This window comes from Gobio gobio (assembly GCF_949357685.1).
Source record: "Gobio gobio genome assembly, chromosome: 11".
Lineage (NCBI taxonomy): Eukaryota > Metazoa > Chordata > Actinopteri > Cypriniformes > Gobionidae > Gobio > Gobio gobio.
The window spans coordinates 44475581-44538599 of record NC_137104.1 but is presented as its reverse complement, the minus strand read 5'-3'; the positions used below and the strand labels follow the sequence as shown (position 1 = coordinate 44538599).

General features: G+C 41.1%; 2 protein-coding genes across 3 annotated transcripts; one reads left to right on the top strand and one right to left on the bottom strand.

The window, feature by feature from the left end:
- Positions 1-33420: 33420 nt before the first annotated feature.
- Positions 33421-34521, top strand: LOC307133483 (4-galactosyl-N-acetylglucosaminide 3-alpha-L-fucosyltransferase 9-like; the record flags this gene model as incomplete). Its single annotated transcript, XM_079828565.1, has 1 exon — positions 33421-34521. The coding sequence occupies one exon, from the start codon at positions 33421-33423 to the stop codon at positions 34519-34521; it is 1101 nt and encodes a 366-aa protein (XP_079684691.1).
- Positions 34522-41364: 6843 nt separating this feature from the next.
- LOC307133363 (uncharacterized protein) lies at positions 41365-49390 on the bottom strand. 2 transcript variants are annotated; one of them, XR_013817431.1, is made up of 3 exons: positions 49224-49390; positions 41586-49111; positions 41365-41473 (listed from the first exon to the last, which is right to left on the bottom strand). XR_013817431.1 is itself a non-coding variant. In XM_079828423.1 (2 exons), exon 2 carries the CDS (start codon positions 48175-48177, stop codon positions 42118-42120), a length of 6060 nt encoding a protein of 2019 aa, XP_079684549.1. In that variant the 5' UTR covers positions 48178-49111; positions 49224-49390; the 3' UTR covers positions 41401-42117. The 2 variants fall into 2 exon arrangements, 1 of the variants encoding a protein (XP_079684549.1); XM_079828423.1 differs by having other exon boundaries at positions 41401-49111.
- Between the last annotated feature and the right edge of the window lie 13629 nt (positions 49391-63019).

Sequence of the window (63019 nt, the reverse complement as noted above, 5' to 3'; positions counted from 1 at the left end):
GTAATGCCAAGTGTAAAGAGGCCTATGTTAATCACACAAGTATGTCATGTATGGTTTTATGATGTTGAAACTATATAGAAAGATGTTGTGGAGGTTTTATAGAGAACCTTTATGTTTGACTTTATAAGAGTCTTATAGAAAAATGTAGTGGAGGTTTTATAGAGAACCTTTATGCTTGACTTTATAAAGAGCCACCAGTAGGATAGAAATAGCAACGTGAAGTGAAAAGTTGTTTATATGGCAGAGAAACTTTTATAAGAAGTTTTTATTTTCATAACTTTTATGTGTAAACTGTTTATAAGGCCGAAGAGCCTAAAGGGGTTTTTTCTTATGCAACTTTCATGAATGATTTTGTAAACATGGAAAAACATGAAAACATGATATTGTGAAAATGTTTTACTTTGGTTCACAGTAGGAATACAGACACATGGTTTGGGAAAAATGTTTTATTTGGTTTTATAGTAAAGACACAGAGACGAAGACTTTGTAAAAGTATTTTATTGAATAATTGAAATGAACACGCTGAGACATGTTTTAGGCAATCTGCTTTATTAAAAAGATGAAGAAAGACACTGAGCCATATGTGCGAAAGTCATTTATTCATGTAAAAGACAAACAAGTGAAATGTACTCTGTATTAGCATGTATGCATGTAGAAAAGTATTGAACGAAGCAAGTTTTACCTCGAGCTGATGTCTTGCAGACGAGACGAAGAAGGAGGTCAAGGATCCAAGCAAGAAGGAGAAGAAGGATGAGAAAATATAGGGCATTATATACTAAAATGTTGAAGGAATTTAGGGAGTTGACAATGTTCCAAAATCTGGGATTGGACAACCTGTTCATGTGTGAATGAATATGTAATGAAGAGGTGTGATGTTGTAAGAGGTATATAAGGCATTGACCTCTGTATGGAAATCAGAAGCTGCAGGCCACAGGCTGCTTCTCCATTGCTTGATGATCCGAGCCTGACATCTGCTGGTGACTCTTGTGAACCGACTTTTTGTTACTTTGAGTTTTTCTTTTATGTAAACCTTTTGATTATATGTAAAATCTTTTTGATACTGGAAAAATAAATCCTTTTATAATCAATCTAAAAAGAAAATCGTTTGCCACGTCTCTGCTTTCTAAACGAGTTGATCTGAACCAGACACGGAGGGGGTCTGTTCTTCTAGAGAGTGAGTATAAATTTATATTTATGATCTAGTTAAGGATTTGACCTGCTTTACCTAGCCTGAGGTTGTAAACTAAAAATAGGTAGAAGGTGTGTGGGATCTAGATAGATTGTACACCAAATAACAACTTGTCTTGCCGATAATAAAATCCATAGATATCAAAGACTTCAAGCATCACAATGTTAGTTTAAACGTTTAGCCTACTATCACCACCACCACCACAATAAAAAGTAGAAGTATCTGACTACAACATATATAGCCTATAACACGCTCTCACACGTTTATTTTTTAACAATTTGCCGGGAGTAAAATTTACATAAGTGGTTTAAACCAGATCTGAAATGCGTCCTAGACCACCTTCTGATTCTGAATTGGTTTGTTTGAGTGATCGGATTTAAATCCATCTCAAAAGAATTTCGGAGGCATTTACTTCTGGTCTTTTCACAATCGGATAGATATATGGTCAGAGAAAACGAATGAAGTGACCAGGTGTAAAAAGGCCATAACTCTCCCAGCTGCGCCAAAGGAACACTCGCTGCTGCTGGTGGACACTAAACACCGTACTACTGTCTGTTGCCCTGTTGATTACAATAAATAGGTCTAAAAATTATGTTTATTATGTTTGACTGTTCAGTACTGTTCATATTTACATTTAAAAAACCAGACATAAAAGTAACTTAAAAGTTACTTTCCCTAGTAACTAATTACTTTTGTTATACAGTAATTGGTAAAGTAATTAAATTACTTTTAAAAGAAGTAACTAGTAACTGTAACTAATTATTAATTTTCAGTAACACTGCTGTTGAGACATTGGATGGTAACATTGCTGCCCTCTTCACCTGACACATTGTTGCTGGCAAGTTTACATTTAGTTTTCTGTTTTTTAATAAAAAAAAATAAAAAAAATGACTGCATTGGAAATGAATGAGAAATGAATTTCATCTAGCCTAGTAGAAACGTTTGGTACTGCGCGCAACACAACTTTATGATTTATGGCTTTGATTTTCTTGCAGGTTTAGAGTAAAATGTGTTTTTTTTAAATAAATATTTCATATAAAATGAAAATAGTTTCAATTACATAACAATAAACTTAAAATTCTGGAACCTTTTTAAATGGTCCACTTCAGCAATAATATGCCAAGTGTCGTCTTTGAAAAGAGATCAAACTTTTGTCAGTACTCAAAAAGTGAATAAATGTATTATAACTACTGCATAAATATAATTAGTACCATAAAATCCCCTAAATAAATACAAAATATGAAATAAAAAACATTATTGAACTAAAATATAGTATTCATAAAATCGGTCATTTTTGAAAAGTCTTATTTCTACTTTGAGATGTCTTACATTTTAGATGACACTTTGAGTAATAAATCTAAATACTTTACCAAATTTATACGATTTAATTAGTGTTATATGATTTGTATTATTTTTTATAAAACGGTTAGTTCCAGTCCTTGATTCTGATTAGTTAATAGCTGTGTTTTATACATGATAAAACACAGCTATGACTACTTCACCCAACGGTTCTGTGTCTATCACTGCACAACACCCTTAGCAACGAAACTGATATTGTTCATTGAAGCTTACTGTATCATGTAGAAGACTATTGTGAAAGAGAGATTTCGTGACTTGAATGTATTACCTGCATTCAGATTTAGCATTTTCCTTCAGGTCAGTCCCATGTTCATAATGAAAAAATCAATTTGAATGTCCGCTGCGATATCTTGTCAGTAAAGGGGTTTTCCGTGTCCTCTGTTGTGAAAAATGAACGCTTGCATACAAGAAGTTCAAATATAGGCCCTAGCCCGGCCCATGTTTTTTTAATCCTCCCTATTAGCCTAAACATTGTTGCAGCCATTAAAGAAGTTCAATTTTGTTTTTAATGTCAAAGTAGTTATATTTCGTTTCGTTTCTTTATTAAGTTAATTTAGAAAAATGTTTGGAGCATTTTTTTTTTGTTAAATTAAAGTCTTTTTTAAAGTGACGACCAAGGGGCCAGCGGCCGACAGTGAGTTAACCCAACACTTAAGCCTCTCAAATCAACACTTGACTTGTCTTGCCTATAATCAAATCCATAGATATCAAACACTTCAAGCATCGCAATGTTAGTTTAAACATTTAGCCTACTATCACCACCACAGTAAAAAGGCATTTTTGATAAGTTGAGGTAGGCTGATCGTAGGCGCTCGCAAACGAAACGGGATACACAATCTAAACAAATAATAAAAATGAAAAAAAACATGCAGGTTGTCTTACCTTACACCTCTCCGCAAAATTTATGTAAATCCGATCTTCAATTCCAGCGTTATATGCACATTAAAACGAGTTCACGTCAACTAAAGCAACAGATATGAGCTGCATATTGTATTCATCAGCTCAAGATCAAAGACTGCAATGGGAGAAAGAGCGAGCTAAGCACTGGTAAGATCATTTAGTCTCATTCATTTTAATATTAAGACTTAGCCTATTTTCAGTTTCACTTGCGGCCGTTTGCGTGTTGGCTTGCTTTACTCGTTTGCGGCGACGCTTGTTGCAGTAGCGCCGTCATATCTGACTACAACATATATAGCCTATTACATGCTCTCACACGTTTTTTTTTTTTTTACAATTTGCCAGGAATAAAATTTACACATATGGTTTAAACAACCAGATGCATTTACACTTGTCCAGTTTCTCCTGAAATGCGTCCCAGACCACCTTCTGATTTTAATTGGTTTATTTGAGTGATCGGATTTAAACCCATCTCGAAAGAATATTGGAGGGCATTTACTTCTGTTCTTTTCACAATCGGATAGATATCTGGTCAGAGAAAACGAATTAAGTGACCACGTGTAAAAAGGCCATAACTCTAAGCTGCGCCGAAGGAATGCTCGCTGCTGCTGGTGGACACTAAACACCATACTACTGCTTGATTTGAAGGCCTGTTGCCCTGTTGATTACAATAAATAGGTCTAAAATTATGTTTATTGTGTTTGAGTGTTCAGTACTGTTCATATTTACTGTTCAAATACTTAAAAGTTACTTTCCCTAATAACTAATTACTTTTGTTATACAGTAATTGGCAAAGAAATTCAATTTCTTTTAAAAGTAGAAGTTACTAGTAACTGTAACTAATTATTAATTTTCAGTAACACTGCTGTAGAGACATTGGATGGTAACATTGCTGCCCTCTTCACCTGACACATTGTTGCTGGCAAGTTTACATTTAGTTTTCTGTTTTTAATTTTTTTTAAAAAATGACTTCATTGGAAATTAATTTGAAATGAATTTCATCTAGCCTAGTAGAAACGTTTGGTACTGCACGCAACACAACTTTATGATTTATGGCTTTGATTTTCTTGCAGGTTTGAAGTAAATTGTGTTTTTTAAAATAAATATTTCATATAAAATTTGAAAATAGTTTCAATTACATAACAATAAACTTAAAATTCTAGAACTTTTTTAAATGGTCCACATCAGCAAAAATCTGCCAAGTGTTGTCTTTGAAAAGAGATCAAACTTTTGTCTGTACTCAAGAAGTGAATAAATGGATTATAACTACTGCATAAATGTAATTAGTACCATAAAATCCTCAAAAAAAAAAATACAAAATATGAAATAAAAAACATTCTTGAACTAAAATCTAGTATTCATAAAATCGGTCATTTTTGAAAAGTCTTATTTCTACTTTGAGATGTCTTACATTTTAGATGACACTTTGACTAATACATCTAAATTGACCAAATTTAAACTATCTTATTAGTTTTCTATGATTTGTATTATTTTTTATAAAACGGTTAGTTCCAGTCCTTGATTCTGATTGGTTAATAACTTAATAATAATTGTTTTATACATGATAAAACACAGCTATGACTACTTCACCCAATGGTTCTGTGTATCACTGCACAACACCCTTAGCAACGTAACTGATATTGTTCATTGAAGCTTACTGTATCATGTAGAAGACTATTGTGAAAGAGAGATTGCGTGACTTGGGTGTATTACCTGCATTCAGATTTAGCATTTTCCTTCAGGTCAGTCCCATGTTTATAATAAAAAAATCCATTTGAATGACAGCTGCGTTATCTTGTCAGTAAAGGGGTTTTCCCCAAGCAGCAACTCCCGCAGTTTCTCTTGAAGCCAATATGGAAGTGACTTAAACTGCAATTCATCGACCGCTAGAGACAAGCTCCAAAAGGGAGCAAGGGAGCAGAATCTCATTGAGCCCCATGTTAAAATGCTCAGAAAGAAGCAGAAAAAAACATGTTTACAGCCTTGTACAAATTGTGGCTTTGGTCTATATAGCTAATGTTGCCTGTCATGACAACTGTGAGGGGGGGAGGGAGTGAATATTTTTTTATAACTCATTCGTTTACATTATATAAAGCCTTAAAGTTCTGCATAATTAAGGGTGTGGCCACTTTGAGTGACAGGTGGATAGCCATTTATCTGCTGTTTGTTAGTCATTGCATCACCTCAGCTCCACTCATGTCCTGCCTTTTTTCCCATTTTCTATTATCCGGGAGTGGCGCGCGATGACGCGCTGCCAAGATGGCAACGGCCTGCTCGACCCTACATTATGCTTCAAAACTGCTCTTCAGAATCCTATGGGTGATGTCACGGACACTACGTCCATATTTTTTCACAGTCTATGGTTTTCCCGTGTCCTAACACTGACGCAAGTCACAGTCCTTTCAATATAAAAGTCTTTGCTGAGTGACTCTCATAAAGACAGCCATCTATATAGCGTAATAATGTAACTTCTGTTGTTGTTCACGGTCAGGGACTATTTTTTCCAGCGGAAGGAAAGCTTTTAGTGATTTTACAAGTTGCATTGATACATATATTTTAGATTTAATATTTGTATTGTGTTGTAACCTTTTTATAAAAGTGTTTGAAGTGTTGACATGGCCTCCAAATTCCCCAGATCTCAATCCAATCTGTGGGATGTGCTGAACAAACAAGTCCGATCCATGGAGGCCCCACCTCGCAACTTACAGAACTTAAAGGATCTGCTGCTAACATGTTGGTACCAGATACCACAGCACACCTTCAAAGGACTAGTGGAGTCCATGCCTCGACGGGTCAGGGCTGTTTTGGCAGCAAAAGAGGGACCAGCACAATATTATAATGTTATGATAATAATCATAATGTTATGCCTGATTGTGTACGTAACAATGAACTTCATTGGTTCTTGCAGAAGCTCAAGAATTAACCTCATTGGTCTCAGATTTAATTAAAAAGCTCTTTATTTGTGATCCGAAAATGAACTAAAGTCTTATGGGTTTGGAACGACGTAAGGGTTAGTAATAGCCTGGCTCTGCCCTTAATTTTCCTTTAGTACTACGTCTGGGACTGCTGTATATGCTTAGGTTTTCTCCCAAACAATTTTTTACCGGTCTAATCAGCGAACAGAGGGAGTGCTTGAGAGCGATGACGTTGATGTTGCGCGCTAGTTTGAGTTGTAGTTCAGTAATGGCGGCAGTGAAAGATGCGAGTGTGTGGCACCACTGACGAATGTCCAGAAGTTAAAGCCAGAGTGTGGCCAGGTGGACGAGCGAGCGAGACATGGGAGGAGCGAGCGAGATCAGTGTGCGTGATTGAGAATGAGACACACCGGTCTCGAGTCCTCTCATGAGGGAGCACGGAGGCATATAAGTACGAGCAACACTGGTGAAGGACGAGAGAGAACCAGGCCTGGATTTTAAGTTGTGTTTTGTTTACGTTTTGTTATGTATGTGCGCGGCAGTCGTCCGTGAGGGGCTGCCGCTTTTCTTTCATTTTGTGTTTATTATTTGATTAAAAGTTGTTAAACGTTCGCCTGTTCCCGCCTCCTTCTTCCCTGAACAAACGAACTCCGTTACACGGAGCAAAAACAATCACTGCTGAGTTTTGTTGGTGGCCGTGATGTTGTGGTCCGGGAAAAGTCTTTTTCAGCTCGCTCCGTTAGTGGTGAAGGAGTTGGCTGAAGCCGTTCGTCTCCCACCACCAGCGAAAAACCCCCAGGCTGAATTACTGACTGCTTTTGACAAACACCAAGGTCGTGTGGTAATGTAATTGCTGTCCGAATCCACATCTCTGAGTTTTCAAGAATATATCACTTTAAAATTAACTGTTTATATCCTTTTTGACCCCTGCAGAGCACCGTAAGGTTGTGTGCGCTATAATTTGGATGCATTTCTAGACTTGTATTTCTTTAAATTCAATTTTTTTACATTTACATTTATGAATTTGGCAGACGCTTTTTTCCAAAGCGACTTACATTGCATTCAAGGTACACATTTTACATTTTTGTCACTTCTTGCTGGCAACTGTTTACAAGAGCAAAATATTTCATCACCGCTCAAAAAAATAAAAGAAGAAAAGAATGTAAACATTTGAATTGGGCTGTTATTTACTGCAGCATTTATTCTTATCATACCAAGCATATGACATTTTATTTACAGCATATACAATCATGTTATGATTGCACGAGATATGCACCACGAGAGCTGCGCGTTCCAATCACAAAACTCTCCTCTCCACCGTGAATAAATCACAATCCGAATGCACAAGGTTTTATCACTAACACTGAGGTGGTGTGCACACAGTTAATGTGAGAATCAAAGGCGAACGGCGCGTGACATACGTCACGACCAAACATTAGCGACTGGTTAGGCAGATCCAGAGTGACTCTTGGCAGATCCAATAGTTTTAAACTTCAACAGAGTTCCCGCCTTCAAGGAAGTAAATGCTTGTCAATGGAGAGTGGCCAGACTCGATGTACAAATGAAATGTACGAGAGTCTGGTAAGACCAGGCTAGGTTAGTAATACATTTTTGGGTAAACTAACCCTTTAATCCACCGAGAGTGCAACAAGTGTATGTTTGTTTTTGGAATACCCCCACATAGATTCGTGTTCCCATGACTCTCAACTCCCCCCAGCTTGGCACAGTAAACGGTTGTTTGTTTGTTTGTTTGTGTTTGTGTTTGTTTGTATGTATGTATGTATGTATGTATGTATATGTATATATAGCAGGATAATCAATTTAAAAGGCTATTATTCACCTGTATGTGCTTGAAGTCTTCGACTCCATGTCTTCATGATGTGGCATCCACAAGAAGCAGACAGAGGAAAAGGGGTTCAAATTAGGATATTCGACTACGCCACCCTGGGAATTTCACCCAGAAAATATGACCAGTGCACAGGTTCCCTACTACAGACAAGGAGAATGGAGACACAGGTATTTGATACAAAAGTACAAATATTTATTTTGATTCCTCCGAATAAAATCTGAGACACAAGGAAAGGGACAAGCCCCAATCATTCAAATATGTTGAAATAACAGAAGCTGCGGCCTCTCTCTCTCTCGAGAAATGCCCGGGCGAAAAATAGACACTTTCCCCTCACACACACTGCACGCTCACACTCACAGCACACGGGCCCCAATGAAGTGATCAGTCACAGCACACGGTGTAAACACCACCACCAGAGAGGAGAAGGGAACAGTTTCCTATGCAAGAGGGCCGCAGCTCCTAAAAAAAAAAAACACAAACAACTCTCCACACCATACACACACACAAGAAAAAATATATTAATTATATAAACAGACAAGTGGATGTCAATTATTAATTCACAACCGGCCTTTGGTCGGAAGACCCTTACTGGCCCAGTTCAATGAAGAAAGCAATTAACAATGAAAATAATAAACCAAATTTTGAGTTTTTGATCCCAAAATCAAGAAAACAATGTTTGTTATGCACATACAAGGAATCAAGGCAATTAACTTCAATCAAGGAAAGATAAATCAAAATTGAAAATAAAAAAAACATATGCATGGTTATAAACAATTCATAAATCAAATTAAATAAATCAGGATTTTAACAAATGATTCATAACCACAGTCGAAAACACAAAACAAAATTAAGCAAAAAAAAAAAATACAAATAAACAAATTAATCTTAATAAACAAGGAAGAACTCGGACCGTATAAAGTAATGAGTATGTGAATATAATAACTCAAGCAGCAGTATCAAAATGACCTATGACAAAACAGCGGTGACATCACTGCACTGACCAAAATCCTCCGTTGCATGGCTGTGGGATCGGGTACACAATGACAAAATGGGAAAATCCCCAATGCAACGTCTGATGGAAACTCTGTTACGGCAGCAAACCGTTGCTTACTCAAACGGTCGCAGCAACACGCAAAACCGCAGAGCCATGCCAGGCACGCGAACAAACAGACGAGAACCCACCACAGGTGCGCTCCAATGCGGGCGCAACTCCATGACGTCACTGCAATTATGCCTATACGGGCAAATGGGCTTCCAGCTCATCATGCCACAATCACTTTGTGTATTCTATTGTATAGCCTTAACAAAGGAACATATAGGGTTACTTGAATGTTGCATGTCACCACCTGGAATTTGTTGGCTCTGACAAATTGCTCTGATGTTCCTCATTTGTAAGTCTATGAGTAAAAACGGCGTCTCTGAATGTGAAGGACGCAAAAGATTTATTCGGACATTTAAAATATTTGTATGACAGACACTACTAACCTACTCGATATTTGTATAAAGCATCATTTTCAGCATCTCACCTGACCAGTGCTGCAAATCTCTGGAAGCACCTGACTAATCATCATTTTGATTTGATTGACTTTTCTTATACAGGTAAGTCAACACATTTTTGTTCAGTTGATAGTGATTTATAGATAGATACGTATAAATGCAATACTAGCATTTTTAAGGTTATTTCAATTTAGGCTACATAAATCTAAACATTTCGAAACAAATAATAATTAAGTTAACAAAAAAACAATTATCATAACTATGTAGGCCTACTGTTGAAAAGAAAAATTATGTGAACTGCTTGCAGAATCTGTGGAAATTTGAATAATTTTAACTAGATAAGAGATCATACAAAATGTTATTTAACAATATGTTATTTTTTTATTTAGTACTGTCCTGAATAAGATATTTTACATAAAAAAATGTTTACATGGGTTTTTGACATGACGGCATTTTCACTGTCACACAAGATACAAATTAATATAATTAGTATTGTCATCATTTAAAATGCAGTAAATGGTTAAACATTTCTTTGTCTTACATTGACCTGTTGTTATTAGATTAGTAAAACTTCTGAGCCAAATCTCGAAATTGTCCTATGGTGTGACTGTCTCAAGAATCGTTCAATAAATTACAACTTTAATAATTTAAAAATAAAAGCATAAAAATGTTAATAAATACCTCTGGCATAATTTTACATGTGTCTATTTTTAGTAAATAGCAATACTTTTTTTATCTGAATATTTCTAAAAGCACAGGATCTTAGTGCACTTTGTTACAGAAAACCATTTCCTCTAGTGTGACACCATATCCTGATTTCTGGTTGCAAAGACGTTATTTCAACATAAAAATGTGTTCCCTTACGAGAGTACTCTCGTATTGCGTTTGCTAAACGCTTATGGGGTAAATTCCTTTCCTCGAGATATTGAAGCAACATTTTTATCCAAAAATACCATGTACACGCAGTGCAGCTGCACAGCTCTCAGCAGGAAGCAGCTGCGTGCTGATTGGCTGTGCCGCTGCAACTGCAGCAACCTATGGCGAGACCGCGGGGCGGGACGGACCAATCAGGTCCTTCTAAATTCCCGCCACAAGGGGCAACAGAATTTGCATAGCCAAGGGTATATAAGACCCTGTCTCGCAAGGTTAGTCAGATTAATTCTTCTTCAGCGAAACGCACCCAGCGGAATCCCTGCAGCCCTGAGGACGGATTCCAACCTGGTCTCCGCCTCCGGCGTCAAAATATCCTTTATACTATGTATATGTGTGTAACGTGTGTGTGCGTTGCTGGCAACGCCACTTCTAAGAGCTCACTAGCTCTCCACCTCTCTTCTCTCGTGTCCGCATTTGAACATTGGTCTTCCGCCGCTTCAAATGAAGCTGCTCTAATGGCGCCGCGGACATACGGAGCTCTCCCTTTCTCTTGTTCCGTCGCGCTGAGAAGCGCCGCGGATGGAGAATATTATATCCCCGCCGCGGACATATGGAGCTCTCCTTTTCTCTCGTTCCGTCGCGCTGAGAAGCGCCGCGGACAGAGAATGTTATATCCCCACCGCGCCAATGGCGCCGCGGACATACGGGGCTTTTCACTCGCCTTCCCCCTCTCACTTCCGCCGCCCTGAAAATGGCAGCGAACAGAGAATGTTATACTGCCGCCGCGCGGATAGCGCCGCGGACGGAAGATGTGCACTTCTGCACACGAGTGAACTCAACCTAAGCTCTCCTCACTCTTCCTTCTCTCTCGCTCCGCCACCCTGATATGCCGCGGACAGAGAATGCTAGAGTAGACAAGCGAACTCAGGCTGCTGGATATATCGAGAACGCGCTTACGTCACAGCCGTTCTCGCTGCACAGTGCGCGTTCGCTGACTAGAGCTCGTCATAACACGCGCTCTCCGTCTAGAGCGTAACGGTGTCGTAAAATGGCTGCCAAGCTTGCGCCTTTTTTCCCCTCAAATATCACTTCTCCCAGTCCCCCTATTCAGACGGCTGGAGCGGTTCAACACTGTTGGTAATGTGTCCACTACATAGTTTGCACTCCTGCATAAGCACTGTTAATTCAGTGCCACAAAATCACTCAATAAACCTGATTTTCTCCCAGTTCCCTTAGTTCAGGTGACTGGAGATATAATATTGCAATAACTTGCCTGTGGTCAAACATGCTCGGTTGCACATTAACGCTGTTATGCGTTTACCTCTGTGAGTTTGCTCGCTGGCGTACGCCGCGAGTACTCTAATGTAGTGGCACCCATTATACAGTGCGCGCCACCACACATTATTTACAATGAATCAGAGCTTTTCTAGTGGCTAGGCAGACCCACGCCTGCAGAGCACGCGCTATCCATTAGCCCTGCCGCTAACGTGCACGTGGACTAATCCGCAAGAATGCGTCTACTTTACAGTGTTACGAGTTCATCTGTAGGCAGTGTGCCAACATCAAAGTTGTACCCCTACACTCAAGCACTTCCCTATGTTCCCCAGCTCCCTGCACTAAGGCGGCTGGAAACATTATTCCCACAATCGACGAGCCTGCAAACAAACGCGCTCGCCTGTACACATGCACCATTTCCCTGGCGACACAATTAAAGCGTTCGCCGCTATTCTGCGTTCTCCGGCCCCCTGCACTCAGGCGGCTGGGAACACTATTTCCACAGTCTACGAGCTCGTGAGCAACGTGCTCTCCTGTACACAAACACAATCCCCTTGGTAAGCGCCACTTCCACGGCGACCCATATAAGGCGTGCGCCACCATTCAGTGCACGCCGCCTCTCACAGTGCTACTAGCACAATGCAACTGGGCTACAGGTCCCTGTTACTCAGTGACCCGCCCCACAAATTAATTCAGCCCTTGGCTTCGATTAACAAGGTTACTCGCTACAGTTCACTCGCAGACCACCGTGCTTTCGCACTGTGGTAGAGACAGCGGTGAGAAGCGACATGAGTCATGTGCTTCGAACCGAAATATCAAACTGTTAAATAAAGGGAGCGGTGGAAACCGTGCACCCCTCACAGAACGAGTCAGGCTTTTACAGTCGCTACTTCCTTGTGCCAAAAGAAGGGTGGTGGTCTCAGGCCATTCTAGATCTCAGATATCTGAACAAAGCCCTTATGAAGCGCCCATTCAGAATGTTGAGAATGAAACAAATCCTCGCGCACATTCGCCCGGGAGATTGGTTTTTTCACTGTGGATCTAGAGGATGCCTTTTTTCCACATACAAATAGCCCCTCATCACAGGCCATTCTTGAGATTCGCCTTCGAGGGGAAAGTATACCAATACAAGGTGCTACCTTTTGGTCTATCTCTGGCTCCCCGCATGTTTACGAAGTGCATGGAAGCGGCGCTAACCCCGCTGAGGCTTCGGGGAATGAGAATTCATATCTCGATGACTGGCTCATAATAGCTCAGTCAGAGATACAGTTATTAAACCACAGATCTTGGCTTCTCAACCATTTAGAATGCTTGGGACTCAGAATCAACGTGGCAAAGAGTTCATTGTCTCCCACACAGAAAGTTTCGTTTCTGGGAACAGTATTGGACTCACTGCAGATGAGCGCGCGACTGACGTCACAGCGCACGCTCTCTGTTCAGAACCGAGCGGTTTCCCTCAGGTCCGGTGCACGCATTCCTCTCAAACACTTTCAGAGGATGCTGGGTCTCATGGCCTCGGCGGCGCAAGTTCTCAGACTAGATCTGTTGCACATGCGCCCCCTACAGCACTGGCTGAATCGCCGCGTTCCAGCTCACGCATGGCTCTCGGGCCGATTGCAAATCAAGGTAGACCACAGCTGTGTGTTGGCTCTGGCTCCTTGGAAAAATCCCGTCTGGTACCAGACGGGCGTGAGTGTGGGCACTGTTACGAAGTGGAAAGTTATCTCGACAGATGCATCCAACCTAGGTTGGGGAGCCCTTCACGAGGGCAGGCCAGTCTCCGGTCTCTGGTCAGACTCGGAGAGGAGCCTTTACATAAACTGTCTAGAGATGAAAGAGGTTACGCTATCGCTAAGGGCTTTCCTTCCGTACATAAAGCACCACCATGTCCTGGTCTGAACGGACAGCAGGTCGGTGGTAGCCAATATAAATCGCCAAGGCGGTCTGAAATCTATCGATCTGCACACAATGGCGGAAGAAGTCCTAATTTGGGCAGAGCACAATCTGAGCTCGCTGAGAGCGACTCATGTGCCAGGCATTCTGAATTTGGGTCCGGACATGCTGTCCAGGGGCAAAGTGTCCCCTGCAGAGTGGTCTCTTCACCCACATACAATTCAGACAATTGGGGCAGGTTTGTAGAGGCAAAAGTGGATCTTTTCGCCTCACAAGACAATGCTCAATGCCGAATATATTTCTCCAAACATCTCAATGTTACCTCAGGTCATAGAGAGGATCAGGGAGAGCAAATGCGCTGTGCTTTTAATAGCCCCGCTTAGGAGAAATTAACCTTGGTTCTCACTACTGAGTCAGATGTTAGATACAGATTCGTGGCCAATCCCGCTGAGGAGAGACCTCCTCATGCAGGGGGAAGGGCAGATCTGGCATCCCGTCCTGATCTATGGGCGCTTCATGTCTGGCCCATCAACGGGTACATGAGAACCTCTCTGAAAATGTATTGAATACTATTACTGAAGCTAGAGCCCCCGCGACCATGCGGCTCTATTCAGGCAAATGGTCAGTCTTTTCGGACTGGTGTAAAGCGCAAAGTCTGACCCCACATGATTGTGAAGTGTCAGAAGTGCTTACATTTTTACAAGAGCTTCTGGACGCGGGTCGTTCCCCCTCCACGCTCAAAGTTTATGTGGCTGCTATAGCAGCATATCACATTCAAGTGAACGGACTGTCACTAGGAAAGAACGATCTCATTGTTCGCTTCCTTAAAGGGGCTAGAAGGCTTCACCCACCTCGCCCCCCTTCAGTCCCTATATGGGACCTGTCCAGGGTCCTGGATGCCATGAAGAGCTCTGCATTTGAGCCTCTGCATTCGGTGAGCTTAAAGCTCCTGTCACTAAAGACCGCTTTTCTGCTGACGATCACGTCAGTTAAGCGAGTGGGTGATCTGCACGCGCTCTCTGTGAGCGCCTCGTGTCTGGAATTTGGGCCAAACGACTCCAAAGTCGTCCTCAAACCAAGACATGGATATGTACCTGAAGTGCTTTCAACTCCGTTCAGAGCACCGGTCATTTCACTCTCAGCACTTTCATCACCGATAGATGAAGAAGATGCTAATTTGCTCTGTCCTGTCAGAGCGCTGAGAATATACATAGAGCGTTCCGCTGCTTACAGGCAAACTGAACAGCTCTTTGTATGCTCACCCCGAGGGTGCGCGGTTACAAAGCAGACCTTGTCAAGTTGGATAGTGGATGCTATCTCACTGGCCTATGAGTCTAAAGATCTCAGCTCCCCTTTAGGCATCAAAGCCCATTCTACTAGAGGCATGGCCTCTTCGTGGGCTTGGTCTACTGGCATTTTTCTGAATGATATCTGTGCGGCGGCAGGCTGGGCCTCCCCGTCCACTTTTATCAGATTCTATAATTTAGATGTCCCGGCCTTACAAGCTGGGCTTCTTGCTGTGTAAACAGATTTAACCCCTTAAGGCTCGAAAAGTCCGGTCTGGGTTAAATATTGTATAAGTCATAAGCACATTTCTTATACGGCTATTATCTGGCCATTCATTATTCCTGGCCCGACTATGTCTGGTCTATACATTATATTGTTACACGTATATCGTGTTCATTCTCATTAAGGGCCCGACTCAGGTCTGGCTCATTTTGGGACTTCTTGATATCATATTACGGGCCCACCTAGGTTGGCCTGGGTTTGGTGTCGTCGGATTTAGAGCCGTTAAGCAAGCAAAGCGTTTTGCATTGGTCCCCCATAAGCGTTTAGCAAACACAATACGAGAGTAAGGGAACGCTTCGGTTACTAACGTAACCTCGGTTCCCTAAGATGAGGGAACGAGTATTGCGTTTGCTTGCCGTGCTTGCTAAATTGCTCAGTCGCTTCAGTCGATTAATCTGACTAACCTTGCGAGACAGGGTCTTATATACCCTTGGCTATGCAAATTCTGTTGCCCCTTGTGGCGGGAATTTAGAAGGACCTGATTGGTCCGTCCCGCCCCGCGGTCTCGCCATAGGTTGCTGCAGTTGCAGCGGCACAGCCAATCAGCACGCAGCTGCTTCCTGCTGAGAGCTGTGCAGCTGCACTGTGTGTACATGGTATTTTTGGATAAAAATGTTGCTTCAATATCTCGAGGAAAGGAATTTACCCCATAAGCGTTTAGCAAACGCAATACTCGTTCCCTCATCTTAGGGAACCGAGGTTACGTTAGTAACAGAAGCGTTTGACTATAACATAGTCCTCACCTCCAGGCAAGGGACTTACAGTAAAGCTAAAGTTTAACTTGCTAAGTCAGCTCGGTTCTGGTTCTCAAAAACTCAATAGCTTGTTCTCCATTGTTGCTTCTTTCATGGATTAGACATGCAGATAACTACACAGCCTAAATTATTCAATCTTCATTGAATTTTATATAATCAATGAACTCTTCAACAGTTACGAGTTAGCTTGTAAGTACTGTTTCTAATCCTTGCAAACAAAAAAGTAAAGACTGAATGTTTAACTTTCTGTATTAGTTGTCAAAATAAATAATTGCAACAGTTCTATCAAAAATTAAACTTTGTTTGTTCTGTATTGAATCCCCATGCAAGAATTTGAATTTATTGAAATTATTTAATAAGGACGGAAGTCAACATTTTTTTGTATGCATTTAAATATAATCCATTGTTGTTTGTATAGTACTTTACAAGTTAAAGCAAACTTAGTGCCTATCTTTCAGTATAAATGTATAGTGCTCACATTTATTTGTGCATAAAAAAATTACATATCAGTTTGTGTCACATGTCTGTCTTGTCTTGTTTAGCACATGTTGTGTTTTTGTTATTTTCTGTGCATGTCATGTTTGGTGTGAGCACATGGCTCTTCACGTGTTCCTTGTGTCATGTGCTCCCTTGTCTGTTGTCTTGACCCCACCCCTCTTGTTATCTGATTATTGGTAAATTTGTCCCACCTGCCTTCCCTCATTACCTGCCTTGTTTTGTTCCCTATTTAATCTCCTTTTGTTTGCAGTCCAGTGCTGGATCGTTGTCTTCTGCTCCCTGCCTGTTGTTTCTCCCAACCAACCCTGACAGTTTGTGCCTTATATTGCAATCTCACATGGCAGAATTTTCCATTTTTCCAGAGACATGTGACTCATATTTAACAAATACATAAATGCAAACACAGTTTTGACACAACTTTAATCACATTTTTTGTTTCCATTCAGTCGTTCTCTTCCGACGCCACAACGGAGACGTTGGACATGCAATAATTGCCCCAGCTGCTCCTGCCACACAGCGCAGGTATAAATGAGCAGTGTTGGGCTTGTTACTTTAAAAAAGTAATTAGTTATAGTTACTAGTTACTTCTTACAAATAGTAACTGAGTTAGTAACTGAGTTACATCATTATAAAAGTAACTAATTACCAAGGAAAGCAAATGTTCAAATATGTCAAATAACTTGGATGCCCCCAATATTCAATATGTTAAATTAATGAATTGGACAATTTAAATAAATTATTATTATAAAACATTGTACATTAATGTACACTATTGTAATGTTGCTGTGGGACAATGTGAGAGACACCTATCAAATTCAATACATTATTGTAAATATTATCAGTAGGCCTACTATAGTGTAAATATTGTGTAAGTATTATCAGTAGGCTACTACTCATTTGGTAGTGGAGCTCACGTTATCACCTGGGTTTTTAGCCACTCATGTTGTGGCTGTGATGATGTGAGGCGCTTCATTAGATTAGAATTACTTGCCACCGACGTGGAGAGACTCTTTCTTCCTGGGCATAAGTTACACGTTACGTAAATATTCGTACCTTTCACCTTAACGAGGGAAAGTAGCGCTTTGAAGAAAGCTACCTTTGAAGTCGTTGGACTTGCCATCGCTCTGACTCCCCCTGGTCGTGTGTGACTTTGCATATGCGTGTGTGTGTGTGTGTGTGTGTGTGTGTGTGTGTGTGTGTGTGTGTGTGTGTGTGTGTGTGTGTGTGAACTCAACCTATCAACCTCAACCTTGTCTCACACCCACCAATCATCATCAGTTATGTGTACCAAAAACACGCACGCCCACACACACACACGTTGCAGGTCCGACTGACAGAGAGCCTGTTCGGATGAAAACCGCTTCAGTGAGCTCAATTATAATAACCCTGCATTTTTATAACCCAACGGCATTGTAACGAGAGAAACAGTGATTCGTTTGATTACTCGTTACTGAAAAACATAATTCTGTTAGTAACGCCGTTTATCTATAATGCCGTTATTCCCATCACTGTAAATGAGGTACAGGTGCTTGCATCAAATTAGCTTTTTGCTAAGGAGCCGAGTGGTGGATGGTTTGTGCTGAAATCACTCACTACAAAGCAGTGGAACTGACTGAGCCTGCCTTTTGAAAGCGGATCTCTTCAGTCGGTGTTGGCGTGACAGCACAGCATCGAGTTGCGTGGTTTTCCTACAATCTCTCTTTTTTATTCTTAAGAGCAAACACACGTAAGGCTGCATTACTTCCCTGACTGTGACGCCGCGACCGTTCCCCCTGCGTGCTTCTGCACCAAGGAGAGCATCCTTCTAAAGAGCATACAGAGATAGAGCTTGCGTCTTTTCCAAGATGACATTCTATCTGTGTGTTTCTGGATGTGGTGGTTATCTGTCACCGAGGGATGGTCACCAACGCTGTATCTCGTGTTTGGGCTCAGCACGCTGAGGCAATACTGGTGGATGACTCATATTCTCACTGCAGAACATGACCATCTCAGAGTTGCGGTCGAGACTCCATCTCGCAAGGGGTGGAGTCCCCACGCCTCTGCCTTGATCTAACCCTCCACAGAGGGTTACTTCAGGCATAGGTGATCTGAGGGTTACGGTGAGTGCGCTTCCCCCAGGGAACCAACCCCCAGCGAACCCTAACTCCTCCTGCACTCCAAAGCCAGTAGATCTTCCGTTGGAATGCGGTGGGCCACACGCGAGGTGTGTACCATCTGTATCCTTCAGGCCTCCTCTTGACGATGACCATCACTGCATCGGAGGGAGGGTCAGAATCTTCTGGAGATGACGTGTCGACACAAGGGGCTCTTTCGGAAAGATCCACTGTGCCTGAGACTGATCCGGAAATTATGGCCATGCTTTCCCGGGAAGCTGAGTGAGTTGGGCTCGAGTGAAACCCTCTACTATGTCCCTCGAAACTGGATGATTTGATTCTCGGGGTAGCCCGTGCTGGTTCTCAGCACCCCACCCTGGTTCCTTTTTTTCCAGTGGTGCAAGAGGAGCTCACCAAGTCAGGGACGGCACCTTTTACTGCCTGAAACCGACCTAGTGGCTCCTCCTTCCTCACCACCCTCGATGGCGGAGCTGCAAAGGGTTACACGCAGGTTCCTCCCGTGGGACGGGCCGTTGATATGCAACTGTGTCCTGGACGAGGACACATCCAGGGGGAACCCGTGTCTCCCCTCCCGAGCCTGTAGGTACTTGTCCGAGCTGATCAGAAAGGCCTACCAGGCTTGTGGGGATGCTGCCTCCACCTTACACGCTATGGCGTTGTTGCATGTTCATCAGGCCCAGGCACTGAAGAGCTTGCACGAGGGTGGTCACGATCCTGCAGTTCTGCATGAACTGAGGACCATCACGGATGTCACGATTTGTGTGACAAAGGTCATGGCGCGGACAGTGAGTCGTGCAATGTCCACGATGTCCAAATGGGCAAAAAGGCGGGACGTGGGCGGAGCTTAAGTGATTAACAGACTAACAGACATAACATGATTAACAGACAGCAGATAAATGGCTATCCACCTGTCACTCGAAGTGGCCACACCTTTAATTATGCAGAACTTTAATGCTTTATATAATGTAAACGAATGTGTTATAAAACAATTCACCCCCCTCACAGTTGTCATGAAGGGCAAAATTACCACAGTTTGTACCAGGCTGTAAACATGTTTTATTCTGCTGTAAAATTGGCCATTTTAACATGGGGCTCAATGAGATTCTGCTCCCTTCTGTCCCTAGCGGCCAGTCGATGAATTGCAGTTTAAGTCACTTCCGTATTGGTTTCAAGAGAAACTGCGGGAGGTTGCCGCTTGGGACGGAACAGAGCAAAGCCAGGGCTGGGTCTGCCTCCTCCGGTGGCAGCGCTTGCAGGATCACCACCTGGTCCTTGAAGGGAGTGGTATTAACCTTGGGCACATAGCCAGGCCGGGGTCTCAGTACCAGGTGATCAAACGCCAGACATTCATCCTCCCCCTTCTCCAGCGGGCAGCAGTGGACGGCTTGAGGACGCAACCAGAACTCCTCACATACTCTGCCCAATCGTGGAACCAGGTAAGTGTTGCACAGCACACTCACACCTCGCTGCAGGCCGCCTCCACGAGACAGCCGCCCAAGCCTGGTACTTGCAATTCCACATCGTTGCCGCACGTTGGGTACAGTAGTGGTCCCTTTGGTCCCGCTTGTACCATCTTTGCGATCCTGCCTAGTGCTCCCCAGTCCATCTCGCTGGCTCACTCGGACCATCATTTTCGAATGCATCCGTCCCCGAGATTGGTTTGCAGCGATTGACCTGAAGTCTCGATTCTTCCTCGACACAGGCCATTTCTGTGCTTTGCGTTCGAGGGTCGAGCATATCAGTACAAAGTCTTGCCCTTCGGGCTGTCCCTGTCCACCTGTGTCTTCACGAAAGTCGCGGAGGGGGCCCTTGAGCCCATGAGAGAACAGGGCGTTCGCATTCTCAACTATCTCGATGACTGGCTCATCCTAGCACAGTCCAGATATCAGTTGTGCGAACACAGGGACTAAGTGCTCAGACACCTCAGCCAGTTGGGTCTTTGGGTCAACTGGGAAAAGAGCAAACTCGCCCCCGTGCAGAGGATCTCTTTTGTTGGTTGCACTGAGCCGCCTTAAAAGGCTGTTATTGGGCAAAGACGTATTGGTCCGCACGGACAACACTGCGACCGCTGCGTACATCAACCGACAAGGTGGTCTGACGTCTCACGTCGCAACTCGCCCGCCATCTCCTCCTCTTGAGTCACAAGTGTCTGAGGTCGCTTCTGGCCATTCATGTCCCCGGTGTGCTCAACCATGTGGCCGACGAGCTGTCTCGAGCTGCGCTCCCGGGAGAGCGGCGACTCCACCCCAAGGTGGTCCAACTGATCTGGAGACAGTTCGGGGAGGTGCAGGTCAACCTGTTTGCCTCCCCAGAAATGTCCCACGGACAGTGGTTTTATTTGCTGACCGAGGGCACACTCGGCACGGGGCCTGCGCAAATATGCGTTTCCCCCAGTGAGCCTACTTGCCCAAACCCTGTGCGAAGTCAAGGAGGACGAGGAGCAGGTCCTGTTGGTGGCGCCGTACTGGCTCAACCGGACTTGGATCCCAGAGCTAATGCTCCTCGCGGAAGGACCTTCTGTCTCAGAGACGGGGCACCCTGTGGCACCCGCGTCTGGTCTCTGGACGGGACGCGGAGGTTCTAGGTAACTTACCCCAAGAGGTAGTTAAAACCATCACTTCGGCACAAGCACCGTCTACAAGACAGGCTTATGCCTTGAAGTGGAACCTGTTTGTTGAGTGGTGTTCTTCTCGCTGAGTTCCTCAGGGAGGGTGAGGTGGTTAAATCCTCCTTGACCTCCCTCTATAACTTCTTGGGATCTTGCTCTGGTGCTCCGAGCACTTCAGAATGCCCCATTCGAGCCTCTGCAAGATTCTGTCTATGAAGACTTTGCTGCTGGTACTGAGACCCCGGCCTGGCTATGTGCCCAAGGTTAATACCACTCCCTTCAAGGAACAGGTGGTGATCCTGCAAGCGCTGCCACCGGAGGAGGCAGACCCAGCCCTGGCTTTGCTCTGTTCCGTCCCAAGCGGCAACCTCCCGCAGTTTCTCTTGAAGCCAATACGGAAGTGACTTAAACTGCAATTCATCGACTGGCCGCTAGGGAGCAGAATCTCATTGAGCCCCATGTTAAAATGGCTAACTTTACAGCAGAATAAAACATGTTTACAGCCTGGTACAAATTGTGGTTTTGGTCTATAAGGCTAATTTTGCCCTTCATGACAACTGTGAGGGGGGTGAATTGTTTTATAACACATTCGTTTACATTATATAAAGCATTAAAGTTCTGCATAATTAAGGGCGTGGCCACTTCGAGTGACAGGTGGATAGCCATTTATCTGCTGTCTGTTAATCATGGCGTCACTTAAGCTCCGCCCACGTCCAGCCTTTTTGCCCAATTTCTGTTATCCGGGAGTGACGCGCTGCCAAGATGGCAACGGCCAGCTAGTCCATACTTTGCGCTTTAGAACGGCTCATCAGAATCCTATGGGTGACGTCACGGACACTACGTCCATATTTTTTTACTGTCTATGTCCCGTCCGCGCTCTGCAGCTGTACGTGGATAGAACACAAAGCTTCAGGACCTCAGATCAGCTCTTTGTCTGTCATGGAGGTCAGCAGAAGGGAAAGGCTGTCTCCAAGCAGAGGATGGCCCACTGGATAGTGGATGCCATCACCTTGGCTAACCAAGCACGAGGTGTGCCCTGTACGCTCAGGGTGCGAGCACACTAGAAATGTTGCATCCTCCTGGGCGCTGGCATGTGGCGCCTCGCTGTCAGACATCTGTAGAGCTGCAGACTGGACGACACCCAACACATTCGTTAGATTCTATAGCAGGGGTGGGCAATTCCAGTCCTCGAGGGCCACTCTCCTGCAGAGTTTAGCTCCAACCCTAATCAAACACACCTGAACCAGCTAATTAATGTCTTCAGGATTACTAGAAGGCTACAGGCAGGTGAGTTTTATCAGGGTTGGAGCTAAACTCTGCAGGACAGTGGCCCTCGAGGACTGGAATTGCCCACCCCTGTTCTATAGCCTACGTGTAGAGCCGGTTTCAAATGGGTAGAAGCATTGAGAGGCCCTGGCTCTTGTCGGCTTGCTGCGCTACAGCACTTATATTCTCCAAAAGCAAACTCTGTTGAGTCCTCCATCACCCTCGGTGCCAGACGTGGCGGAGCGTCTGGCATCAGGCCCTTTTCCGCTGAATCCTTGAAAACTGGTACTGGGCTGGCAGACTGATCTCATGAAATGGCGTATGTATGACATGCCAATTCGCTATGCCATTTTGGCATGCTATCAAGACACATAATCGCTTTTTAGCGTGTTTTTACAATGCCGTTTTTTTCTATCCCCCTACACTGCCCCTACCCCTAAACCTACCCGTCACACACATACACACACACAGACTGCCCTTGCCCCTAAACCTACCCATCTCAAGAAACATTCTGCATTTTTACATTGGCAAAAAAACATCATTTAGTATGTTTATAAATCCATTGACATTCACGCGGAATCACACGCCGTAGACATACACACAATCACACGCCGTAGACATACACAAGGATAGCTCAAAATGCTTACAGATAACACGCCATTTGGCTTTCAGAAAGTGGCGTGTATGTTTACGCAAAGTCATGATGTGAAATGGCGAATGTATGACACGCCAATTCGTATGCAATTTTAGCGTGCTTTCAAGACGCATAATCGCTTTTTGGCATGTTTATCAACGCCGTTTCATTCTATTCCCCTACACTGCCCCTACCCCTAAACCTACCCATCACACACACACACACACACTGCCCCTAAACCTACCCATTACAAGAAACATTCTGCATATTTACATTTTCAAAAAAACAGCATTTAGTATGTTTAAAAATCCATTTACATTCACGCGGAATCACGCAGCGTAGACATACACACGGAATCACACGGCGTAGACCTACACGTGGAGATGAGCTCAAAATGCGTACAGATAACACGCCATTTGGCTTTAGAAAGTAGCGTGTATATTTACGCAAAGTCATGATGTCATGTTGGGGCAATAAGTCACTGAGAAGGTCATGTGGAACAGCAGTGATGGACTTCTCTTTGGCACTGGAAGCACTTCGACGTGGCGTTGGAAATGTCCCGTCTCGTCGCCATGTCCTCTGTACCCTGCTGGCATGTGTGGCATGAGCAGCTGGTGCAATCATTGCAATGTCCATTGGCTCGTTTAGTTACACTTGAAGTAGATTGGCTCTCGCGAGCGAGATTCCTATTCGTCGGTCTCCGTTCCCTCCTTCAGGGAACAAGGGTTACATTCGTAACCGAGACATTATTTCATGACTTAATAGATGACAGAACAATTCAAATCAAGAGTGTGCGCTGCGAGCACAGTATAACGGCGGACACTGAGGACAGGAAATTTAGTTTTTCAAAGTTTTATTGACATATAGACTGATAACATCTCATCTGACCGCAGATACTGAATCAGGACAATGCGCTTCTCTCAGCATCTGACATAAGTGTCACCAGTTTTCACACGTCTTTCAAAATAAAAGTGGCATCAAAAAAAAAAGTTTGTTATAGTTTCTTTGACTGCACACAATGTGACTCACTCAAAACGACTTGCAACCCACCAGTTGAGAAACATTGACGTAGTCTATAGTATATTTACTAGGGATGCAACAATACAGTTAGTCCACGGTTCAATACATACCTCGGTTTTTAACCACGATTTTCGGTTCGGTTTGGTTCTGATGGCTTGTCACATCAGTTTTTTGCTATTCTACTGTATTCTTAAGCGACAGGAACAGCAAGAGGTTAAGGAAAAAAATTAAAAAAATATTGCAATACTCTTTTTTTATTTTACTTAAAAGAATTGAAAAACCTTACTTAAACTTAAAACTTTACTTAAAAAAAAAAAACCTTGTACACATTCCTAGTGTATTGTATAATATAAAATAAATATATATATAAATATTTACACTGGCAGCACAGAGCAGGACAGCAGCATTTAAGTATGAAATTGAATGAATAAATGTAAAAATAAAACACTACATAGACTTCACTATAAAATATACATTGATTCTTAGCTACTGTATTAGTTTTTCAGTCAAGAGCAGTGAGTGATTTTCTCTTTGTCTTTTGTTGTTGTATTAACATTAAAGGGATAGTTCACTCAAAAATGAAAATTCTGTCATCGAGAAATGAATACAGGTTTGGAACAATATTAGAGTGAGTAAATAATGACATAATTTTAGAGGTGAACTGTCCCTTTACGGACAGCATGTTCACTAGGATGCGCCGCTGTCAATTTGAGACCTGCGTGCATCTAATATACAGACACACGCCGATTTTACTTTCACTTTAGACATAACCGACTGTGTTTATGTTATGCTGTTAACCATGTGTGTATTTAGCGCAGTAAGACGACTACTTAGTCCAGTAATTGCGTGTTTGACAGCCGTTTAGTGCGCACGCTCAAAAAATCATGTTAAAACCGTGCATAAGCACGCAAATTACATGTTTAACCTGCAAGGCTTTAAAACGCATGCAAATAATGAACTTTCGTGATTGTGAGTATAATTCTACCACGAACGTGTGATGTGAATGTATGTCGCGTTGTTCAGTATATTGGGATGAAGGCAAATGATACAAAATGTAGAAAAATCATTCATTAAATGCAAAAACGCAATTCACAAGCGTGTATTGAACCATTCGGCATTCGGCACCTGTACCTTTTCCATGCCTGTCGACTTGTGCCTGTCGCTGAGGTGATGTTGGAGTGCCCGTCTGACAAGTCTCATGTTTTTTTGTGGTCTTAAAGAGACGGTTATGCGTTTAAATAAACACAATTCTTGTCAAAGGAAGATACACAGCAGTTGTGAGCAGGGTGGCCAAAGGGGTGGCCAAGCTTAGGCCACCCCCTAGCTCCGCCCCTGCCAAAAAGGCATGCTATTTGCACTTGGTGTAAATAGACACTCCGTATATTTTAATAGACAAGCTGTGGGCCGTTTGAAATTCATCCCCGGGCACCCCTGTTCCCTTTCAAAAGCTACACTCAATGCTGCATAAGCTTATGCAAATGGGAATGTCTTTGACATAACCAGCTGTGAAAATAGTGTGAAAACACGTCAATGAAATTGACCCGGAGGTATTTATAGCCTCGGCCGGTGACGTCATAGGCGCACCTGCTGCACGAGGCTATAAATAGATGAGCTTCATGCTGGAGCAAACCAGGTCTTTTTGTTTTCAGACCAACTCTGTGTTATGGTGTGTTACAAAGTCTCTGAAAATTTTTTTAAATAATTCTCTCTCTCTTTCAAGACTCAACTCGAGATCTTTGTTAGGAGTTAGTTTTCAACATGGCAGTGTGCAGAATTCTCTCTCTCTTTCTCATCTCTGTTACAAAGAAACATTAGTGGAAAGAGTTATATCCATGTATATCCATGTTCTCTTTCAAATAACAGAACTGGATGCGCACGTTTATTGCTGTGTGTGTTTGGGGAAGAGCATGCGGTCAATGCATCGAGTCAGACGAGTGCGAGCATTGCGAGCCTATACAGTTAGAATGCTTTATGCTCATCTTGGCTACTTTCAGTCCGCACCCGTGTTCGGAGCTCTCGAATGGGTTTGTTGACGAGCAAGAGACGGGTCCGTCCCTTTCGCTTGCTCGCTCACCAAATACATGTTTCCCAGCGTGATCCCGAAGCACGCTCCGCCGTTTCTTCGGTTCGCGCTGGGAATGATGATGAATCTCTGGGTCCGCGGACCTCGAGCAGCCGCCTGCGATCGTTCCTCACATGATAGTGAATCCATACGAGGAATTTATCGAGGTGGTTTTTCGCGCGGTGGCCAGGGCAGTTTGTCTGGTACCGTGAATGAGAGATCCCCGAACGCAGTGAGCTTGAGGTTTCTGTCTAGAAAAAACATTTACTTCACGTGTTTTTGTACCCTTGACGTCGACATTTTCGACTATCATGGGTGCAAAATCGCATGGATATGTGAGAATACCCCAGGTGGGAGACACTCACAAGCTATCTCTCGCCTGGGTCTACATTTTCATTAAAGAGACATACCTCCCCACGAAGCCATGTAGAAAATAAACGTCGGCTGTCGTGGGCAAAGCTTATATATATGAATTATATATTGTATATTATTTTATATATACAATATATATTAATTATATATATATATATATATATGATTTATATAAGAATTATAAATATAAGGGGACAGGCTGGTGCTGCGCTGCACACTATGGCTGTCTTGCAGGCATATCAGGCTGACCTTCTGAAGGATTTGAGTGGTTCATTGGTGACTCAGTTAACTCTGTAGTGGCCAGATTTAAAGGAGTGGAAGAAACATGAGGAAGTGTTCACTCAGTTTCTTCCTCAATGCACTCAAGGGGAGGGGCTGTCAGCCACATAACCTCTCTTCGGTCCTTCAAGATTTAAAGGGTTAGTTCACCCAAAAATGAAAATTCTGTCATTAATTACTCACCCTCATGTCGTTCAACACCCGTAAGACCTCCGTTCATTTTCGGAACACAAATGAAGATATTTTTGTTGAAAGCTGATGGCTGAAAAAGGCTTCAGATAGGCCTCCATTGGCATTCAGTACATTTACACTCCCAAGACCCATAAAAGGCACTTAAAACGTCATTACAAAGTCCATCTCACCACAGTGACTCTACAATAATTTTACGAAGCAACGACAATAGTTTTTGTGCGCAAAAAAAAATCAAAATAACACCTTTATCCAACTTGTTCTTGTCTTCCGTGTGTGCCTCCACGACGCATGCGCGAGGATGCCGAGCTGGTCTCCAGTCTTTACGAGGGAGAGCGCGACTCGCCACACTCTGCTTATTACCCCCCTTAAAAATATCTTCATTTGTGTTCCGAAGATGAACGGAGGTCTTACGGGTGTCGAACGACATGAGGGTGAGTAATTAATGACAGAATGTTCATTTCTGGGTGATCTAACCCTTTAAGGGGGGTAATAAGCAGAGTGTGGCGAGTAGCGCTCTCCCTCGTAAAGACTGGAGACCAGCTCGTCATCCTCAACAACCTCCCAGGGCAGACCTCGGGACTGTCATCAATATAAGAAGTCCGGTGGTCTGGTGCCCAGTCTGCCCCCTACTCCATGCCCGCCGCCTCTGGTGATTCGGGGGGCAGTGGTTTCCAGTGAAATGTTAGACATTCAGTGTTTAAATCCTGCTATGATCCAGGACATAGAACGTCTAACATCCCCTCAACAGGAAGTGTTAAAATTGTCACTCTCAGAGTCTCAGGCAGCGTGTGAACTTCTGCCAGGCGTTTCTGCATGGGTGTTAAGCACAGTAAAAATTAGTCGACTAATTTATTTGTCCTCCTCCGTGTTTGAACGGCGTGGTCTCCACTTCCGTGAAGGCGGAGTTGGCGTTCGTACTGTCACAAGTGACAGCTGTTACTTCCTGGTCCCCAGTAGGGTGTGGGGGGGGTGTCCAATCTTAGATCTTCAAGTCTTAAACCGTGAAGCAGTTAAAGTACTCAAGGTCAAGATGTTACAGTGAAGGCGGTCGTGTCACATATTCAACATTGTGATTGGATTCGGCACGATTGATCCGAAGGATGCATGTATTCGCATATAAAGACTGCCACAACACAGGAAGTTCCTGAGGTTCGCTCTTGGGGGCAAAAGCTTACTAATTTCGGGTCTTCCATTCGGCTAGCCTTGTAACCGCACGTATACGGAATGCATGGATGTATTACTGGCTCCATTGGGATTCCGGGGCATTCACATTTTGAATTACATAGGCGATTGCTAAAATTAGCACAATCACATGAGATGGTGCTTCAACACAGAGACAGTGTGTTAGCTCATCTAGTTTCTCTAGGGTTGAGACTCAAAACCAAGAAAAGTGTTCTTTCTCCTGCCCAGAGAACGACTTATCTAGGGTTTGTTCGGTTTTTGGTCACAAGGTGGGCACAACGGTTTCCCGCTCGAATCAAGACCATTCAGTATACCCTGAGCAAAGTCAGTCTAGACCAAGATCTTACTGATCATCAACACCTAAGAGTGTTAGGTCTAATGGCATCAGCATCCACGGGTTTCCCTTTGGGGTTGTTGCACATAAGACTGTTTCAGTTGTGGCTCAAAGCCAGAGGACTTAGGGCCAATCCTCAGGCAAATAAATTGGCGCGCCATGTGGCTTCGTACACTAACTATGTGGTTCAGAACCCGGTTCTTGCCTTGGGTCCGACTCTAGGCGTACCTTGTCGTCGCAAGTTGCTAACGACGGACACTTCCCTGACGGGGTGGGGTGCGGCCTTAAGTGGTCGTCCAGCCCAACGGGAATGGGAGGGTCATCAACTCAGTTGGTACATCAACTGCCTCGAGTTGATGGCTGTATTTCTGTCCCTGAAATACTTTCTCCCCCAATTGAGGGGCTGTCATGTCCTAGTGCGGGTGGACAGTACAGCTAAAGTCTCATATATAATCGCCAGGGGGGTCTGTGCTCACGCTATCAGAATAGCGAGACAGATTTTTCTCTGGGCTCAGAACAAGTTGCAGTCACTCGAGCAGTGTACATTCAAGGGTTGAATGTGGGAGCAAATTTACCGTCCAGACAGAGTTACAGATGGGGGGTTGGAAACTCCACCCAGAAGTAGTCAAGCATTTCTGGATCAGATTTTACAGAGTGGAAGTGGACCTTTTCGCCTCTTCTCAGACAGCGCAATGTCCCTGCTTGTCTGTCACCCAGCCCCGTTAGGTCTGGATGTTATGGTCCATACATGGCCCAAAATGCGTCTGTATGCCCTCCTTTCAGTCGCTCTGCTCCTGGGAGTTCTAGCCAGGGTTCGCCAACAAGGGTCTTGCTTCTTATCGATAGTGCTGCGTTGGTCAAACAGGGTTTGGTTCTCGGAGATAGTGTCTCTCCTCAACGGCTCGCCTTGGGCGATTCCGGCGAGGAGGGACCTGCTGTCTCAGGCAGAGGGCACGATATTCCATTCCAGGCCCGACCTGTGGAACCTTCATGTTTGACCCCTGAGGGGCACCAACTGAGGGACATGGGGCTTTCGCCTGCAGTAATTGAGACCATCCTAAGTGCTAGGGCTTACTCCACTCGGAAAGTTTATGCTAATAAATGGGGTGTCTTTAAAAGGTGGTGTACAACACAATGTAGATTCAGTCAACTGCCAGGTTTCTTCAGTTCTGGATTTTCTGCAGGAAAAGTTGTCATCAGGCACCTGCCCCTCCTCCAGGGTTCATGTGGCCGCTCTTTCGGCTTGTCACGCCTTGGTGGATGGGGTGCCGCTCGGGAGACATCCTCTGCTCGCTCGCTTCATTCGTGGGGTTAGGCGGTTGAGGCCACCTGTCAGATCCAAGATCCCTTCATGGGACTTAGCTTTAGTCCTCGAGGGTCTGGTTGAGACCCCCTTTGAACCATTAGAGTCAGCGTCTAACGGACTTCTGACGCTTAGAATTGTTTTTTCTTTTGGCTACAACTCTCTGCAAGGAATTGTCAACAGGCACTTGCCCCTCCACGCTCAGGGTTTATGTGGCCTCTCTTTTGGCTTGCCACGCCCTGGTGGATGGGTTGCCGCTTGGGAGGCATCCTTTGCCTGCTCACTTTGTTGTCTCTAGAACCCATTCATGGGACTTAGTTTTAACCCTCGCGGATCTAGTTCAGACCCCCTTTGAACCTCTAGAATCAGCGTCTGACAAACTTCTGACTCTAAAGATGGTTTTTCTTATGGCTATAACTTCTCAGAAAATAATTGGGGACATGCAGGCTCTGTCAATATCGCCATCCTGCTTAGACTTTGCCCCAGGTTTGGTGAAAGTGATTTTGCATCCCCACCCTGACTACCTACCTAAGGTTCCTTTCTCGACTGTACATCCTGTCACTCTTGAAACCTTCTGCCCTCTGCCGTTCACAATGCCGGATCAGGAGAAACTTCATAGACTGTGTCCAGTCCATGCTCTTCAGGCCTACGTCCACCGCACTAGCCAGTGGCATAAGTCAGAGCAACTGTTTGTTTGCCATGGGGGCCGTAACAGAGGTTCTGCAGCCACCAAACAATGTCACATTGGGTCAGGGATGCTACTGCTCTTGCCTATGAGGTGCGCGGTCAAGCTTCGCCTATAGGATTAAGGGCTCACTCCACCAGGGGAGTCGCCTCTTCTACTGCGTTAGCAAGGGGTGCTCCCTTACAAAGTGTTTGTGATGCGGCAGGTTGGTCCTCTCTGCACACATTCATAAGACTTAATAGCTTGGATGCTCATGCCACTCCGGGCTCTCATGTCCTTGAGTCAACATCACAAGCTAATGTCTGAGGCTTCTTGCATTCTTGTGCACACCTACACAACCGTAAGAGGTCCAGGCACCATCAAGCAAGGCGGCGTGGGTATTCTCGTTTCCATTTGCATAAGCTTATGCAGCATTGAGTGTAGCTTTTAAAAGGGAACACTTGGGGTTACTTAACTGTAACCCTGTTCCCTGATAAAGCGGAACGAGATGCTGCATTACTAGGCCGTGCTGATGATGCTTCAGGACTGGTCTTCAAACAAAGAAGATCATCTATTTATCTATTAAGCTCATCTATTTATAGCCTCGTGCAGCAGGTGCGCCCATGACGTCACCAGCCGAGGCTATAAATACCTCCGGGCAGGGCTGTACGTTAACTTTTTTTGCACATAGCACTGGTGCTACAGAGGTTGAAAGTTTTGTAGCACAGCCCACAAAATTGTAGCACATGTATAAAACGTCTGTTACCATGTCTGAAAAATGCAAAAAGTGCTTTACAATACAAATATTTAAGAATAAAAATAATAATAACAATTATTATTATTATTATTATTATTATTATTATTATATTTTACAGAAAACATAAATCATTAGAAAGGTCTAAGGTTTTATAATAAAATATTAAATTATGATAAAAAAAATGTGACTAATGTCTTAAGTTTTGTCTTATTTTATCTTATGTATTCACTGAGAAAGAAAAGAAGTACTGTACACGTCTCTACACCGCGAATCTATAACTGTACTACAGAACATTATAAAATAATATAATTTCTGCCTCATTCTGTGATGTGAAGTCTGTCAGATTACAAAAGTAGGTTATTTCAAACACTCGATTAAATGTTCTCTTTTGTTGGACAACAGGTTTGTAAACGCTTCTCATTACAAGTTTGGAAAGAGGTTGTTGCTTTTTTCTAATGCACATTAAGGGGGCTTTAACACTGGGCGCGTTTGCTGTGGTAATGTCCAAATGCGATTGTTCCCGGCGCCCCCCCCACAGCGCTGGTCTGGTTTCACCCTCAACTGGATTCTATCGAACCCTGGTGCACTTGTTCATCTTACGTCATCAAAAATGTGCACGGCGGATGATAGAAAAGACACTGCAGTAAATATATTGTGTTTTTATTAATTTGGTGCTATTGTGCGCAACTGAGTAAACGACTCTTGGGTTTACTGTGTCGCATGAAGTTCATTTGTTGCCCTGATTACACGCATATGCGCGAATACACTCGTATCCAAGGTAAATCATCATCAACACCTTCACGTGAATCACGTGATACGGACTCGGTGCGCATTTGTTCAGGAAGAAACGTAACCTGCATATGTGTTTTAGCGTATTACAATGTATTTAGTTCAACACATGTAAGGGATGATGGTGTTGATGATGATTTACCTTGGATACGAGTGTATTCGCGCATATGCGTGTAATCAGGGCAACAAATGAACTTCATGCGACACAGTTCGAGTGCCACCTCCTTCAGAGTCTCGGGTTCGGTGCGCACCGAGCCCGCGATTGACAGCTTTTACACTAGCAATTTTTCATGCAAACCGTGCCTCTCTTCGAACTAAAATGTCAATGACTCCATCTCACAGTGCATGCAGAGATAGAGCAGCATTTATTGCAAACCATCGATCCGCCCTGAACAGCGCTTCATCTGCACATATATTCATTTATTTATTTAAAAATTGAAGCGATTTTCATTATTTCACAAGGACAAGTCTCGATTTTGGTTTAATTTCAGTCAATCGTGCAGCCCTAGATTAACCTCACAGGAGCACAAAACAAATTCTCCCTTCACTCAAACAAGCTCTAGTCTCACATGCAACTGTATCGCACGCGTGCTACAGGGGTAAATATATTCATCGCACAGACCGATTTTTTTGTAGCACGTGCGACATATATGTCTACGTATATGGCACGTACAGCCCTGCCGGGTCAATTTCATTGACGTGTTTTCACACTATTTTCACAGCTGGTTATGTCAAAGGCATTCCCATTTGCATAAGCTTATGCAGCATCTCGTTCCGCTTTATCAGGGAACAGGGTTGCAGTCAAGTAACCCCAAGTGTTTTAAGCTATGAAACTTGCAGGATGTTTTAATTGCAAAAAAATAGCTCTTATATGTCAAAAGATTAAGACAAATTAGATTTCTCATGTCATGACCCTTTTAATTATATTAAAAGAGTGCAGACGTCTGATAGATAATTCTGTAGATTTACAATGAAGACACAAATCATATATTAAAATGCAAAATTTTATTCCACAGTCAAATATATATTAAATAATAAATATTTTGTCTATTAATACATTGTACTTGCAGACTACAATGGTCATCTACATGACCATTTATATATTTAAAGCCAATTTTATCATATTTAAAGACAATTATTGATGCATTCTCTTCTCCCCTCCATTAGGGAAAGTCAACATATAAAATGATGTCAACAACTCCTTCCAAAACAACTCGGAGCATAATAATTGCCTTGTTTTCATTGGCATGTTTTACATTATATTTGTACTACCTCATGCCAACAGGATTCAAATATTCAACCATAAACTTGTTCAAATGCCCTGCTGCTAAATACCATATCAATAACATCAGCGCAGAAACATGCCTCAGTGTTCTTAAGATGCAGAACTACATGTGCACTGTGAAAATCACCGTAGATGAATTACAGATAACAACATCTGGACCAAACCCCTTGACTGCTGCTGAGAAAGAAGAACCAGACACCATTCTATTGATCTGGATGTGGCCTTTTGGTGTTCCTTTTAGCCTTGGACCCTGCAGTTCAGCTTTCAATATCCATGGCTGTCGTTTAACAGATGACAGAAGTCTGTTTAACCAAGCACACGGGGTTATGATTCATCATAGAGATATCAGTTGGGATTTATCCAACATGCCGAAGCTTCCACGACCAGTTTTCCAGAAGTGGATATGGTGGAATATGGAGTCTCCAACTAATTCAGCTCAAATTCCCCAGCTAAAGGATCTGTTTAATCTGACTTCAAGTTACCGCCAGGATTCAGATATTCCAGTACCTTACGGTTGGCTCTCAGAGGCCACAGAGGAAGAGAAAAAATATACTATCCCAAAGAAGGATAAATTAGTTTGCTGGATAGTAAGTCACTATGAGCCAGACCTTAAGCGATCACAATACTTTACTGAGTTAGTGAAATACATTCACGTGGAAGTCCATGGAGGACACGTCAACAATCGAATTAATGATGATGAATATATAAATTTTATGCTCAGTTGCAAATTCTACTTGTCGTTTGAGAATTCCATTCATAGAGACTACATTACTGAGAAGCTGTTCAACCCTCTAGCACTTGGTACCGTTCCTGTCGTTATTGGCCCACCGAGAGAGAATTATGAGCAGTTCATACCAAGTGAAACCTTCATCCATGTGGATGACTTCCCATCCTCGAAAGAACTGGCTGATCATCTGAAACTCATGGACCAAAATGAGGACCTGTACAAGCAATACTTCAGCTGGAGAGAGCATTTTGTTTCAACGAGCACACCATTCGGTCTTGAACATGCCTGTCGGGTTTGTGATCATATTAGAAAGAATAAGCACTACAAAGTGGTCAAAGATCTCAACAGCTGGTACTGGGGTTAGAGGGGCATTTTAAAACGATGGTAAATCATGAATAAATAAATTTTACATTTATAAATTAAACATTATTAATCATTATAAATTTATGGAAATTATGTTTGTTTATATCTGTTTGGGGCAGGGATTATTAGGGCTGTAATCAACTAGAAAATCTTGGTCGACTGAAGTCCTGAAATTTTCGACTAAAAATTACGTTAGGAATTTTTTTTAAGTTAATTAGCTGCGCACTGTGCGCAGTACTTGGTGGCCTTGTTGTCTGCCTAAATTAATTATAAATAAACAAATTAAATTAAATTATATTAAATCGTTTTTGACATTTTTATTTTGCACTGAAATTAGTCTGACACACAAGTCTGTCGGCTCTGACAGCGTTGCATCACGTGCACCTGCGCAATATCATAGCCTATGATTTCCGATATAGTAGGCCTACTATGTTGTCAACTAGTGATATCATCACAAGAACTTTTGAGGAATATGCAACATAATTTAGACAATTGTTTTTGTCATATGTATTATAATAACTGACAGACACTATCATTTCAGACACAAATAGACTATTAACTTAAAGCTTTTACTCTTAAACACAAAAGGCACGTACACTTTAATAAAAAAAGGAATATTTATTGAACAAGCCAGATCAAGAGCAGAAACAAAATAAAGTGCATAACTGAAAAATAAAGCATAGTTTCAAAACTAATACAAACAGTGGGCACAGCGCATCACGCATTAGGCTCCAAATAAAAAGTAAAATAATAAAGTGCCCAAATCCAATAAATAATACTAGAAATAAATTTGCAGTTTGCACAATAATAGAAGGGACGGGGCAACTCAAAACAGACGGGGCAACCTAACGCAGACAAGTTAGCTTACCGTCTTTAGGTGATGTGACATGTTTGTCGTCGAGCTGTGATATACAAACTGTTGCTTGCAAAATTTGCATTCAACTTTTTTCCCATTTTCTATTTTTTTAAAAATGCTGCCACACTGCCGATGTCTTTGTTGGTAGAAGAGGACTGACTAGGAAAACGCTCTCACAATTATATAAATAATAGGCCTATACAACAAAGTAGCCTCCTAACTTCAATCTGTCTCTCTTCTCCAGTGGGTTGGGCTAATCCAAAAGAAGTGAAAACAGGGGTGCTCTGAAAACACCCCCATTAGCAATTAGTGCTTTCCACCTGATGAAATGAACGCGGCAAGACTGATGAAATGAACGCGGCAAAACTGATTAAATGAATGCGGCAAATCTAATGAAATGAACGCAGCAAAAAATTGACCAATCAGAATTTTGGTTGAGCCAGAACGTATCGACTAATAATCGACTAATCGACTGGGAGATTACAGCCCTAGGGATTATAACGGTTCAAAGAACAAAATAATTTAAAAAAAAAATCAAAATAATTAGTTTTTTATTTTTATGCAGAAACACAACTCCAAAAACAGCATTGCCAGCTACAAACCAGTTTGATTTTATTACCTAACATCAAATGTGAAGCGTCAATGAATTCTGAGGATGTATATTTACTTTTTTCACTGTAGATTGTAAGATGACTTCCCTTCCCTTTCAAAATCTGTACATTTAAATGTATTTTACTGTAAAATTATATTAAATATCCCCATTAAATCTTTAACTGTTTTTCACTGTAAAGAAATTGCTGTAAAATGGCCAAATTCTGACACAAAAATACAGTTTTTCCATTAAAACTGATATACTATAGAAAACAATGCATTCTGGGAAATATTTGTAAAGTAGCCTACTGCAATTCACTTTTTTTCCCTTACATTAGTTTGCTATAGTCCACTCAACAGAGTGAATTAAAACAAATGAGCAAACCTGGACAATGAGTGTGTCAGTATCATTACTGATGAACTCCTGTTAACAAGCAGAAGAACTGAATGAAGGAGGAACAACAAAAACAGAAAAGAGAGATGAGCAGAAACACAACTCCAAAAACAGCATTGCCAGCTACATCTACTACAAACCAGGGGTGCGTTTCCCAAAACCATAGTTGCTAACTAAGTTAGCAACTTTGTTGGTTGCAATGCAATTTCCCATTGCCAACCAACTAAGTTGCTAACAGGTTAGCCACTATGGTTTTGGGAAACGCACCCCAGTTTGACAGTTATACATTAACAAAAGTTCTTATTAAGAATTAACAGAGATTTAGATGTTGTGTTATTGATAATGTTTCGTTTTAAAGGGTAACTAAACCCATAACCAACTTTTTTTAGTTAATGATCTGCAAGACTGGGGCTTTATTAAGTGCTGTTCATTGATTCGAGTAAATGTTTTGACATTTGTTTTAATTTGTTTTAATTATAAAGTGTTTTAATTATATAATAATAAGGTGTAAAACCGTCTAAGTGCTGACCAATTTAATGTAATTCGACACCCTTAAGACCTCCGTTCATCTTTGGAACACAAATTAAGATATTTTAGTTGAAATCCGATGGCTCAGAAAGGCCTCCATTGGCACAATGCACTTTACACTCTCAAGACCCATAAAAGGTACTAAAGACGTCGTTACAAAGTCCATCTCACTACAGTGGTTCTACAATAACTTTATGAAGCAACGAGAATTGCTTTTGTGTGCAAAAAAAACCTAAATAACAACTTATATAGTGATGACCGATTTCAAAACACTGCATCATGAAGCTTCGAAGCGTTATGAATCAGCAAGTCGAATCATGATTCGGATCACGTGTCAAACCGGCAAACTGCTGATATCGCGATCCAAACCGCTGAATCGACTCGCTGATTCATAACACTTCGAAGCTTCATGATGCAGTGCTTTGAAATCGGTCATCACTATATCGTTATTTAGTTTTTTTTGTGCATCTTTTTGTCCCATCTTTTCCTTCCTGTTGCTTTTGTTCATTTGGGTAGGTCAGTTGTAGCTTGTTGGTTTGTTTGTTTCTGTATATTTGTTTATATAATATAGTTATAGTTATAGTAATATCTAACTATATTATTTATTTGAGGAAATCTGTTTATAATAAGATAATTAGGTTTGAACTTATTGGTCCTGCGCTGCCTATTGATTCAGTTAATTTGAATGAAAATACATCGTATGTATCTGATGTATTTTTAGTGGCATTCAGTATAAGGATTTGACTGTTCATAGATTAGGTCAGTTCTCTTGCACTGCTGCTTCGCTGGCATCGTCGGCATTGGGAGTTAACGCAGTTTGAGCCAGCGGCTCGCATTGATGAGGCTCCGGGTCTGTGTCTACAGACAATTCACCCTCCTCCACTTCAGGTGAAGCTGGGGGAGAATGACCGCTCTGTTGCAAAGCTACTGGCGTCACTCCAGTCATTTTCTATCTTTGCGACTCGCAAGTCAGACAGCTGTCAATCAACCCGTTCCTGTGGGTCTCAAGTGCACGCCCCCCGCTTAGCCGTCCTGCTGTCATTGTTGCTGCTGCTCCTGATCAATTTCAGCCTCCGGATCAGATTCTGGATTATATGTGTGGTTGAATCTGATTGATAGTCATGGTTTATTTAGGATAACGTTTTCTTTTCCACGTTTAAGGATGTCACAGCTTTCAGACGCTCTCAACTAGACATGTGCCACTGGTATATGGTAATACGATATATATCACAATAATGAACATGCACGATATTGTTATTGTGGGCACTTCAAAATACAGTTAATAATTATTTATTACGAATTATTCCGATTTTTATAATGCATTATAAGAATACTTTACCCATCAACCGTTTAAAATTAAACAACACGTCAAAGAGGAGCACTGATGTAAACAAACCCAATGTGCATGAGCAGCGTGAAGGTGCTGAATGAAAAGGCACATTCACACTCAATAAAAGCTGTGCGCGCTCGTGGCTGTTTACACACGACACGCCTCCAGACACTTGTTTTTTTCCGGAAAGACTCTGTGCAGCGTATCTTTCTTTTATAAATATGATAAAACTAAAGACTTTTCGGAGAACTAACCATTTACAGTTTGGAAATTGTCATTTTGATGTGCTTTCTTACAATTAAAACTGATTGATTCATTGCCTTGATCATCTGAAGCACCCGCGCTCCTGGAAAGGCACTTCTCAAAGTGAAATCACCCTATCCCATTTATTTTTAGTAGTTTGATTAGTCAAAGCATTTTAGATGGTTTATTCTTATATGTATATTGCATGAATTGCACGAGAGCGGAACATAGCCAGCACTGGGAGAGTTGTTGTGCGAGTACTGCATGAGAAAAAAAAAAGTTTATGGCGATTCAGTGATATTACTACATTAAACTACTATATATAATACTTAATGTCATTTTATAGTAACGAAGTGTTGGAATATTTGTGTCCTGATAATATATGAACAATAATATTATTTAAACAATGTTAAAAAAGGTGAGAGAGAAAAGTACTGCACCGTGGTACAACAATATTACTAACGCTATCAAGAGAGAAACTCGTAATCTAGAGCGCAAATGGAAACAAACACGTTTAGAGGTCTTTAGAATCGCGTGGAAAAACAGCACTTCCCGTTATAAAAAAGCTCTAAAAGCAGCCTTGGGTGAGCATTACAATAAACTGATAGAAAATAACCAAAACAACCCCAGGTTTTTATATAGTACAGTGGCCAGGTTAACAAATAAACGCACATCAGCTGAACAAAATAATCCAGAACAGTTTAGTAGTAATGACTTTATTAATTTCTTCACTGAAAAAAACGAAAATATCAGGAAAACAATTATAAATGTACAACCGTTGACAGGATTTTACGATTCAGCCTCAATTATCACAACTGCAGTGCTTTACAACTATAGGACAGGAAGAGCTAAATAAACTAATCATTGCTTCCAAATGTGTCTGCTCAATTATGCTCTTACTTACAAGAAAACGATATCTATGAAAAATTTCAGTCTGGATTCAGAGCCCATCAGCACAGAAACTGCGCTTGTTAAAATCACAAATGACTTACTCTTAGCTGCTGACCAAGGCTGTATCTCAATACTAGTTTTACTTGATCTTAGTGCAGCATTCGACACCATAGATCATAAAATACTCTTAGATCGTCTACAAAATTACACTGGTATTCAGGGACAGGCATTAAAGTAGTTTGGATCGTATCTATCAGAGCGTTACCAATTTGTCTATTTAAACAGGGAACAATCTAAGATAACGTCTGTAAATTATGGAGTGCCGCAAGGTTATGTGTTAGACCCTCTGTTATTCTCAATATATATGCTGCCACTTGGTAATATTATAAGAAAACATGAAATTAGTTTCCACTGTTATGCCGATGATACTCAGTTATATATTTCAGCACGACCAGATGAAATCTCTAAATTATCCAAGCTAACAGAGTGTGTTAAAGACATAAAATATTGGATGACCTGTAATTTTCTCCTACTAAATTCAGATAAAACTGAGGTATTACTTATTGGACCAAAAACTGGTACACAGAATCTCTTAAATTACAACTTACATTTAGAAGGATGTACTGTTACTTCATCCGCTACAGTTAAAGACCTGGGTGTTATATTAGACAGCAACTTGTCTTTTGAAAATCATATTTCAAATATAACCCATAACCCTTATAACCCATCACGATCTTTAAGTTCACTAAACTCTGGGCTTCTGGTAAGGCAGAGGATATCTAAGTCCACTAAAGGAGGTAGAACGTTTTCATATTTGGCACCTAAACTATGGAATAGCCTTCATGTTCGGGGCTCAGACTCACTCCTCCAGTTTAAATCTAGATTAAAGACGCATCTCTTTAGCCAGGCATTCACATGATGCATCTCCTAACCTTGTACTTCAGTTACGTATATAAAGCTTGATCATTTAAAAATAAATAAACTGGATAACCATTGCTCTTTTAATGCACCGTCAACTGCTCATTTCAAAGCAAACACTGTGTAACACTGCATCACATAATCAAATTCAGTCGGCTAATAAAGCTTGATCATTTAATGCAATATAACATTGTAAAACTACAACCAAATTTATACCATAGCATACGAAGCATCAACAGTCCATATCGAAAACATTGACCTGTCCTGTATTGGCTACCTGAAAGGCAAGAAAAAAGTGTGATAAAAAATGTCTATTTGAGCTTACAGTCCTTACTACTTTTTTAAACGTACGAAAAGAATATCCTCCAATACCTGCACATTAATTGAAGACCTCATTGGGGAAATAATGTACTTGAGGCATGAAAATGCGCCAATGACTTAGCTACGTTACTGGTAGATTCATAGATGACTGCTGCACGGGCATTTCACTCACACTTGATCCGTCAACGTCACATGCTGTACTACTTAATTCATGATTGGTCACTGTCAAATTAAAATATTAAAGAGAACGATAAAATAACATTATTAACCGGTTAATGGTCATTTCAAATAAACGTTTCTGTTCAGAATGATTAAAATTGATTTTGTTTTTGTTTTTGTTCCTGTTAAAATTTCATTCGTTTCCGGTTTTCGTTTTCGTTCCTTGAACCAGTTCAGAGCCCCGATTTAAACAGTCTTTTTGGGGCTTAAAATTCACAGACACTAGTATATATCGCGATTGATTTAAGTGATTGACCAACGTTTTATTTATTCATCAAAACATTCCCTGCCATTCCGCATTATGCAGTAAATTTTGTTTGTATGACTAGACTCTGAAATGAATCCTTATGAAAGTTTAGTCAAGAGTAGTGAGCGATTTATTTTTTTGTTTGTTGGTCTTTTGTTGTTTGATAAACATTAAAACGCAGACAGCAGCGCAGCAGGAATATTAATCTTGGATTATGCATCAGACATTACACAGCTCAGTGCCTTCACGCAGTTCATAAATAAACCATCGGTTTGTTATATCGGCCTTTCTCATGATATGCCGATTGTAGCTCTCTTCACAACACAGACACAGGTCGGTTCTTTGAAACGGGCGTTTATTGCTGTGGCACGTCTGATCTCTCTGATACATCAACGCTTTGTTCACGCCGTGAGAACTACATTCATAAATGAACACAGTACAAATATATCAGTGCATTATACAGTATAGCTTTAACAAATGAAAATACAAACAACATCTAGCTTAATAAAGACAATGTGAAAAAATACCTCGTTGGCCGCTTGTCATGAAAAGAGGTTCATAAATCCTTTAAAGTCTCTTGAAAGTCCATTTGACTGTCTGCATTGACTTCAGACATCGACATTTACAACCTTTAATGCAGTTTAACAAAGTCTCGTATGCCATCTGCTCCGCTGGAACCCAAACAGTGCGTCGACTAAACGGTTGTAGCGGTAACACAAACAGAGAACATTAGTTCCGGGACAAATCAGAACACATAAAATGAACTAAATACACTGTTGACCACGTCTTATTCAGCTGCCTATTTACCCTTTAGCTTTTAAACATGCATTACATTATTAACTTTACATTAAGTTATTTTTTATTTATTACATGAAATTATGACAGCAATTATTAACTGTGCATCATGAAAACACGAGTATTTATGCAACAACACTTACACTCCCACCAAATCACTCATTAACTTGATATGTGTGATTTTTAAATCTTTTATAAAGGACAAAACAATCAATAAAGTGTTTTAAGACTGAATGAATGATGATGTGATGTAATGTATGTGACTTAGTTGGCCTCAAGTAATGTAACTACTTTGTGAATAGGCCTTTCGAGGTAGACTGTTTTAGTAAGTGACTGTCCTTTACCAGTAGTGTCCCCGACCAGTAGCTTCAGCTTCCGCACCATACCGTCTGCACTAGGGTGAATTTCTACAACCCTGGCGAGCTTCCATTCATTTCTCGGAGAGCTGTCGTCTTGTAGAATCACAATGTCATCTACTTGTGAATTTCGTGATGTTCTTTGCCATTTCTGTCGTTGTTGGAGGTTTAGCAAGTATTCCCGCTTCCATCTTTGCCAGAATTCATCAGCTAGGAACTGCACTCTTCTCCAACGTTTGCACAGATAGAGATCTTCCTTGCAGAACTGTCCAGGAGGGGGCAGAATAACTGATGATTTCATTGTTAGTATATGGTTGGGAGTGAGAGGCTCCGGTCCGGTGGGATCATGAAGATGTTCAACACTTAGTGGCCTGCTGTTAATTATAGCCATTGTTTCATAGAGAAACGTTCTCAGAGATGTGGTGTCGAGTCTGCTTGCGGATTTGTCAAGCATGACAGTCAAGATGCTTCGGATTGTTCGAATTTGACGCTCCCAGACTCCGCCCATGTGGCTTGCTGATGGGACGTTTGTTACAAATTCGCAACCAATTGCTCGTTGACGTTCTTGGTCCATTCCCTTGAGCAACTCAGAAAACACTCTCCTGGCACCCATGAAATTTGTTCCCTGATCGCATCTCAATTGGCGCACAGGTCCTCTGATAGCTACAAAGGTTCGAAGCGAATTCATGAAGGCGTCTGTTGTCATGTCATCTAGTGTTTCTATATGTATTGCTCTGGAGCATAAGCAAGTAAACAACACTCCATAACGTTTCAATTCCTTCCTTCCTTCCTTTACAATAAAGGGGCCAAAACAATCAAGGCCACAATAAGTAAAGGGGGAAGACATCTCTGTTCTTTCTTCTGGCAGGTCTGCCATCTTTTGGACTTCTGTGACTCTTCTGTATCTCCTGCATGTTACGCATTTGTAAATGTGTGAGGAGACCACATTTCCGCAGCCAAGGATCCATATTCCATTTGCGCGCAGCTCGTTCATAGTCATGCCTCTTCCTTGGTGGCGCACACGCTCGTGATAATGTTTGACTAGCAGGGCTGACACATGAGAGTTCTTCGGAAGTATTGCCGGATGTTTTACATCATGGTGTAAGGCTGATCGAGATAGCCGTCCTCCCACCCTGAGAACATTGTTCTTGTCCAAGAAAGCATTCAGCTGGCTTAACTTGTTGTGCTTGTTCAAGGTGTTTTCTTTCTGGAGCTTGATTTTCTGGATGTCTTCAGCAAAGGCTTCTTCTTGCACCAGTTTGATAATAAAGATTTCGGCTTCTCTTCTTTCTTCAAGGCTAGTTGCTTCCTTTGTTCTTGGCTGATGTCCTTTGAATTCTCTGATGAATCTCTTGAGCCTAGCAGCAGCTCTCACTGCTCTGGACCAGTCAGAAAACTTTGTGAAGCGGTTCACCATTGAATTCACCTCTTTTATCTGGACTGCATGAACATGGGCTTTGCGAAGCTCAGAATCGGTTGTTTCAACTTCTCCCACCATTTCCTCTTTACATGGAAGATTCTGCTGCCAAAGAAAGTCAGGTCCTTTCAACCAGTTAGAATCCCTCAACTGAACTGCGGTCAGTCCTCTTGAGGCGTGATCGGCTGGATTATTTCCGGAGCTGACATGTCGCCATTGTTCAGGGTTAGTGCTAGATCTTATACGTTGGATCCGATTGGCTACAAATGTGTGAAACCTCTTGGCATCATTGTTCACATAGCCAAGGACCACCTTAGAGTCAGTCCAGTAATATTCTTCCAGGTTTTCAATCTCGAGCTCCCGTTTGACAACATCGCCGATGCGGACAGCAGTCACAGCTGACGACAGTTCAAGTCTTGGGATGGTCGTTAGTTTGGTAGGGGCTACTCTTGCCTTCCCCATGACAAGTGAGCAACTGATCTGTCCCGTTTCACTTATTGCTCGCAGATAAGAACATGCACCGTATCCATTGAGGCTTGCATCTGAAAAGTTGTGTAGCTCATAACGCATGACAGAGTCAAAGTGTGATGGAAGGTAACTTCTTGGAATATTCAGCGCTGCCAGATGTGGCAAATCCTTAAGCCATAACTCCCATCGTGACAGAATGTGTTCGGGGAGATCTTCATCCCAGCCTACCTTTTCTCTACATAGCTCCTGAAGGATCTGTTTGCCGACTAATATGAAGGGGGCCACAAACCCTAACGGATCATAGACTGAGGCGACTGTTGAGAGAACTCCTCTCCTTGTCAGTGGACTTTCTTTAACTATGACTCTGAATTTGAATTCATCGGTTTCGATGCACCACTGAACTCCAAGTGCTCGCTCAATGTGAAGTTCTCCTAGGGCCATGTCTTGATCTTTGGTCTGTGTACATTCTTCCTGTGGTATTACGGCAATCACATCTTTGTCATTGGACACAAACTTGTGTAGCCGAAGCTTTCCTGTTCTGCACAAGGCTCTTGACTCTTCCACCAGATGAACAGCTTCATCGGTAGATTTTACGCTTATTAAGCCATCGTCGACATAGAAGCTTCTTTGGATGAACTTGATGGACTCCTCACTGAACTTTCCATGACTCTGCGATGCCAGATGTTTGAGTCCAAAGTTGGAGCAGCCGGGGGACGAAGCTGCCCCAAACAAGTGCACCTTCATTCTGTACACTGAGGGTTTGGAGTCCAAATCGCCTTTGTCCCACCAGAGGAACCTCAAGTAGTCTTGGTGTTTCTTTATAACGTGAAACTGATGAAACATTTTTTCAATGTCACACATAATGGCTATTGGGCCCTTTCTAAATCGACATAGCACTCCAATTAATGTGTTGGTCAGATCCGGCCCAGTCAGAAGATGATCATTTAGAGAGGTTTCTTGGAAACGTGCTGAACAGTCGAAAACGACACGGATCTTCCCAGGTTTGTGGGGGTGGTAGACTCCATGGTGTGGAATGTACCACGCTGGTTGGTTATCGAGTTCAGTCTGTGGAACCTTCTCGGCATCTCCTAGGGTTATTATGTCATTCATGAAATGGACATAATCCTTGTAATACTGTTCATTTTTTCTCAGTCTTCGCTCTAAAGAGGTGAGCCTTCGAACAGCACATTGTTTATTGTCTGGGAGATTAGGTTTGTCTGTTTTGAAAGGAAGTGGGAGTTCGTAGTGGCCGTCTTCCTTCTGCCTTATACCCTTTTTCACCTTAGACAAGAAGAGAAGGTCTTCCTGAGAAACCGGGTTATCATCTGCAGCGTGATCTGTGAAATCGGATTCGAGAACCTTGATGATGTCCATTGGACTAATCTCTTTGACTTGAGTTCTGCAAGCAAAGTGTACTTCCCTCTTTAACTCGACTGATTGATGCACAGCAGGCGTCACCTGTCGCACTATGATTCTATGACTGGTTCCTATTGCATCGCCACAGTCACTTTCTGGATTTGAGCAGCCGACGATGCTCCAACCGAGGTCAGTTCGCTGTGCATATGGATGGGTTTCTTTGCCAGACAGGATCTCCCTTGGGAGAAGAGCTTGCTGACAGTTATATCCAATCAATAGGCCTACTTCACAGTCCAATGGTGGTGGAATCTTGTCTGCTAATTGTTCCAGATGAGGCCATTTTAGGGCTGTTTCAGACGTTGGAATGTGCGACCTGTCTGCTGGAATGAACTCTCGTGTGAAAAGTGGTGGCAATGGAATCATTTTCTCTAAGTTGTATCCTCTCACTTGTAGATTTGTTAGTTTTTGACAGGGTATGACTGTCGACCTTGTAGACATTGTGGATAGTCGCAAACTGACATTTTCTTTGTTTATGTTGAGATCTCGGGCCACTTCATCTAGAATGAAGGTTGTGTCGCTCTGTGTGTCTAGGAGTGCGTAGACAAGAACTTCTTGATCTGGCTGTTTTGTGGATGAGACCCAGACTGGAACGATTGGAGATGTTTGTGTGCTTACACCATCTTGTATGACTCTGTTGGTGGTTGCTGTTGCAGCGATCTCTTTGATGTTTGCCTTTAGAGGTGTTGACCTTTGACGTTCATTGAACTTGTCATCATGCAAACACGTTGGATGTCTCCTCTGGCACCTTTCACATGTGCTCTTGTTATCACATCTTCTCGAGTGATGGCCAGTCTTCAAACATCCAAAGCAAAGCTTCTCTGTATGCACAAACTTTACGCGATCTTGAACTGTGTTTTCAAGGAACCTTCTACACTTGGCGAGGACATGTCCTGTTCTTTTGCAAAAAACACATGATGGAATGCTGCTCTCTGTTGTGTTTGTAGACAGTGTCTTGGCTCGTATGGTTTGGCTTCGTGGATACCTTGGTTTCTCACTTTCCACATTCTTGAGTGCTTGTACTGAGGATATGGGATCACAAGCGAGATCTGCTTCCTTCGACAGAAAGTCAACAAACTCTTTGAATGGTGGGTACTCAGCTCTTGCTTGTCTGACTTCCATTGCTTTGCGATTCCATCCGGAGACCAACCAGTCTGGCAATTTCAGCAGGATTTTTTGACTCTCATTGCAGTCGTTGAGAACTTCCAACGTCTTAATGTAGGGCATTGCTGCCTCACAGCTCTTCAGAAAGTCTGCAAATTCTCTTAGTTCACAACCATCCTTAGAGCTTATTTTTGGCCATGCGTGCAGCTTGTCTCTGAAGGACTTCCCAATTATGAAAGGGTCTCCGAAACGTTTTTCCAGCAGCTGCCAGGCTGAGTCATATGCTGCTTCAGTTCCTAGTAGGACAAATCCCTCGACGGCTTTCTTTGCAGTGCCACCTAGGTACTTTCTAAGGTAGTACAGTCGTTCATTCTTTGGAATGTTTTTCCTGTTAATTAACGCTTCGAAAGATAGTTGCCAGTCTTTGAATTTCAAAGGATCTCCAGTGAATAACGGAGGCTCTGGTGTTGGAAGACGATTAGCACTTATAGCTTCTGCTAGCACGTTGACAAAATCAGAGCTGTTCTGCACTTGTTGTATGGGCATTAAAGTTGATGGAGCTTGAGGTACCAGTGGACTATGGAGGGCTTGCATTGTAACTGGAAGAGATTGAGGAATGAATGGGGGACTTGAGGCATGGAGAGTTTGAGTTGTGACTGGCAGAGGTGGAGGAATGAATGGGGGACTTGAGGCATGAAGAGTTTGAAGTTCTCCTGCTGATGCAACAGAATGTAGCAAGTCAATCGCTTCGAAATTTTCTTCAACTTGGTTGTAGACCTTTACTCGAGCTCTTGCAGCGTTCAACTTCTTCACTTCTTCGAGACGTTCGAGTTTTCTACGTCTCTCTTGCATTGCTTGCTGTCTGGCTAGGTTCTCAGATTCAAACTGTGCCAGCCGTTGTTTATTTTCAACCTCTAACCTTTGAAGTGCTGTCATTTCTCTTTCTTGCTCATCCAATACTGCCAAAACCTCCTGTGATGCGGCAGCTTCAGCAGCAGCCTCATTTCTTTTAAGTGAGTGGATGCTAGAGTGGGCAGATCCAGATTTTGATCGATGAGACGGTGGCCTTGATGGAGAACATGTAGAGTTTAGGATCGATCCAACATCAGGCCAGGGTTCTTCTTCTTCTGATGTAAGGCCTTCAAGATGCCTTTCTGCCTTTCGAATAATAAATCCTGACAACGATACACATGTGTCCACTCTGCGCCGCAGTTCTGCTTCAGGAACTTGGATTTGACGTAACTCTTCATAAATTATCTTTACATCGGAACACGTAGCTTTCATGTTCTCAATTAGCTCATACAATTCATCTCTGGAGGCCTCATCAGTCAATATTTCTTTGCTTGTTCTTGCATGATACCTCCACTTCTCATAGAGTATTCTATACCGACGTTGTACTCTCTTTAGCTTTTCTTCTTTAAGTTCTTTTCCCTTTTCTGTTAGGGTTCGGGTTCTTTCACTTCTTCGTAGCCTTTCTACTTCTTCTGCAGCTCCATTGTCTATAGCTTCGGCTTGAGCAGATGATTTGGCATTCCCATGACAGGTCTCAGTGCTTGAGTTAGACATACTGAGGCTGTGTGTACATGTAAGCTACAGCAGGCTAAGTGTGATTAACTAGGAAGGTTGTTAGTAATTATGTGAATCTTAACAGATATGTGGAGACTGTGAGCGAAGTCTAAATCTAAATACAAACTTCAATATTGCATCCCAGTAACTGTGTCAGTATTTAAACTTCTCTAGACTTCAATTTGACTTAAGACTAGAAATTAGCTTGGCACAAACATGCAAATATAAACCTTAATTTTAGATTGAATATGCTCAGAAATACATTAAATCATTTGTTATTTGCACATGAAATTTTTCACATCAATGGAGTTACCCTTTAAACTTAGCTTAAGTTGCTCTTTAACTTGTTACCTTTCAAAAAATAAAATAATTTAAATAAATAAATTATACAAATCTCAATTTTAACCTATAATGTAATTTCCTTTGACCTTTACTAAAACGTGTTAATTTGCTTAAGAGGTGGGACTTTTTTCCTTTAAGAAGATTTGTTGCATGTAACAATCACGAATACCAGCACATTAGATGTATACTCAAACACAGGCTAGAAACAGTATGCAGGGGGTAATAGACTTGAGTCCTTAATTGCAATTTCCAAGTTAAACCACTTCTCACACCACTTTAACTTGAGGGGATTTGGTAGAGCTCTTTCTGGCTTTTACACGGAAAGCTGCACTTTCAACAGAGTCTAATAACCGCTGCTTGCGGTAGCCATGTCGACAGTGTGTCCTGGGCTTTGCTTATCTGATATGCTGGATCTTCGTCACGTGGTTACCCGTCGTGGTCTTGTCGTCACTCCTACCCGCGCCGAGCAGGCGAGTTCTCACTGTAGCTCTCTTCACAACACAGACACAGGTCGGTTCTTTGAAACGGGCGTTTATTGCTGTGGCACGTCTGATCTCTCTGATACATCAACGCTTTGTTCACGCCGTGAGAACTACATTCATAAATGAACACAGTACAAATATATCAGTGCATTATACAGTATAGCTTTAACAAATGAAAATACAAACAACATCTAGCTTAATAAAGACAATGTGAAAAAATACCTCGTTGGCCGCTTGTCATGAAAAGAGGTTCATAAATCCTTTAAAGTCTCTTGAAAGTCCATTTGACTGTCTGCATTGACTTCAGACATCGACATTTACAACCTTTAATGCAGTTTAACAAAGTCTCGTATGCCATCTGCTCCGCTGGAACCCAAACAGTGCGTCGACTAAACGGTTGTAGCGGTAACACAAACAGAGAACATTAGTTCCGGGACAAATCAGAACACATAAAATGAACTAAATACACTGTTGACCACGTCTTATTCAGCTGCCTATTTACCCTTTAGCTTTTAAACATGCATTACATTATTAACTTTACATTAAGTTATTTTTTATTTATTACATGAAATTATGACAGCAATTATTAACTGTGCATCATGAAAACACGAGTATTTATGCAACAACACTTACACCGATGGTTGTAAATTGATCAGAAATCGGCTGATAAAAACCGGCCAATAAATCGGTGCATCTCTAGTAACAAGTAATCTATAATGTATTACAGTTTGGAAGTAACTTGCAAAACACTGGTTAAGAGTAGGGATGGCAATTTTTCAAAAATGTTGTATTCGAATATTTGGGCTCATAAAAAAACTAATATTCGAATATTTGTTTATTTAAATTATGTTTAATGAGAAATACATAATTTTTTTATTCATCAAGTTGTCGTCACCATTTCTAAACAAGCGTACAATAATCCAAATCCAACTTATGTTTTGTATGACAAATTCAGCTTTTAAAGTTTATTCAACTAATTAACATGAAAAAAGTTGAGAAAACTCAAACAAATGGATTAAATAAAAATTGACCGATCAGTGTGACCAAATTAATATTTAAAGTTGGGAGAACTAACAACTTTAAGTTTGTTTTTATGAAACATCTTCATGAAAATGTTTCATAAAACATTTGTCCTGCCCAGGGACTACAGATGAAATTTAGCTTGTAGCTAATTCTGGTGTGGCTGAGTGCCATACACTGTCCCTGTTAAATAAACGAATAAAAAAAAAATTATAATAAAAATAAATAAATAAATAAATAAAAAAAATAAAATGGAAGTTGGCATTGTATCAATCTAGAAATGCAATGCAGATAAAGCCACATGTCTGACCATGTTATGTTTAAAATCTGAAGATGATAAGTCTAAAACTCTGTATTTAGTTAAATATTTTTCAAGATCATGTCACATGACTTTATTTTGATTAGTATAAATTCTATAAATATTATTCCTGTCTATAGAAATCTGATGTAAACCTATGAGAAATTATCAATATTTCTCAAAATCTGCTCATCTTTGAGCTAAAAGCCCTGATGGACGTTGTTTTATCAAGCACGTTCATGACGACAGCACAGGAGTTTTTTTCTGAATGAGACCCACTGACGCTTATAATTCATATTAAAGGTATCGACGCATTCTCTCATTACATAACTCCTGACACAAATTAAGACGTAACCGTCACTATAAGTTTCTCACAATAGTGGTCAAATACTGAAACTTGAGTCTTAAATCTTTTTAATGATGTATAGTTTGTCAAGGTAATAACATTAAATCTGATAGTAACTTTGAACTATATTTAAACAAAAAAACGCTTCAGTGCGTCAATGTAATGAATCCACAGAGTCATAGAGATCCATTTGCAGCTTTATTAGTGACAAAGTCAGACTGACAGAGTATAGATCAGTAGACAGGAATGGTATGGGCAAGGCAAAGAATACTCAGGTAAGCTAGCGCTGATGATCGGGGCAGGCAGTGAGGTTTCAAACACAGGTAACAGTACAGGGTCGTGGGAGCCAGAGTATGTTCAGATAGCCAGGAAACAGTCCAAGGTCGAGGTAGCCAGAGAGTGGTCGAAGAGTTCCAAAATCAGTCCAAGATCTAAACCAGAATAAGTAGACAAATGCTCGGTATGTATGCCAGGGCAAAACAAGACTTCGCACTGAATGGGTGTGAGAGAGTGATTCTTATACATGTGGAAATGAAGTGCAGGTGTGAGTGTAATCAATGAAGAGCAGGTGTGTGATCAGTCCAGGAGAGCAGCATTATGGGAAATGTAGATTGCCTGGCCATGGTCAATACTCTGGAGATGGAGTCCTCTGTGAATGCTGAGGTAACGCAGGAAACTCCTGCGTAACAGTCGACGCACTCGCAACGGTTAAACTTCTATGTATTAGACCACACAGGATGATGAGCATGCGCAGTTCGATCATTTCTCATTCTTCGAGTTTCCTCAGGCTGCGCCCATTTTTTCCGACAGTGTGGTCACTCACTTTGGTAAGTTGTTATATTTATTTTAATTAACGATAGATTTTGAATAATATTTGTTGACAAAATGTGCTTCTGTAAATGTGTAGGCGGCTGCAAGTTGGTCATTTCCTTTTCTCCACTTAATCTTTGAGTTGCCTCAGATCACTTTGCGCCCATTTTGTTCGACAGTGTGGTCACTTCAGTAAGTTTTGTTATTTATTTAAATTTATGATCGATTTTGAATGATATTTGCTTACAATGCATTTTGTACAATTGTGTAATCTAAAAAAAAAATTAAAGCTTATGTGTTTTCAACCAAAACACAGGATGAGGAGCATGCGCAGTTCGATCCTTTTTTTTCTTTTACACGGCTGCTGCACCATTAGCATTTCTCTCGCTGCCACGCTCATTCTTCGAGTTTCCTCAGGCTGCGCCCATTTTTTCCGACAGTGTGGTCACTCACTTCGGTAAGTTGTTATATTTATTTTAATTAACGAAAGATTTTGAATAATATTTGTTGACAAAATGTGCTTCTGTAAATGTGTAGGCGGCTGCAAGTTGGTAATTTCCTTTTCTCCACTTCATCTTCGAGTTGCCTCAGATCACTTAGCGCCCATTTTGTTCGACAGTGTGGTCACTTCGGTAAGTTTTGTTATTTATTTTAATTTACGATAGATTTTGAATGATATTTGTTGACAAAATGGGCTTCTGTAAATGTGTAACTTTAGGCGGCTGCAAGACAAGTTGGGCAGTTCCTTTTCTCCACTTCATCTTCGAGTTGCCTCAGGTCACTTAGCGCCCATATTGTTCGTCAGTGTGGTCACTTCGGTAAGTTTTGTTATTTATTTTAATTTACGATTGATTTTGAATGATATTTATGACAAAATGTGCTTCTGTAAATGTGTAGGTGGCTGCAAGTTTGTAATTTCCTTTTCTCCACTTAATCTTTGAGTTGCCTCAGATCACTTAGCGCCCATTTTGTTCGACAGTGTGATCACTTCGGTAAGTTTTGTTATTTATTTAAATTTATTATCAATTTTGAATGATATTTGTTTACAATGTATTTTGTACAATTGTGTAATCTAAAAAAAAATTAAAGCTTATGTGTTTTCAAACAAAACATTTTTTTTCTTAATTTAAATGCTCTTCCTTATGCATACTTCTGTTAAGTTATGTGATTGTTCTGGGTTTCCTTGGGGCATTAAAAAGCATTAGGCCTAAAAGTCATTAAATGGATTTAGTGAAAATTAATGTGAAGGGCTGGCGCGACCACAACATTGCCGAACATCAAATGGCAAATATAATGAAAGCAAAACAAAAATACTCGTTATTTTGTGCTTTACGAACCATTTATCAGTTTGGATCAATGCAGCACGGGCCGATCTTGATCAAGCGACACTGTTACTACACAGTGCAAAGAGATCCAGTAAAGAAAGCATTTGAATTCGCCACTGAAGTAATAACATCGCTGCGAGATCTAATGAGAAACATTTTGCCATTAATGAACTATCCAGTGTCCACAGATCAGCAACATTCACCATGGATTTACTGTAGTAACGCTAACAGCAACCATGGAAGTTTGGCAGGAGTAGTAGGCTACAATGCTTTCAATTAACGTTGCGTCGGTTTTATTTTGACTTTATGAATAAAATGGCTGCCCTCAAATGTTAATCTGAACTAAAATAAACCTTTGTTTATAACATTTACATTTATGCATTTGGCAGATGCTTCTATCCAAAGCGACTTACATTACATTTCAAGGTACACATTTACATTCTTATCAGTTCTTGCTTTCCCTGGGAATTATAACTACTACAATATTACATTACCTTTCAAGAGCAAGGAGCTGTTTTTATTTCATATGCTACTAAGAAGAGTCAAGTATAGCTCCATCATTGCTCAAAGTAAAAAACGATCATAATGATGTTAGTTTTAATTGAAAAAAATTATAATAAATGAATAAAGGAAGTTTCTCTGGCATTTCTTTCTTTTTGCTGTATCTCAAACGTACCGAACATAGACCGTAAAAAAATATGGACGACGCGACTCCATTGACTTCCGCTGACGATTTTTGAAGCTTTCAGAGGCCCACACACGGCGCTGACATCTTGCGCAGATTTGGGACCGAGTCTGCGCAGTAGCGATTTCGGGACCGGAGTTGCGCAGTAGAGAGCTTGAAGTGGAACCGCCCATGGATCCGCCATTTCAAGATCCCGCCCTGGTCCCACCATGGGTCCCACCCACACTCTCACGGAGTCAATCGCAAGAACACGCCCCTGAACTTTTTTCAAATAACCGATCTGCTCCAATATTTTGACGTCTTCTGATTGCAGTACGACAAGAGGCTTGTTGAAATAAGGTAAATACAACTACTAACCACATATACATATTTAAAAAGTAACACAATAATATATTGTATACAGTAAAATACTAGTAACTTTTTTGTTCCATGTTATTGCAATGAAACGACTATCACAATTTGGTGGACAGCTAAATCAACGTGATCTTTAGCTCATGCTGTCTTTTTTTTTTATTTTTTAGCTAGGTCAGCATCCTATAATTTAGCAACTAGTTATTAATGCACCACACCACACAGAAGCAATAGAATATATTTGAATGGATTGATAGTCATTTTTTAATTTTTGTTATCCTCCCTTTAGATGTAAAAATGCCATCAAGAGAATCAGCATTCCCCAAGAGTAGTAAAAAAAAGGCCAGGAGTAAGTAAAAAATAACTTATAATAATAATCGAAACAAACTGGTGTTTAAATCCAGTTAAATGTATTATACCAGGGGTACTAAATAAGCATAGTTATTAAAAAAATTATTGTAATTGGAGATTATCTTTTTATGGAAAACTTGCAGGCTTATCTTTCAGCATTTGATGTTTATTATGTCTGTTCCAAATTGGCACAAAAAAAAAATCACAATAAAAAGGTTGTGCTTAAAAAAAATCAGTGGACAGACAAGTATGCATTTATTATCCCTGGCAGAATCACCAATGTACCTCTGTACTGAATTTATAACTATTATAGAAAACCATGATGAACATTCCAAAACAAACAAAACACTTATCTGGACCTTTGTTGAGAAGCTAATGGAATTGTATTGAGTACCCTTGCCATACAGCGTTCTATAGCTTGGAATAGAAAAATGAAATCAAATTTAAGTTACATTTAATAATACACTAGAACAATTTTTAAAAGTGATGTTTTCTTTTTGTTTTACAATTAACAGGATCCACAATATACATTATTGGGGACAGCTACATTCGCCGTGGGGAAAAACATGCAAGGGAGACCATCGGGACCAATCTTGGTGTAAATGCCCAGGTCATGTGGTTTGGCTGGGGAGGCATGGTTTGGAGAAACCTCCTCCCCTTCTTCCATCAGTGCCTTCAAGGAAGAGCTGTGCCAGATGTCCTGTTGATCCACTGTGGTGGAAATGATCTTGGGAGCATCAAGAGTGTGAGGCTTGTCGCAGGGATCAAGCAGGACTTGCAAGACCTCCATTGGCAGTTCCCTCAGATGAGGATCATCTTCTCTGCCATCACCCAGCGATGCCGGTGGAGGTCTGCCCACCCAAAGAAAATTGACAAAGCCCGGCGCTATGTTAACAGTGTGGTGTCTTCCTTTGTTTCTTCTCTTGGTGGCAAGATTGTACATCATTCTCACATAAAGCATAGAGATCCTGGACAGTTTTTGCATGATGGAGTTCATTTCACCCCTGTGGGAAATGATATATTTTTAAAAAACATTGCCCAGTGTATGAAAGACCAAATCCAGTAGGGTGGTGCTAGATTTGGATTTCCCACCAAAAGTTTTGGCATTAAAAGAAGTCCAGGATTTTTATACTTTATGTGATGTTTAATGTGCACCCTTTTCTTAATGTACAAAGGCCATCACACTGTTCTGTCACAGCCCTTCCTCTCCCATCTTCTCTAAACCCCTTGCTTTACCCCAGTCATTCCATCTGATAGACTTCATTTTCCCCCCACAGTGGAGCCAGGAGTTTGTATGTTTGTTTGTATTTTTGTATGAATAAATACTGTACATATTTTCACTTTTATGCAAGCCTCTTTATTTTTTTGTGAAATAATTCCATAGTAATTTGATTGGCTCAACATAAATACCTCCACTTTACATTACATGAGGTTTTATTGTTTTCTGTCAAAGAAAGCATAAATTACTTTAAAAAAAATACATTTCTAATACTCAGAAGATACTTGTCTCAGATCAAATTTTTTTTTTTTAAATGAGTCTTAAATACAAAACACATATGTGAGATGGTGGTCCAGTGGGTTAAACCATGGAACTGATACACAGAAGGTGCAAACCACCAGTGTGTCCTTAAGCAAGGCACTTTACTCCATGTTGCTCCAGCGGGATTGTCCCTGTAATAAGGCTTTCGCTTTATCCAAAGTAAATCGCTTTGGTTAAAAGCGTCTGCCAAATGCATAAATGTAAATGTACAACGGTTTCTGCCAATACATGTCAAGGATACATAAGAGAAGGCCATTAATTATTTAATCACTATAGGGACCTGTACATCTTGTCTATGTGTAACTTATAGTGTGGCATTTTATAATCAGAATTTTTTCAGTTCATTTACATAGATAGTCCTCTATGTTGTCACAGGGTGGCACTGGGGTTTGAATCTGGTTGCTTCTGTAATTACACACATAAAGAAAAGGAATAATCAAAAACAGTTCTAGTTAATTGTGAAGCTTTTGCCTCAAACCTTAAGTGAGATCTGCCCTGCCAATCTATGGCCCAGTTTCACAAATAGGGCTTAGATTAAGCCAGGATTAGGCCTTAGTTCAAGGACATTTCAGTAGCTTTTATAAACGTGTCTTAGGAAAAAACTTTACTGGTGCGCATCTTGAGACAAAACAATAGCATTGTTGGCAGTGTATGGCAGTGACATATTTTCCACTATGTCTACTATGGCATCAGTCTAAAGGTCGACAGCAAGACCAGGTGTGAGGGCGAGACTTGGATCCTCTCTCTTCAGCATCTTTAACCTAAGACAGGAACAGATAAAAAAAACATTTTTACACACCAGATCCAACAAACTTTTCAACATACAGTAGGTGGCCCATCTCAGTTGAAAGCCCACTCACCACGACAAGGTGCAGGCCAGGAGTGGGGACATAAGACAAGACAAGACATACCTGACAAACAAGACAAATGCAGACGGGACAACAATACAGATAAAGTGTAAATGTAAATTCTTAACAATATACAAAAAAATTAATAAACGGTACAACAAAAATATAACATTTATATAGACGTAACATACAGTAAATAACGTGAACATTTTCATTTTCTCAAACTCAAATGAAAGGAATGCTTACATTTTGGTATTACTTTTATTCGTGAACATAACCAAGTATAAACTGTAGGAACTGAGAGCAAATCCTCTCCCCTTACAAATCGCATTGTGTATTTTAAACTTGAAACTTGAGTGCAAACTGCATTTAGAAAATAAACAGTCAAACTATTAACATAAAAGGATGATTACAATTGTAAACATTACTATAGTATATCATTTCTTTAAACATATTTACATTGAAGTGCAGTAAAACATGAATTTATTCACAAGGGCTTTCTGTGATCAAATGAGGGTTAAATGATTCAGTCCTGTTTATGCGGACTGTAAATCATCACCAGCAGCAACAGAACTTCAGGAGGATCAGTGGAGTCGATGTTTCTTCTGTCAATGATTCAGTCCTGTTTATGCGGACTGTAAATCATCACCAGCAGCAACAGAACTTCAGGAGGATCAGTGGAGTCGATGTTTCTTCTGTCAATGATTCAGTCCTGTTTATGCGGACTGTAAATCATCACCAGCAGCAACAGAACTTCAGGAGGATCAGTGGAGTCGATGTTTCTTCTGTCAATGATTCAGTCCTGTTTATGCGGACTGTAAATCATCACCAGCAGCAACAGAACTTCAGGAGGATCAGTGGAGTCGATGTTTCTTCTGTCAATGATTCAGTCCTGTTTATGCGAACCCCCTTCACACCACAAGCAAAAATGTTGCTAGTGGCAATGTAATAAATAGATAACTGCTAGTATACATGCATGTAAGAATAACTACTATTTAAATTATATATAATTAATTATATATTATAATAAATATTATATATTTTATTTTTAAATTCGTATTTATTAACTCATTATTATTGATTTAATTACATTATTAATAATAGCCTATGTAAAAAGATATGTATATTCTAATAAATAAATAACTTCTAGTTGCGTTATTAGCATGATTTCATACTCACGGTGTGAATAGGGCTTATATCATCACTAGCAGAGGAACATTTAGTGGTAGGTGGTAACAGGTGACAGCGACAAATATCCTGAAATTACTCCCCATAAAAATGGATCAATTTAGTCAGTTGTCTGCGAACCATCTTGCCAGATTTGACCATCTCAGTTTCCCTTCTTGCAAAGTGGTTAAATCTGACTTTGCAATACCACAAGGAGGCCATTTTCACCAGTACATGGATGTGGTTCGCTTCAACACATGTTTCAAACATATGGCTGTGGAGCTGTGGGAAAAGATCTTTATCCGCACAATCTGCAAGAACCTGATTGACAATGGTCAAACTGATTCCACGTCCACTGGGAAGCTCTCCTCCATTGGTTTTGATCCTCCTCTGAATGCATTTCTCTGTGGTCAGACACACAGTCACCATGCCTGATGATGGTTTCTGCAGACCGCCTCTGTCTTTTAGATGAATGAAATCATGTGCAGGACCATCAGTTGTTAATGCCTGTGAGCAAGGCAAGCAGGTGATTTTCTCTTTCATCTTCTTTACCACAAATCCTGTGATGTAGCTTATTGCTGCCTCTTTGTATTCAGAAAGGCTGCATACATCTGGGAGGTCAGGAATGGTGTCATCTTCCGGCACACCCACTTCCACCAACTGCACTTCCAATCTGCGGGCAACATTTACAGCTGCAGGTGTTGAGTTGAGAATGTAAGTGTTATCTCGTAGCAAACAGTTGCCTGTGCCGGTTTTCACTTGGTGCCTCACAAGTAAGCGTTTGTATGCTCCCCTGAACTGCCTGGCATTGGGGTTGTCATTGTGCCCACCCCTTGATCTTATGGCAGAAAAGAAGAGCTCCAAGTGGTCCTGACTCAGTTTGTAGGTCAGAAGATATCTGCATGGTGCATTGGCCCTCTCAACAAGATCATGGTAGATGTTGAGTGCACTTCTGCCATTAGCAATAAAGCCATATATGGCAGTCTTCTTTTTTGTTGTGTGAAGTGGCACCATTTTGTTGTACTGCTGGACCTTCAACCCACGGAGCATTGTGTCTGCCTGCTTCAAAATGGCCTCAAGCCGGTCTTTAGTTGTTGGCTTCATTGGGGCTTTGAAACCTTTTCCGAGTGGATTTCGGCTGTTCAGCACATCAAAAGCTGCATCTACAGTGCGCACAAACTGCACAGTTGCAGCACAACCCTTGAACTCCTCCAACTTCAAGCCTTGCTCACAGAACTCCATGGCATCTGCTACACTGCTGCTGAAGAGCTGTGCTGCCAGGTGGACTTTCATTTTTTGCTTTCTCCATTGTAAATGAGCCATCCTTAGCCTGTTTCCAAGTCGCAGACCTTCTTTCTCCTGAAGTTCATTGAGGGCTTCAAAGTACTTCCACTTAATCTTCCTTCCATCTTCTGTCTCAAATTCAAGTGAAGATGCAAAGGCATTCCGAAGAAGCTTTAGCATGTGGCATGCATCCAGGAACACATGTACTTTATGCGTCGGGTCCTCAGGATGCAAGAAGTAGGGCTTCATGTTGTTGATGTTTAGGTCAGCGCCAAGTTCCCTTATCATGGTCAAGTTGCATGTGGGCGCATCACACGTAAGTGAGACAACTTTAACACCAACCTCATGAAGCCTGCTAAGGCTCTCCCTAATGACATTTGCCTTCTCTTTTCCATCCATACCTGTGATGAAGAAGTATGCTATGGGAATTTTCCATGACTCATTGACAGCTACAACCATGAGGACCAAGGCCTGGGTGGCCAGTGTGTTGTCAATTTCTCCGGTCCCAATATCCACATAGCCATGGAACTGGTCCCCTGCAAATTCAGTCATCTTATGGATGTACATTTCATCCATCATTAGGGCACAGACAGTTTCTTTTCCTATCTCTTTGTTTGCCCGTACATGACTTTGTAGTGCTGTGAAAGACGCCACAGTAAATCCAGGATCGGCCGAGATGCTGCTGTACCAATTGCGGATGGTGTGACTGTGTGGCAGAGCTTTATGAAAATTGTCACGGACGTACTCATATGCCTTTGGGGAGTAAAAGTGCAGTGTGGTGGCAAACTGCTTCAGCTCTTCTGAGTACTTAGCTGACTTTTTCCCCTGCTGTATTTTCCGCAAGATGTGTTTTGGCACTTCATTAATTGACTCAAGCAAAGAGGCGCATTGATTCGAAATAAACAGCCCCTCCTTGAGTTCTTTGGTGACACCCTTTAAGGTGTGGACTTTTCTATTTAAACGTCTGGATTTTTGGCTTTGCCTTCTAAGCATTTTCTTGTAATTTTGTAGAATTTGTTCTGTGGCCTGATTTTTCTGTTTCACAGTCCTTGGTGACTCTAGGTTGTAGCTGTGATCTACCTGAAAGCAGTCACATTTTGCATGTTTAGCGGTTGAAGCTGCATAACTATGATCCTCTTTAACGATATCCACTGTTACAGCACTCTCAGCTTGACAGATGTCATTGCCAAGCAGGATGTTCCCATTGGCATCTTCAGTCAGGGTGGCATTGCTGTAATCGGCAGCAGATTTCCCGCCAAGGTGGCAGTTGTCAACTGGGGAATCCTCTGAGACTTTGCACAACAAAAGGGAGGAGCCACTTACCTCTGTATTAGCATTTTTAAAAATCTTGCGTCTTACCCTCTTACCCGTCTTACCCAAGGACCTCACCAGATGACTTGAGAAGATAGTTGGGACTGCTGAGCTCTTAAGGAGACGGATTCCCTATAGAACCAAAACAATAAAGATAAGAAAATAATTTTTTTTAAAAATATAATTATGTTTGTTGAACCATACTTCTGTAGATGCTATTGAAACATGTTCTCAGTCTTAAATTAATTTTAAATATGTTCATGTTAATGTCAGTTCATTCCAGTATATTTTGATTGTTACTAAAATTACTAAATTATTTATTACAGCAACAATTTTAATTTTGAATATTCTTTGAATGTAAAATAAAAATGCTCAGTCAAATGTAAATTTTACATTAAAATGTACTATAAGGGAATACAGATTTTTTTTCTAGTTTTAAAGCTATTACAATGTAAATATGACATGTTTTTGGTGAGTTTATATTGTAATAATTTTCTCATAATGTAAAAATTTGTATTACATTATGACCTCAATATTTTATAATATTTTGAGAAAATTATTATGTTATGAATATTTTATTATATGTGCAGTTTTTACATTATTTGCAGTTATCAAATTATGGGTTGCTACGTCCAGGGCTGGATATGATATTTCTGATCTGGAGATTCGTCTGATCTAACACCTGTTATCCAACAGATTGTTTACCTTTGGGCCCTTTGCGAAGGCATGCTCTTCAAAATGAGCACTGCAAATACGAGATGAGGCTGTTGGTTTCCAGTCCTTCCGTCTCATGTTCACCAACCATTGCTTCAGTCTTACTGCTTCATGCTTACCTAAAGGAAAACTGCAAAATATATGTAGTTTTTAGCAGCCAAATGGACAATGGAAGATTGAAGTTTCATATTATTCTTGTAACTTTTAAGTCATTAATAAAATGCACATCTCAAACATAGTTTGATCTCAGGTTGAAAATATAAGTATGATGTTTAACAGGTTTATTCAAATAAAGCAACGTCACAATTGGGTTAGCAAAGAGATAAGTGCACATATCAGTAAGCAGAACAAAGAAAGATGTTTAAATAATGTGTGATATTTACGTAACACATTCATGCAATACAAAAATGCATCTAACCAATTCGGTTGCATTTACATTTATTTTAATGTCTATGATTGTGTAAATAATATTGTTATCTATCCTAACCATATAACTTACCGTAAAAAAATATATCCTAACGCTAACGTTACTGACTTTTTAAAATCAAGTTCAATCAAGTCCAAATAGAGTTAAATTACAGCCTTTGCTTTAGACAATGTTATAATTCTTTTTTTTTTAACCATATGTAAAAAATAAACATAATTAATAGCTTCTACTAGCTAACGATCACCTGATTTTTACGATGCTTGTCGTCTTTTAGCTAACGTTAGCTTGCACATTGCATTCATTTAATAATTAGCTATAACGTTAAATTGAACTTACCGAAAAAAACTCAAAGATCCATCGGATCTGCCAGATCGGTTAGTACAGTCTACTGCAGAACAACCCATTATGTCGGTGTGAAATAAACAGTAATGGGAAATATAGAAATTGAAGTTAAAGCTCTAATCTCCTCCGAAGATCCCAAAAAAGCCCGTCTGCACCTCGCTGACAACTTAGCACAGAGAAGCTGTCAATCACAGCTGTCAATCACAGCTGTAAATCACGACGTCACGGCCCCGTTTTTAAAGCATCAAATAACTACCTAAAACCAACTTATAGAAAAAACGAACACTTGAACTAACATCAGCGTGATTAAAACTGCTTAAAATGACAGAAACCATCTTTAGGAAACAATTATTTGAAGTGTAATTTAATTATTTATCTTGTCTCGCGTCCATAGCTAATACATGGAGGGGCGGGGCTTATGACCTATACTGGGACCGGCCACCATGGGGCGATCGAGGCGCGCAGGCTTCACTTTTTGACAGGGTTGTTGCAGGCTTGGTACCGAACCATGACACCAGTGTATCGTATCAAACCGAAACGTTTTGTGAACCGTTAAACCCCTAGTATGCATGCATGTAATTAATGATTAGCCTTTTGCTTGACTACATAACCAAATGGCTAATAATGTGTTGCTAATGTTACACAAACCATGTTCCCATTTGCGCTCTGAGTCGTCAGCTGCATTTGCATCCTTAGAAACACTTGAAAATGAACGCCTCTCCGTGGCCTGAGGTTACTTCCACTGTGTCTGTTGTTGGCTCCCATCACAATATAAAATCTTATACTTTAGCTTTACAGTTTTTAATAACTAAAAGAGGTTACACACATGGAGTTATATTATGTTTTTTTTAATATATATATATATATATATATATTGTTTTTTTAATATATATATATATATATATATATATATATATATATATATATATATATATATATATATATATATATATTAAAAAAAACATATAACTCCATGTGTGTAACCTCTTTTGTCTATGTTGAAATGCATATTCTAATATATTACTTCTGTCTCCCCTCTTTTGTGTTTCTGTAGGACACCGGTCCTGATGATGCCTGCACTAAGGGAAGTTGGTGTCCTCACTGTTGTGGAAGATGTGGCAACAGTCAATTTCAAGACCTACCTAGTGCTTTTGCTTTACTTTTTGACTGAAGAGCACTTTTTACGACCACTTAGCATG

Excerpts from the sequence above, each read along its gene's own strand:
- LOC307133363 (XM_079828423.1), bottom strand. The coding sequence starts at position 48,177 with ATGTCTAACTCAAGCACTGAGACCTGTCATGGGAATGCCAAATCATCT.